The sequence below is a fragment of the Triturus cristatus genome, chromosome 8 (assembly GCF_964204655.1).
Source record: "Triturus cristatus chromosome 8, aTriCri1.1, whole genome shotgun sequence".
NCBI classification, from domain to species: Eukaryota; Metazoa; Chordata; class Amphibia; order Caudata; family Salamandridae; genus Triturus; species Triturus cristatus.
Window position 1 is genome coordinate 369791676 of NC_140591.1, and position 72089 is coordinate 369863764.

Genomic DNA, 72089 nt, shown 5'->3' on the forward strand with positions numbered 1-72089 from the left:
AAATTTGTAATTCAAGTAGCACAAGCTCAAGCGGACTTGTGTGTCCAGAGTGTGGGTTTCATCCCTGTTGGTGTCAGTGATTGCCTTACTGTTCTAAACATTGATGGGTTGAACAACAGTACCTTCCTAGCGTCCCATAATACCTATTTTGTGTGCGGAAATAAAGGTTATTACCGTCTGCCGGCTGGGTGGTCTGGGGTATGCTATGTATCATTCCTATTACCTCCTGTATTCCTAGCACCTGCATCGTATCATAAAGACTTGAAACTGTTGAATAATGTGACTGTAAATAGATATAAACGTACTCTATCCATTGACGAGGTGGATCAAACAGATACCAGTTTGCAACAGTATATTGATTTTAATTTAGGATTGTTCTTCTTTGTTGGAGCCGCTTTGAATAGTAGGAAGATCCGAAGATTAACAAGAGTGGTAGAAGCTGTGACTAATCAGACTGCTGCTGCTCTTGGGAATCTTACGGAAGAATTACAGATTACCAGAATTGTTGCATTGCAGAACCGTATGGTATTGGATGTAATGCTAGCTGATCGAGGAGGAGCCTGTAAAATTATTGGAAGTAGCTGCTGTGTGTTCATTCCTGATCATACGCCATCCGTTTATAACGCCATTAATAAGCTGCATAAAATAGCAGCTGAAATCCACACGGAAAACGGCACTTGGTCCTTTTCTGGATGGTTCTGGGCATTGGTTACTGCCTGGGGATGGAAGGTCTTAACTGGTCTCTGCATTATTATAGCAATTCTGTTCTTTCTCTGTATGTGTATTCAATGTGGACCATTGTGCTGTTCTGTATGCATTTCATTCTGCATTCCAGATAAGAAAGCTATTGCCGATGTTGCCCGCCAGAAGGGTCTAGCTAAAGAGGTTAAAGGAATGATGATAATTGACATATACGATGATTATTCTTGGAAGCCAGATGTCTTCAGTAAATGCTGAAAGGGTCGTCTGTTGTAAATTAAGGCAGAATGTGATTAAGCATTTACTGAAAACATTAGTGTTTCCCTTTTATCGTGTTTTCCCCATTATGTTGGCCGAAGTCCGGACTCCATTTAGATTATGTCATTTTGCAGCCTTCCATTACAAGCCAAGTAAAAGATTAAGCTCTCAACCAAGGCATGTGCTTCTGCGTTTTCGTTCAGACCTGCGAGTGTGAACCTTTCAGGCACCTTCTTTAGCTGGTCCTGTAGCAGATGCAACAATGGGATAGGTGGGCCCATCGTACTGTCCTTCTTGCTAACTTCCTGTGTGAAAACCTCAAAAGGGAGTAGTGTCTGTGTCAGGCATTTGGTTAGGCCCATTTGTCTGCATTCATGGTCATAACTTTCTCAATTGCAACCCCTCTTCTTTGAATGACATAGTCATTGATCTGTTTGTACTGCTCAAACAGATGTTGCAACATTCAATAGGTTGAGTTCCAACGTGTTGGCACCTACTGCAACATGGCTTTAACAGGTACTCTAGTAGCACGCTGAATAATCCACAACTGATTCCGTGCTTTTAATGAATGGCTGAAATTAGTGCAGATTCTTCTGCAGGTGGTGAGTATGTTGCCGACTATGTCTTCTTTTCTGAGAAACACTTGCACAACCACGTTGATGCAATAAGCCAAACAAAGGACCCTTTAAATAGCCACCATCTGCCATGGCCTTGACTATGTTACTGCCACAGTTGGTGGCAACAAATCCAATTCTGAGACCTCTGGGGTACTGCCATTCAGACACCTTGCTGTTAAGTTCATCCAAGATGTTGCAGGAAATCTTCTCAAGAACAGAACTATGCTTCATACTACAGAACATCGGCTGGTAGGGACTGAGTCACCATACCACCTCAGTACCTAAGAGCCAGAGTCCAACTAGCTGAAAGCCTCACTTGCCCTCCTAACCTTACCAGAGAAACAAGTGAATTGGCACCCCAGAACACAACACTCTTGGCCCTCTCAGGGATCGCAGTAACAGACTTTCGCTCTCTTACTCATACTCTTCCACAATAAGATAAATAAAAGACACAAAGGAAGTTTAGAATATTTATTTAAACTATTGTATCCTGAAATGCAGTATTCGTGCACCAATTAGAAAACCATAATATGTCAGAAACACTGATACCATGGCATTTGAAGCATATACTAGAAAAAGCCTTGTCATGATATAAGAAAGTGTAACCTAAACCCCCTCCCTTCTGAAGCTAAATGATTATATATAAAAGATCTCTGGGATTAGTGGTGAACCCTGTACCTTAGCTTACACAGATGGACATTCTACATCTAAGCTGACGTAGTGATCTTGTCTCTGAATGTGTCTTTTCTTACTCTTGTTGTAAATTAAGGCAGAATGTGATTAAGCATTTACTGAAAACATTAGTGTTTCCCTTTTATCGTGTTTTCCCCATTATGTTGGCCGAAGTCCGGACTCCATTTTGTATTGACATGCTGCCATGTGTTCACCACGAGGAGAGTCCGACTTCTGTGTTAGTTGCTCTTGTAATCTGCCTAGCAACAGGTTATAAATAGCTCTCCCTTGTCCGTCTGGCGCATGCCCAGACTTGACCACATCTGTTATAATTAGCTTTGCTTGACCATGTGTTTTCGCGGGCCCAAGGAGTGTGTTAGCTCCGCCCATGTATTGATTCGGTATCGAGAATGACCCTAAATGGTAATGTTCTTCAACTTTGTGGTATCCACCCACTCATGAGCCCCTTCGCTGTGTATAAAAGGGGACTGTGTATGCAAGTTCTTTGTGCTACTCCTTGCAATACTGAAGAGTGTTGTGTGGATTGTAGGACCACCCTTAAGGGTTAATAAACGTTGTTTTTGTACTTTGCAGTTTCCGTGCCAACTTCCTTATAGATTTCGTTACAGAAGAGCGAACCCTTGTCTCTTGCGGGCCTAGCTGGGGCTTGTATTCATCACTCTCTTGTGCCCAGTTATATGACAAGACATGTGTGCACATAAACAGCAGCTACGTTTTCGTGTTATGTCTAGGTGCTAGTGCCTGAACAAAGAGAATAATAAGGGGCATTGTTGTTTGACCTTGTCTATGGTGTTTTGACTAAAACCAGAAAAGAACAAAATGCAAAAACATATGCAGGTTCCGTGTGAAAGTACAGTGTGGCACAACGCAAGTATGTTCATACCTCTGCTCTGCCGACCTCGCCCTGGCAGAGGTCCCCCACATCCGCAGAAACAGAACCAGCGGGAGAGCTTTCTCTTACATCGCAGCGAAAACCTGGAACGAGCATCCTGTGAACATTAGATACTCCCCGACCCTGTACACGTTTAGAAAAGACCTCAAGACCTGGCTCTTCGACTGACCCGGAGCCTGCTGCCCCCGTGCCTCGAGACCCTCGCGGTTGAGTAGCGCGCTTTACAAACCCCCTGATTGATTGATTGATATAGTAACGTGTGCAAATGTAAATGCGGCCTACAACATGCACAATTAGGCTAACATGGGGAACCTACAATGGGCAAAGCAGGAAACATCTGACAATGTTTACAGCTCTATTTGATTTCTCTATGGTAAACATGGCTACTCTTGTATGCTGCCGAACACTCTTAAAACTTTCTTCATGGTCAAGACCTGTAGATAGTTTTTGCTTTACTCCTGAAAAAGAGATTCAGTGTGCAGTGATGCACATGTAATCAGTCTGACATCTGGTCCATATGTCTATCTTCAGGTGCTTAGTATGAACAACACTTTGCTGCATAGCTTGTCTAATCAATTGCAGCACATCATGGTGCAGCACTGGAACAGCAACTCTGGCAAAAAAGGTCCGACTTGGAACCTTCCATTTCGAGCAGATGACTGCCACAAATTCTAAGAATCCCACTTCTTCCACAAAAGAAAAAGGGAGGAGGTCCAGTGCACTGCTGGGGACAGGATGGCTTTGCATGAGGATGTCACCCTCTTCTTCCTCATCATCACCCCCCACCATAATTGGACTTGTAGCTGATGTTCCCCAGTTCTCCCCACCTTCAACACCACTTTCAGAATATTTTTTTAAGGTGCTCCTCTCACCAGATTGCATGATGCTTTTTCATATGGGTTATTTGGCGTCCTGTACCATAATGTGAAATAGGCTTACCTCAACAAACATCTATATGGCAAATGGCGCATATTGCAATGCTCTTCCCTTGTGTGCTAACCATTAAAAAGTCCCAAACTGGGGAAAAGTACTTTTTTACTGGGCCACTGCTAATGCCTGAAGAAGAACTAGAGGCAGGTGTGTAGGTCGTCAATTGCCTCTCCGCAGTGCATACCTGTACTGAAGTTGGGGTTGGTGCAGGTCTAACCTGGGGCTTTGTAAATATGGGCGCTGGTGTTGCTACCTGTCCCACATCCCTCAGAGTAGGTTGAAAAGTAATGTCTAAGCATCACCTTCCACAATGACTAGCTCATCGCCATCCTCCTCATCATCCCGTTCCATAATTCTAAGGCTTTCAGGAACATTTCTTTTCCCTTGCCCCTCCTGGCGTTTCCCAGAGTCTGCCGGGGTTCACCCTATGTCCCTATCATCATCATTATCATCAGAAGTGGTGCTTGGAGAAGATGGTGGAGTAGTCCCCTTCCTTTTCCTAGCCAATGATTCTAAAAGAGGAGGTTCTTGCTCGGCAGGAAGCTCAACCTCCTGTTCTGCTCCAACTTCAGGAAAATGAACTATTGCTGGTTGTGACTGCTGTTCACTTTGCTCTGTTTCCTGAAATGATTGGGAACTACTTTGTGAAAGGGACAAATCACCATGATTGCAGTGGCTGCCTCACTAACAGAGATGGTCTTGGGCTTAGGTTGGGGTGGTTGTGTTGATGCGGGAGTGCTGCTCCATGTTCCTCCCCGGATGCTGGTCTGGCAGGCACATGGCTCCCGAAAAAGGTTGTGGTCGGCACACCACTGGTGGAGAGCTGCTTCTTCTCACTGACCACTTTCTTGGGAGCAACTGTCTTTGGGGCCAAGTTAAAATTCTTAGTTGGCATTGGTTAAGCTGTACAAGTGGAAGAGATTGGAGGATTGACGTCACTGTACAGGCCTTCTGTTTGGCAGTACTGCGGGTGATGTCTCTTCCTCACTTGTGCACCTAAAAGCAAACAAGCAAGAAAAGCATTTAGTGAAACGTGGCAAATTTGCAGTTTGAATTAGTACTGACAAAGGCAATATTAGTGTGATTGGTTACTTAGGTAATAATAAAGGAGGCACTTTAAAATCAAACCACACCAATAAATCATAAAATTAAATTTCAACTCAGGATAACACAACATACAAATATAGCTCCTTGCTTTATGTCCATATATTCTAAAAGAGACACCTGTAGCACTCAGGTAACGCATGGGTAAATGGAACAATATTCTTTAAAAAAAATGAAGGTTTTTAGCCACCAATGGCAGGCAATGTGGTCCAGGAGGAAATAGAATAATTTATATTTTTTAAATGATGCTAATTTGTCTGCAGTGCCCTGTAGCCAGGGTCTCCAGGAGGAAATGGAATTATGCCTAACAAAAACTGAATGCTGTTGAGCAACTGTGCGCCTATGGTGTATGGATGGATGGATGGATGGATGGATGGATGGATGGATGGATGGATAAATGGATGGATGGATGGATGGACGGCTGAATTAATGGCTGGAAGAATGGATGGACTGAGGAAAAATTAAAAAAAAATACATAATACAATGAAAAAATTAATTACAAAAAAATACAATTGAAAAAATTGTAAACAAATTGAAAAGATACAAAATAATTACAATAACAATTTTTACATTGAAAACATTAAATTAAACAACATAAAAACAACAAATCTAAAAAATAATTAGATCAATAATTGCCAATGTTTGTATGGGAGGATGAGAAGAAATCTATTGTTAGGCATGGTGGTGCAAAATTAAAAAAGTGCAAAAAAGTATGTAATATATAAGCACTCTTACATCCATGCAAGCCTATGGCAAAGGCACAATGGCTGGATGCACAAAATGGCTGCCAGCCAGTGCCACAGTGCCACATGGTCAAACAACAACAGTGAGCAAGGAGGCAGTGGGAACAAAGAACACATGCAAACCTATGGCAAAAACGCAGTGCCTTAATGCACAAAAGGACTGCCAGCTGCATGGCCAAACAACAACAGCGAGCAAGGAGGCATGGGGAACAAAGAGGACACATTCAGGTCTATAGACACAAACTCAACAAAATGACCCCTTTCCACATGACATGTCAAAAGACAAATGGTGGCCTATGGCAAGCACACTCACTGGGAAGCCAAAAGAGGCATGGTAAAACTGAGGAAAAACTACCATCAATGACAAAAACTAAAATGAACTGAGCTATACAAAATTTACAAGAACACACATCCTGTCAAGGCAAATATTTCCCCACATATCTACTTTTTGTACACAAAAAACTGTGAAATACAAAAACAAACCCGCATTTTTTATTTAATCCAATGCCATCCCAGCCCTAAATGATGTTTTAAAACAACATATACCAAAGAAACAGTTGTTTTATGCACCCATGACTAGTACTGGCCTGAGCCTACTGTTTGGATGACCTCCTGGCAGACTAGACCACATAGTAAAATAAATAAATATTGCAAATTTAAAAAAACATGTAAAAATGTACTGAACTGTGCAACGTTATTCCTTTACAAAAGAAGAAAAATGAAATGCAATAATATAACTAGACCACTACTATACTGCAGGCCACCCACCACAATATATTTGAGAATTTGAAAATAAAGTACAGATATACTTGTGCATGCACTCTATCAAACAAACAAGGTGCGAGGAGTCGAGGAGGTCGCTGCTTCATCATCAACCCTGTGGAGGGAGGTGAAACGTCAGTGCTGATCTGCGCAGTCGATGAAAGCTTCAGTGTCAAGCCGCTTTATGATGCAGACGCTGCGTCAAAGTCGAGCTACGGTCTCTCCGGCGATGTTGAGTCATGCAGTCCACTGAGGTGATCTCATTGATTGGTTCGTGCTTAGGCATTTAAAAGCAATGTGTTGGTTTTTAGCAAAACAGCTACAGAACCCACTTATGAGGCCCACAACTTGGAGGGAGCACCTCAGGCAACAGTAAGCAACAGTAGGGATCATAAAAGGCAGAGTCCAGCATTACAAGCATAATTGCAGGAAGTCTTTTGTGACCCTGAAACTTCAGAAAACAAGAGGCAAGCCAGCACATGTTAGGAGAGCACTTGGAGGGAAGGCAGAGTCCAGGTCTCCTTCACCAGAGTCAGGGAGCAGCAGGCATCAGGGCAACAAGCATAATAGCAATCCTTCCAAAAAAGCAGTCCAGTTGAGTCCTTTAAGCAGCACAGCAGTCCTTCTGACAGAGGTTCACTTCAAGATCCAAACGTAGCTGATTTTATGGGGTCAGAGACCCAGTACACCCAAAAGTGCCTTTTATTTAGTGGGTGACTTCAAAGCAGCTCTCTGAAGATCACAAGGATCCCTTTCAACCCAGTCCTGTCTGCCAGGATGTCTGTGGGGGGTAATCAGTCCCTTGTGTGTTGACAGGACATTACCTATTGAAGTGTGTCAACCCCTCCCATTTCTCCCTGCCCAAGAAGACCAATCAGAATACAAATGAATGCAGATGAGTGCTCAGAACGCAGATGAGGCTCACCTTCCTGCATTTGTTGCTGTCTAGAGGGAATGCACAAAGTGTAGCTGACACCCACCCCAGACGTGTATTAAAGATAAGCTGTCAGGCACAAAGAGCAGTAAGTACAGACAAATGTCTATTTTCTAAAAGTGGCATTTCTAAAATAGTAGTGTTAAATCCAACTTCACCAGTAACAATGATTTATTATTATGATTCCCAAAGATATGAAACATAAAAAGCTACTCCTCTGTGATAAGGAATTACAGCTTAAAAGTGTATTATAGAATTCCCAATGCTGGCCTTTGAGAGGGGTACGGCTCACAGTAGTGAAAAATAAAATAGGCTGTTTGTCACTACCAGAACATACAAAACATTCAAATACATATCCTACATTTTCCTTAAATGGCACCCGGCCCTTAGGGTTACTTAGGGCCTACTTTAGGGGGGACTTATATGTAAAAGAATGGGAGTTACAGGCTTGGCAAGTAGTTTGAAATGCCAAGTTGAAGTGGCAGTAAACTGCACACAGGCACTGCAGTAGCAGGCCTGGGACAGGTTTGAAAGGCTACTTCGGTGGGTGGCACAATCAGTGCTGCAGCCCACTAGTAGCATTTGAGGTACAGGTCATGGGTATATGGTATATCACTTTACAAGAAACTTACCAGTATAACAATTATACCAATCAGGTAAACACGAATGTCATAATTTTTAGGGGAGAAGCACATGCACTTTAGCACTGTTTAGTAGTGGTAAAGTGCTCAGAGTCCTTAGGCCAACAAAAAGAATCGGCTAAACGTGGTGGAGGAAAAGGCAAACAGTTCAGGGGAAGACCACCCTAAGGATTCCAGGTCTAACATTTACCAACCCACAAACCAGCTACATTTCGCTTGTCTTCAGCCTTGTACAACTGTTTGATGCCTTTTGACTAGGTTCACATGTTCCAAATGCACACAACACAGATCTGGGGAAATATACAGCACCACTACTTTCCGCTGCTAGGTCTAGGCGCTAGTGAATGTAGACTGTCTCATGCTCATACACATCAGGCAGTTCAGATTTTAGGAATCTATCATTAAAAGGGATTTGCAAGGTTACAGCTACAGATGTCAAACGGAGGCCTGAACATGTAAGGGGTGCTTGCAGTGGAGTCCGAGAGTGGGACAAGGGCCCAAGTAATGAACCACAAGTTTTGAGAGCCGCAGCATGGAAGCACAGAGCAGGACCGCTGTAGGTGAAACACTCTTCACAGCAATTCATTCAATATAAAAATGCATACAGGTCTTTATAAACTCAAATATAATCTAATATGAAGTCTTGTAGGAAACACAACACATTTCTGGTCTAAACCCTAGAGTTTTTGTTCTTGAGCGTATAAAACCTGAAATATCTTAGAACTTTGAACTGCCAGTTATGACAAAAAAAATCCTTTCTGATCTGTGCAATGGATGCTCAAAGCCTTTGTCGCTGTAACCAGACTGAAAGGCTGGCTCGTTTTCTGTGACTTAAAAAAATGTCACAGTCACAAAAGGGTTGTCAAGAAAAGCAACTAACTTGAAACCGAAAAGTATCACTAAAAACCTTATTCTGGTGAAAACTTAAATTAATGGACATGGATGTTGTTTCACCAAAATGCGAGGGGTAGTGGAAGTGAGATCATATGACCTTTGACCCCCCCCCCCCCCAGATGTCTCTACGGGAAGTGGCTACATATGACTTTGACCCTGTGACATCATAGGAAGTGAGATCACATGATCTTTGACCCTGAAGACATTACTGCAGTTGCTTTCACTAAAATGAGTAACCTACAATATGTGATAAGGAACTAGCTTCTGTCAACCGCATGCACCTTACCGTGCAGCTAGCCCCATCTCAGCTAATTGCATGTAGTGTACTGCCCTTTTATATTTGGGCACAAACATCTCTGCACTGATGCTCCTCTCACCTGTATGAATTGATTACTCTTCCATTTACATGCTCAGCCCTCCAACTCTTCATAGCTAGACTCGAACCCTTTGACACCTCTCATAACTTTACACATAATCCACACGTGTTCCGATCAAGATTACAGTCACTATTCTTTACACACACAAACAGGCACACATTCCTGCCACAACACATGTAACACACCAAAGCAGATTCCTAACACAGGCACAGCCAGGCACAGATTACTATAGTCGTCAGATGTATAGACCTTGAAAAGACCACTAGACACATGGGTCTAGACACACCTTTTGAAGACTGACAGCAGCGCACACGTTCCAAACAACCACACATTTGTTGCTGACTCAAAACAGCCAAACATACATTCCTAGTAAAAGACGAGGCACATAAAACAGACACAGATCACAGGCACATTATAAACACGCAAAGTCATAAACATGTTCCTAATCCACATACATTACCTTTAGTGTCAATATGAGACATTGCTTTCTTACAGACCCACAAACCCATAGAAGGAAAGTCAAAAACATTATTTGTCTGGATTTCTCTCTCTCTCTCTCTCTCTCACACACACACACACAAGCACACACTCTTTCTCAATAAGCGTTCAAGTGCCTACATTCCATGTATGAATAGTTAATTCATTCCAAGTGTTTTTCTTTTCATTCAGTCGGTCACACACCTTTGCATAGCTTTACATGTTAAACCTACAGCAATATCAGCCACACACATATAGGCAAATATACCGCAATAACACAATATGTACAAATACAATCAAAATGTCACCTACACTCTTGCTAGGTGCATTTTACACACGAATACATATAAATACACACAGACATGAAAGCAGAAAGGAAATACTCATATCAGGGCTATAGCCAGCAGTGTAGGTTTTGTGAAATATGATTCCGAGGAATAAAAGTGGAGTCTAGATGTATATGTCTCCAGTAAATCCAGGAACCATTGTGCAATACAGAGACATTTTCAAGTACACCATTCGTATTTATGATGAGTGTATTCTTTCCAGATGGAAAATTGGGCATATGTGTGACAAATGGTGAATTTGAAAGCACATGGGGCCAGTATCACAGGCTAAGCTGAATATGATATAATTACAACTTTATAGGGAGGTATTGCAGAAGAAGAACCGAAAACTAGTGAATCAGCTTAAAGAGGTTAATATGAGGCACACTAAAACAGTTTCATTAGTCAGAACAGCATAGCATTTAAAAATAACATTACAGAAAGCTTGATAAAGGGGAAAACAGCAGGGTCTCTCCAAAATGATTTATTGACAGAAGATGTTGAGTATGTGCATTTGTAAGTACACCAAACTAATTAAATTTGCCAAATCAGCCTGAGCCATTAGCATAACTCACTCAGGATTAAAAGTTAATGTGAAAGATAGGTTTGTTTGTATTACCGAGTTTCAGGTACTTCAAATCCAGTGCAGCATTGTCCAGCTTCGGACGGGACTGCTGCTGAAAACTTATGCTTGGGAAAACAGAAAGGTGGAAAAGAAAAGCAAAATTATTTGCAATCATCTAAACAATAACAAGTGAGGGAGAAATGTTATGAACTCAGACAGGAAAGCGGTCTGTAATGTTAAAGGCATTCTCTCCTGCTTTTCTTTAACTCCTTTTCACTTTCTGCTTTTCGTTTTTCACTTCTGTGTAGAGATTTTATTTTCACCTCGGACATTTTGTTGGCTCGTACACAGTAGAAAGTTCATCTTCTTACTGAGCGGGAGAAGAGCCACCGATGCCGCACTACACCCCCATGCCTCCACAACTTGTAGGTGTTCCTTGGCTCTCAAATAAACTCGCCTTTACAGCTGTAAAAGCCACTTGAAGGTATTGCTACACTTGCAGGTTGCCTTTGCTTTCTCTTTGCCTACCTCTGCCTCCAGAAGGCGCAGATGGCACTGAGGGTCGCAAAAGGGAAGCCAGGGGTCGTAAGTGTGACCCCTGGAGATCCCTAAATGACATCCATGTTAATGGAATATAACGGAATGGAATGAAAGATTTGTTTATCACGCAAAATACCAAAAGGTCCAGCTCAACAATAGTGAATCAATGAATGAATGACATTGCTTGTATAGTGGAAACAGCTACTCAGAACAGTATCCCGACACTACAACATTAAAACGTAGGGGAAGGAGGGAATGATTTACTGGCTGCCGAGATATGTCAATAAAAAATCAAAAGGGGGAGTAAAGAGGTATAAAGATAGAATCGACCTCCTATACAGACTTCAAATAAACAAAAAGATTCTGCCTTATATTGATATATACTTCTTAGTATTGAAAGATGTAGTGGAGTTGGTGGTTAAATATGTGTTATGAACCATGAAGTTGTCATGGAAAACACTATGTGTTTTTAAAATACCCCTCACACAATGAGAATCCCTTAGTGTCATGCTTCATCATGGGGATCTTCCCGTCCCTCTATGGGGCGGCGCGTGCTGCAACCTACAAAGATGCGAGAACACTTAATTTAAGTAAAAAAAGCTATGTGTAATGCAGAGGTGTGAGTGGTAGGGTCAGGAAGAAGTATTAGTGCAATGTTAAAAATGTCCTAGCTAATGGAAAAAAAATTACTTTATTCACTTCCCTAGCTGGAAATATTAAAAATGGGCAAAGACGTAGGGGGTATACTGTTATGTGTTGCCTCCTACTCGGTCAACATGTTTCAAAAGTCATTCCCATGGCTTTTTCGTCAGGACCTTGAGTGATCCCTACTTCACTCACATATAATTTATATGTAATGTTTGCCTACGTTTTTTCAAATATTGTTCATGCTAATAAATAAAGCACACCAAGAAAAACATACCCATTTGGTATCATTGATAACCTATATGGTATCTGAAAAGATAAATGGAAAAAATGACACAGTAATTTTGGGTATTTAAACACATCACCATCATGTGGAACCAAGAAGTTGGCTGAGAAATCTGCTGTGATATATTTTTCTAAAATTGAGGTGCACCTCACTTGTACTGTTAAAGAGGGTGTAGTGCTGCCCATTGGTGATTGCAAGTCACTTATCACATTTTAAAACACACATAAATAACACAAATTACACTCACACACACATGTATTCAGCACACATCATGGACTGACAGTGTTACAAGGTGGCGTTTTTAGCACTTAGCTTACCGTAATTCTGCTTCTAGTTATTCGAGGCACATACACTATTCATAAAGATTTTCTGACTCCATGAGCTGTCACTGAAGGGGAGGTCGCCTGGAATAAAAAACTGCAGGGAAACCGGTAGATAAAAATATTTTAGGTTTGCTTCCCTAGTCTCTCATTTTTTGCATAACCTAGGAGGCTGTTGTCAAAAGCGGGCTTTATTTAAAGACCTGCCCGAGTCTTACTTACATAGTTTTGGCTGCACACTCGCCCGTAAATACCTTCATGCTGCTCCGTGGAACGTTGTGTATACGTTCGCAGCTTCTATTTGTATGGTCTTCATTAGGGAAAGCCCGCTAAACTGGGTCTCAACAACTAGAACGTTGAGACACCCAAAATGGCCGCCTATTTTGTGCTTTCCTCAATGACTTAAAAACCACTTCCTGAATTACCGCGCTACATGTTATCTGCCATATCAGCAACTGGACTCAATGAACAGACTTAATAAATTCCTCTATTCAGGATGCCCACCGCAATGTTTTTGCTCATAATTATTTGACATGTTGATTGAAAAAAGTGTGATACAGATTCCTTGTCACCCGTTAGAGGACAAAATTAATTATTCCTCCATTCAGGATCCCGCCAGTAAAGTTTTTGCTCATTGTTATGACATTTGCAATTAGTCACACTTTCCATGTGTTTTTAAAGATTGTAGTTGAAGTTCTTTATTCTCAGCTGAAGACATGAAGGTTATTAGTCTATTCTTTGTGATTTGTGCTCTTACAGTTCAGGCGTACTTTATTCTGGTGATTTCAATTGTGTTTTCACTTGTCAAAGTTAAAACGGATGAAAAATAAAAGAAATGAACAAATAGTACCTCTGGTGCCAAGCCCTTCCTTTTGCCAGATTCCCTTTGGTTAGTCCATTCAGGTTGCGCTTTCCCATTTATCTCAGTGAAATCACTATGGCATCACGCTTTTTCTTTGTACCAGATTTATTATGGATGATCTGTTGAAATTCCATTTAAAACCAGTGAATTCATTAGGCAAATAACAGATTATAGTTGGCCGTATGGAATTTCGTCGTTCAATCCAATAGCATTTGTTTTCAGACGGAACACCTACCTCTGCTCTTTTTCTAAAAGATATCTTTCATTGGCAACTTGTTCGATCACTGTCCATGAGATTTCTTTGTGCGAGTGTCCTTTCTCTAAGAAGCGAGATGCCATTTTTGTAGTGCTTTTTTTACACCTGATGTTACTTTTATGTATGCTCTCCTATCCTGGTCGTATGGTCATGCCTACATACTCCATCGAGAATGGGCAGGTAATCAGGTACACAACGTTTTTACTGTTGCATGTTGTAAATTTTCTCTGTTCCCACTTCGTGCCATTTTGGAAAACAATTTCTCTGCTCCTCTTTGTTAGTTGGCACACTTTACACTTGCCGCAAGGATGGTGGCCTGTGATGTGGGAAAGTGATGTTGAATGGCCTGTATATTCAATCTCACGTGGTCTCGTGTGTACGACCATATCTCTGATACTCTTTCCTCTCCTGTGGGAGAAGATTGGTTTCGGGAGATTCATTCCTCCACTATTTAGAATGCGCCAGTGTTTGTTGACAATCTTAGTTATCTGATTAGAGTTGGTGTTATATATTGTTATGCAAATTGGACGCTTGTCTTCTTGTTTCGGCGGCACGGGTTCTAACAAACTTTCCCTACAGTTTTTCCGTGCCCTTTTGTAAGCTTGATCTACCACCTTCCTTGGGTATAGTCTTTTCTCAAGTTTCTTTTTCAAGTCTTCTGATTGATGTTTGAAGTCAGTGATTTCTGTGCAATTCCTCCTAAGGCATAAAAATTGGCCGTAGGGGAGATTGTGACAAAGGTATCTTGGATGGAAACTTTGATATAACAACAGACAATTTTTAGATGTAGATTTAAAATGAGTTGTAGTCACATGTTTTCCTTCTTTTGGCAATATATTTAAGTCAAGAAAGACTAATTCTTTGTTCGAAATGGTGCTGGTGAAATTTAGAAATTCGTCTTGATAGTTTAGCCATGTGACAAAACGATTGCCTGTCTCTTCATCTCCATCCCAGATAATAAGTATATTGTCAATATACTATTTCCATATATATATGGTTGCGGAAAGGGTTATCGATATGCAGGATTTTGTGCTTCTCCAAATGGTGGACGTAGAGACCAGCTATGCTGGGAGCAAAGGTGTTCCTCATGGTGGTCCCGTGTTTTTGGAGGGACAGGGACTTCTGGTACTCAAAAACAATTTCTTTCAATGCCAGGCTGCAGCTCTCCATGATGACGTTTCTAGGTGTTTGGTAATCCCAATCTGTATTGAAGAGTACTTCCTCAATGATGGTCAGGGTCTCGTCGTGGAGGAGGCTCGTGTACAAGCTTTCCACGTCGCAGCTCATTATTAGTTGGTGTTGGAGATCAAAAGGCGTGTCCTCAAGAAGTATCAGGGCATCTTTTGTGTCTTTCAAGTATGTTGAAGTTTTTTGTACCATGGGTCTTGGGTAGGCATCTGCAAATTTTGAGATTGGTTCTAAAATGGATCCTATTCCTGACACAATTGGACGCCCCGGTGGGTTATTCAGGTGCCTGTGTATCTTGGGAATAATGTATAGGTACGGTATTTTGGGTGAGTCTTTGATCAGAAAATCACCTTCTTTTTTCGATATCCACCCATGGGCCATGGCTTCTTCCACCATGCTTGCTATGCATACCTTTAGTTGATCTGTGGGGACGTGATGTAAGATTTCATAATTTCTTTGGTCTTGGAGAAGGCGCCTGCATTCACAGTCATACTGGTCGATGCAAAAACAACAGTTGATGGACAGAATGCAGAACAATGTCATACATTCACCCTAGTACAGAGACCTGGGCCTAAATCCATTGTTTTTTTTGCTCACCATGCCATTCCAGTTTGAACCCAGCCATTTTGCTTTGTTTGCCCTAAGTTGGCAGGGTATGCCCAGACGTGGGTCCCTTGCTCACTTTGCCACTGGATTCAAGCTAGCCTGGATGATGATGGCCGATTAGCCAGAAACCAGTTCCAGGATGCTTGTTTCCGGTCCAGGGAAGACATGGCTTGGCAGTTCGGGCTGCACTGTTCCCATGAGGCACAGGGTCAGACTGATTTGCATATGGCCATGTATGAACTGGGGTGGCGGAGTGAGCTAAAGAATGATGATGGATTAAACCCAGATCAGTTGACTGGGGGTGAGTGCTTGCAATGTTCAACACTCCGTCCATCATCCCCTTTGGTTCTGCTTTGTTCGCCCTAAGTTGGCAGGGTATGCCCAGACGTGGGTCCCTTGCTCACTTTGCCACTGGATTCAAGCTAGTCTGGATGATGATGGCTGATTAGCCAGAAACCAGTTCCAGGATGCTTGTTTCCAGTCCAGGGAAGACATGGCTTGGCAGTTCGAGCTGGACTGTACCCATGAGGCACAGGGTCAGACTAATTTGCATATGGCCATGTCTGAACTGGGGTGGCGGAATGAGCTAAAGAATGATGATGGATTAAACCCAGATCAGTTGACTGGGGGTGAGTGCTTGCAATGTTCAACACTCCGTCCATCATCCCCTTTGGTTTTGCTTTGTTCGCCCTAAGTTGGCAGGGTATGCCCAGACGTGGGTCCCTTGCCCACTTTGCCACTGGATTGAAGCTAGCCTGGCTGATGATGGCTGATTAGCCAGAAACCGGTCCCAGTATGCTTGTTTCTGGCCCAGGGAAGACATGGATTGGCAGTTCGGGCTGGACTGTTCCCATGAGGCACAGGGTCAGACTGATTTGCATATGGCCATGTCTGAACTGGGGTGGCGGAGTGAGCTAAAGAATGATGATGGAATAAACCCAGATCAGTTGACTGGGGGTGAGTGCTTGCAATGTTCAACACTCCGTCCATCATCCCCTTTGGTTTTGACTGTATAACAATAGCACCTCCTTTGTCCGATGGCTTTGTCACCAGGTTGGGATTATTATTTAGCTCTTTTATGGCTTCTCTTTCTTCCTTGGTTATATTTGAAAGACCCGGTTGGCAGTAGGTTCCAGATCCTCCATCTCCTTCATGACTGCTTTTTCAAAAGTAAGCAGTTCTATGGGTAAAGTTAAATCTGGGGGGGGGGTAAAAGTAGATTTGTGTTTTAAACCTGTTTCCCCATCTTGTGTCTCCGTTTGTTGTTTGTCTTTGAAGAAGATTTGCAATTTTAGTCTTCTCATAAATTCTTGCATCTCTTTGCACAGAAGGAATTTGTCCATATTCTCAGTTGGCAGAAAACCTAGTCCTTTCTCTAGGATTGTGGTTTGTGCGTCTGTGAGAGTTTCATCTGTCAGATTCAACACAAGGTTCATTTTTTGCTTGTTGATGCTCCCGTCATGCTCCTTGTCGATACTCTTGGTTGCTCTTCCTCTTTCTGTGTCCAATGCACGTTGTTTCCTTTCCGGTTCCTTCCTTCTAGTCATAAAATGTAAATTCCTGGGGGGGTAATTCCAGGGATGGTATGCTCCTTAGGGATGTGGATATGGTGGAGGGCCGAACTGCTGTGGTGGATACATGGGTGGGCCTTGGAAATTGTAAATCAAATGCTGCTGGTGGGCTTGCAGCACTGGTTGTGCCACCCACAGAAGCAGCCTGTAAAGTGTGTCTAAGGCCTGCCATTGCAGAGCCTATGTGCAGTCTGGTACTGCCATGTTGACTGGCCAAGTGCACCCACTTGCCAGGCCCTAAACCTTCCCTTTTCTTCATATCAGACACCCCTATGTTAGGCCCAAGGGAAGGGTTTATTGTAACTATAAGGTAGGACATGCCCTGGTGTGTGCGGCATATCCTGATAGTGAATTACAGCCATTTTCGTTTTTCATTTTGGCAAGGCTACCTGTTCCCCTTAGGCCAGAATGGGCAGTTTGATTATAACATTTTATAATCCTAACGGACTCAGGGAACTAGGTAGAACTTCGAGATTAGTATGCCTGAACTCAGAATGATAAAATACATCTTTTAGTGAAGTTGGTTTTAACATTCTGTATTTGAAAATACCACTTTTAGAAAGTAGGTGTTTTCTTGCCTAACCATCCAATCCTGCCTCTGCTAGGTTGTGTATGCCTTTTCTGGAGTTTGAGTTACAGGGGCTGGGGCTGGGGGATTCCAGGAGACAGGGTGAGTCAGCACAGGGCTGAATAGAGAGATCTGCATGTAGATGGGTGGGAGGAGTTGCACCTGGGACCTGAATAGGACTGTGCCTGCCTTCCACAATGCTGGCTCCACCCCCTGTGGTGCGTCTGATGTCCCTGCCCGCACTGTCAAAGAAAAGAAGGAGTCATATAAACAAAGTGCTCCAGGACTGACCAGAACTGGTTTGGACTAGGCAAAGGCGTCTCTGCCTTCAGAGAACAAAGACAAAATGAGTATTAAAGAGGAGACCCAAACCCCAGAACTTTAGATCACTTTATGAAACAAGAAGAACCTTTGCTGAGGAGAGGAGCCAGAGAGACTATCTCTAGCTGAGTGCTGTTTGGGGGATTGGCCTGCCGTGGTTGCCTGACTGCCAAAGAAAGGAGAAAGGACTTTGTGCTACTATCAAATCAACTTGTAAAGGATCTCCAAGGGCTTGAGATAGAGCTTGCCTCCTGCTGAAGTCTCAGGGACAACAGACTTCACCCACCAGCTCCCCAAGAGTTCTTTTGAAGTGCCTGCTGTTATGCTGGGCCTTCTGAGGGACTGCGTGTCGCAAGGAGCTGGAAGCGCAACTCACGAAGAAGAAGCGTTTCGCCACCGCAGACTCTGTCATCGCATCACTGAAGAAGGGTGTTGCCGCTGCCACTGGCGCTTCACATCGCAGAAGCACCTCACATCGCCAGAGAAGAGTGTCGCCATCGCATCAGATGCCGTCGCATCATTGGAGAAGCGTGTCGCCGCCACAGCCTCTGTCATCGCATCGCTGGAGACGGGTGTCGCCCCTGCAGCTGTCGCATCAATCGCCGAAGTGTCTCGCATCACCAGGGAAGAGTGTCACCGTCACACCTGATGCAGTCGCATCACCGGAGAAGCATGTCCAGAAGAATCGTTGAGTCGCCGCACGGCCGTTGGGCATGCACGCATAGTGTCACATCAAGAAGAAGACACCATTTTGTTTCATTGCACCGGATCTTCACCGCATCACCGCGTTGCGGGTCGCAAAGCCATGAAAGCGCAGTAAGAAACCGACGCATCACCTCCACACGCCGAGAAGAACCGACGCATCCCCTACACATCAGTAGGGACCCGACACATCACCGTTCTTACGTGTAAGGAACCGACGCATCACCTTCCCTGCAACACTTTTGTTGTATAATGTTACGCATCCAAAGGTACATTGAACTTAAAGTGTTGCATTTACCATCATAAGAGAACTAAGCTATTTCTACCATTTTTAAAGTACAGTATTGTTGATTTTTGTCGTTTGTGGTCTTGTGATATGGCCATATAAAGAATACTTATTTTTTATATAAAACCTGTGTGTTGTCCATCTGTAGTGTTGTCACTGGATTACTGTATGTGTTCACAAATGCTTTACACACTGCCTCTGAGATAAGCCTGTTTGCTCGTGCCAAGCTACCAAGGGTGTGAGCAGGGGTTATTTTAGAAGTGTACCCCCTTACCCTGACTAGAACCAAGGGTCCCCATTTGGTCAAAGGTACCTACCTATGCCAACTAGAGATCCCCAGTTCCAACAGGGCACCTGTAGTTACTTCTTGCTCCTTGGTATCAAAAAATCATTCAGTTTTGTTCAATTCCTCCAGATGTTTTTTGAAAAGGCACTAGGAGACTCGTAGCTTTTAAGATGTACTTCTATTACTTGAATCTCTATCTTCAATTCTTTTTACTATTAGCACTAGCCAGTCCCTAGTGCAATGCCACGATATTAGTGACCAATCTTTTTTGAATGTTTTGTCTTGCTGAAAGATAAATGGCTTGTTTCTAACTATTAGTCTTTGTGGTGTCGCGTTTGCTTTTAGGTACTCAGTCATTAGAAGACCATATAAGGCTGTTGTTTTTTTTAGTGCATCTCAATTGTTCTATTTTGTCCCAGTCATTGTTGGTAGTGGTAGGTTCTGATCTATTTAGACCTTCAAAATTTCCCAGCGATGAACTAATGTTTTTTATTTCTTCTTTGGAAAAAGTAAGTCCCATATTCTCTGCCATTTTTGTGTGTGTTTTTGTTTCAGTGTGATTCCACAATGTGTTTATCTTGGTGGGGTACCTAGTGTGAAAAGTGACTTTTTATGTTGACTCCCACAGCTGTGCGCTGTAGATAATAAATAAAAAATCAAAAGGATGAGTAAAGAGGTATAAAGATAGAATCGACCTCCTATCCAGACTTTAAATAAACAAAAAGATTCTACCTTATATTAATATATCGTTCTTAGTATTGATAGATGTAGTGGAGTTGGTGGTTAAATATATGTTATGAACCATGAAGTTGTCATAGGAAACACTATGTGCTTTTAAAATACCCCTCACACACTAAGAGTCCCTTACTGTCATGATTCATCATGGGGGTCTTCCCGTCCCTCTACGAGGCGGGGCGGGCTGCAACCTACAAAGATGCGGGAGCACCTAATTTAAGAGAAAAAGCTATGTGTAGTGTAGAGGTGGGAGTGGTAGGGTCAGGAAGAAGTAGTAGTGCAATGTTAAAAATGTCCTGGCTAATGGAAAAAATATACTTTATTCGCTTCCCTAAGTGGAAATATTAAAAATGGGGAAAGACGTAGGGGGTAAACTGTTATGAGTTGCCTCCTACTCGGTCAACATGTTTCAAAAGCCATTCCCATGGCTTTTTCGTCAGGACCTTGAGTGATCCCTACTTCGTTCATATATAATTTATATATAATGCCAAGAAAAACATACCCATTTGGTATCGTTGATAACCTATTTGGGATCTGAAAAGATAAATAGAAAAAATGATACAGTAATGTTGGGTATTTAAACACATCACCATCACTTGGAACCAAGAAGTTGGCAGGGAAATCTGTTGTGATATATTTTTCTCAAATTGAGGTGCACCTCACTTGTACTTTTAAAGTGGGTGTAGTGCTGCCCATTGGTGATTGCAAGTCACTTATCACATTTTAAAACACGTAAATAACACAAATTACACTCACACACACATGTATTCAGCACAAATCATGGACTGACTGTGTTACAGTGTTTTTAGCACTCATATATCACTTAGCTTGGCGCAATTCTGCTTCTAGTTATTCAAGGTATGTGCACTATTTAGAAAGATTTTCTGACTTCATGAGCAGTCACTGAAGGGGAGGTGGTCTGGAATAAAAAACTGAAGGGAAACCAGTAGATAAAAAAATATTAGGTTTGCTTCCCTAGTCGCTTGTTTTTTGCATAACCTAGGAGGCTGTTGTCAAAAGCGTGCTATAGTTAAAGACCTGCCCGAGTCTTACTTACATAGTTTTGGCTGCACACTCGCCCATAAATACCTTCGTGCTGCTCCGTGGAACGTTGTGGATATGTTCGCAGCTTCTATTTGTATGGTCTTCATTAGCAAAAGCCCACTAAACTGGGTCTCGACAACCAGAACGTTGAGACACCCAAAATGGACGCCTATTTTGTGCTTTCCTCAATAACTTAAAAACCACTTCCTGTATTACGGCGCTACATGTTATCTGCCATATCAGCAACTGGACTCAATGATCAGGCTTAATACATTCCTCTATTCAGGATGCCCAAGGCAACGTTTTTGCCCATAATTATTTGTCATTTGGTTGAAAAAAGTGTGATACAGATTCCTTGTCACCTGTTAGAGAACAAAATTAATTATTCCTCCATTCAGGATCCCGCCTGTAAAGTTTTTGCTCATTGTACCATTTGCAATTAGTCACACTTTCCATGTGTTTTTAAAGATTGTAGTTGAAGCATGACACCAAGGGATTCTTAGTGTGTGAGGGGTATTTTAAAAACACATAGTGTTTCACATGACATCTTCATGGTTCAGAACACATATTTAGCCACCAACTCTACTACATCTTTTAATACTAAGAAGGATATATCAATATAAGGTAGAATCTTTTTGTTTATGTAGAGATATGTCTTCAAGAATTTGCGAAAGGCAGATTCAGTTTCTAGGCTCCTGAGCTGTACTGGAACGAGATTCCATATTTTGACCGAGCGTACCAGAAAAGAGGCACCACTGAATCTTAGTTTTTTAAAGGAGAGTCCAATATCATATACACTTTGCTAGACTGTAGGCTTCTATTAGACTGATACTCGTTAATTATGTTATTCAGATAAAGCTGGCCAGAATTGTGCAGTACTCGATTTGCCAGTGTAAGTGCTTTAAAGGTGATCCTATTGCAGATGGGGGGCCAGTGCAGTTTGGCAAGGAAAGGTGAAGCTTGGGTTCCTTTTGGAGGTTAAAAAACAGACAAACTGCAGTGTTTTGGACTATCTGTTAGCAACAAACCAGGTAGGTAAGTAGACCAAAGTGGAAGGCATTCACGTAGTCCAGTCTGGATTGAATCGTGGCTTGGACTTCCATTTTACGAGCTTCCCAAGGAAGGCGGGGTCGGAATTTTCTCAGTGCCTTTAGGATCCATATACAATTCCTAGAAACTGAATAGATCTGGGCCTTAAAAGATAGTTCATTGTCAACATTTACTCCCAGATTTCTCACTGCCTATGTTGGCAGGGGGGGGGGGGGGGGGGGGTGGTAGAGTAGATCTGTCACTAGACCAAGAGCTGGATCAGCCCGGATTAGGATTTGACCCTAACAATAAGATTCCAGTTTTGTATGGGTTGCATTATGGCTCATTTTCCCTGAGCAAACCTAGGTCTGCTCTATTACAGTCAGAGAATGTCTTTTTGTTGATGTCTGAATCGTTCTCGTAGGAAAATACTAATTTTGTATTGTTGGCATAAGAGCCGATAGTAATGCCGAAAGATTCTACCAGGGCAGCAATTGAAGACTTATCAATGTTACATAAAGTTGGACACAATGCAGTACACTGAGGTACTCCACGTTTAAGTGGTTTAGCTTTGGAAAAATGTGGTTTTGCCCAAATGCATTGTTCTCTCGCTGTTAGGAATGAAGTCAGCCATTTTAAGGCCAGTCCTCTGATTCCGATGTTAGACAGGCAATGTAAAAGAGTGTCATGGGAGACAGTGTTGAATGCCACTAGTGAGTCTAAAATAATGGCGGCTGTATTATTGCCTTTGTCCAGGGACATTTTTAAAAGACTCAGAGATTTCCAGTAGTGCTGTTGCAGTGCTGTGCGATGTGCGGAAACCTGATTGGGATGAGTGGAGGGTGTGATTGGATTTTAAAAAGTCAGAGAGTTGTTGATTTACCACTGATTCCAAGATTTTACTAGCTGCTGGGAGAAGGTAAATGGGTCTTGCTGTCCCCAGTAGGTTTCTTCCGTAACGGGATAACACTAGCTTTTTTCCATATCAGAGGAGCCAAACCTGTTTAAAGGGAGGCATTGAACACCTTCGCATATACTGAACCTAGGACAACTGTAATTTGTCTCAAAATTAAGGGAGGCAAGGGTGAACCAGGCTTACAGGACAGAAATACACTTTTCAATTCTTCCTCGCTTGGTGATGTAAAAGACATCAGTAGGTTGGTTTGGGTTGAACCATGTGGCATAGAAGAATAGGCAAAGGAAAGTGAAGATGAAGATGCATGAAAGTTAGGGCCTTATTTACAAGAAATTATGCATTGCTGCGCCAAGGCAGCGATGCGTTAAACGTTCTTGTGCCTGTGTCAAAAAACCTTACAATGCCATGGATGCCATATATTTACAATGTGGGTGTAAGAAGGACCCCAACCCAACATCTTATGAGGGTTTCAACCCGACACCCATAACCTCCCCTCACTTACCTTTTTTACTCCAGCACAACTGCGATGACCGATTCCTCCAGCACGACTGCGACGACCACTTCCACCAGCCTCCACCTTGGAAGAAAGCAAAAGAAAGGATTAATTCAGCAGCCCGGGATCCGATGTCAGCAGGAGGGGGTGGACTGAACAATACTCCGGGCCAATCAGGTGACAGAGTGGAGGACAAGAAGTGCGTCACCAGCTCTGAGTAGAAAGCCTACAAGGAAAACCGGGAAGGCACCGAAGAGCCCAGCGGGACAACAAGAAGACACAAAGAGGAGGAAACCCTTCTCACCGGAACAAATCCAGAGCCAAGCAGGAGCAGAGAGCGGTGTGCCTTCGCTGATGAACGAATCAGGGAAGACGAAGCTCCAGAGGTCTGGAGTGAAGAGTGGTGGTCGCCCCGGGAGGAATGAAGATGCTGCCGCAAATCAGGAGAGTTGTGGCTTCTGCGGTACGTGGACAGGGGTAGGAGTGAGAAAAGTGCCATTGGGGTTCTGCCAGACAGAGCCTAACTGGGTGAATAAAAGAGGGGTGTGGGGAGAAGGGGGGGCACCTAAGAACGTATCGGTTGTTCTCCTTTGTGTTTGCTGTTTCTCTCCTTCTTGACCTGTTTTGGCCTGCATTGTTTGTTCTAAATCTGAGGCAGTGTCAAACACCATGAGTGTTGCATGAGAACACCCCCAGCAGCACCCATAGAACGGCCCTTCCACGCGGAGCAAGGCATTGCCTTACTCCATATTTACAAGGCCATGAAAAGTGATGCTCCGGTGGTGTAAAAGTGCTGAAGGGCATTGTAAATATGTCACTGAGTGTGAAATGATGAAAAACTCACCTTGCACTCTATTACATTGGTCCTGGATATTACCCATACAAGTGGGTATAGTGTACTTATGTGCATCACTATGTCTATGGGTGTATGACATATTATGTGAAACTACATTGTGAGTGCATACAAGTCTGTGATGGTGTGTGATATATTAAAACTAAAGCAACGCAGCTGATTCTGATGAAGGGGAAAACTAACACAAGCAAATGAAAAGTGACGTATCTGCCTGGATGCCTCGCCTTGTAAATATAGAGCAAAGAAAGCGCCGCCGCTGCATCAAAACAAATGACTCAGTGGCAGCACAAGCTCCTAGTAAATATGCCCCTTATTTTGTATTTTGATGATTTTGTCTTCAAAGAAGTCACTTAACTCCTGGCCTAGCTTTGGATTCAGTTCAACTGGGGGTCTATCAGGAAACAAGGAGAGCAGCAAAATCATTATTTGTTAAACATCATTGGATGATTGACACAGAAACTTTAAAGATGGGCTGCTTTTGGCTGGAAATTTAGCAAGATTTGCTGACATCTCTAATGTCAACACCAGGTAATATCATAACAGCATACACAGCAATATATAACAACATAATACCGAACAGGGCGCAATACAACAAAACAGAATTCAACACAACAGCCATAGTACAACACCACGCCACATTACAATGATGCAGCAGAAAAAACAATAATAACACAACATCAACACAAAACAATTCCACAAACATGAACAAACATTTGAGCCTTCGAGAAACCTGCTTTCACAAAGATCTGTGAACAAGCCCTGTACCTCAAATGCCTTCTTGAAACATCTACTAAAGCAGAGTAAGAGGTCCTACCGTGCTTGGTGCCCATGTGTCTGCTTCGAGGCTAGGGCCAGCTCTAGGGCGGTGCAACTGGGGCCACTGCACCGGTTGCTGACTTCAGGGGCGCTGAGTTTGCAAGTTTATTTTGCTTTTGAAAGCACCTGCTGCACCATACCTTTCCTCCAGAGATTTCCAGGCAACAATAAAAATGTGAAGATAACTCCGGTGATTAGTGTTAATCCTGGAGAAAGTTTTGTCTAGTTGAGGTTTTGACTGAGCATAAAATAACACAGAGGGTAATATTCCTGCTGCAATGTTGTTCTGGGGTTGGCGGTGCAGCCTTTTGGCCCCTCCCCCCCTGGCAAGTATATCCTGTGCCTGACAGTGTCTACACTCAGCTCTGACCTGCTTCACAGATCTCCCGAGGCACTCACCAGGAGCACCGTTACCTGCCTACCTCCTGCATTTTACTGACTCTGGTGTGATTGCGCTCTGGACTTGCGCATTCCCCTCATTTTAAGTCTCCTTACCTGTGCCTGCACTTGTTCCTGGACGCCCCTTGACGTTCGCTCTTCTCCTCCGCCTGTCTGGCTGTTGGAGCGGGGACGGGCGAGCTCGCCATCTTGGGCTGTTCTGGGGTTGACGGTGCAGCCTTTTGGCCCCTCCCTCCCCTGCCACGCCCACATTGTACCTTTGCACAGCCTACTTATGACGCTGCAACATCGGCAGCGCAGCGGACGAGCGCAGCGGGCGCGACGAAGTCGCGCCAAAGTTGCGCCGAAGTTGCGCCTAAGTTAAGCCCGTCTGCGCCCGTCCGCGACGGGCCGGGACCAGGGGCCTCTGACCCTGCCCCTTTAGTGGTATATTCTTCTGCCCAATTGTTGTCTCTTTCAGTTAATGTACCCCTTTCTCCTTCATTGCTGCAGCGCCTTGATTCCCTGGGCATCCTCTCACCTGGTCACACTCCCTTGTCCTCTGCCTCATCGATTTCTCCTTTTTGTTTTGTAAACCCCCCTTTTGTTGTTCATACACCCTCTTGTTCCTATCTTGCTTCTGCTTGTCTTCTTAATACTCGTTCGGCCGGCAAGCATCGACTGTTTTCCTCTGATTCTCTTCCCGACGTCCTGGCCATTCTCCCCGACACCTATTACTCACTCCGGGCGGATCGCCCTAATGGCAAAGCAGGCGGGGGGGTGGCCATGATCGTCCGTTCTAACTTGCAGTTTCAGCTTCTTTCTCACTCCCCTATACCTAGTGTGGATTTTTTGGTGGCCCGTTCTCTCAATCTGTCAGCTCCCCTCACAGTTGTCCTTACGTATCGTCCTCCTCAGAACATGCCCTTGTTCGTAGCCACCCTGCAGGAACTCCTTGCCACACTCGTGGTTAATAATTCCTCGGTTCTCCTATTGGGAGATTTTAATTTCTGGCCGGGCGATCCTAAGGAGGATACGTCCTCCAAAGATTTTTCGGCCACCCTTCAGTGTCTTAACTTCTTGTCCCATGTCACTGCCCCTACCCACGCCTTGGGTCATACACTAGACCAAATTTGGTCATCTTGCTGCACGGTTCTTTCTCCTAGCATTCTTCCCTGCATCTGGTCTGATCACTCCCTCATATCTTTCTCTGTAAACCTTTGTGTTCCTCACAAACCCTCCTTACCTAAGAATATGGTTGCACGTAGCTGGAACCGGGTTGATCTCAATTCCCTTTCTCTTGCTTCTTCTACTCCTCTTCTTTCTGAACTTTCCCTTGATTCTCAAGCCGAAGCAGTCAACACTTGGTTATCCTCTTCTTGCGATCGGGTTGCTCCGCTCAGGGAAATCAAGGCCGTTCGACCTCATGATGCTCACAAGTGGTTCAATAAAGAGCTTAAAGCTCTAAAATTGGACCTTAGACGTTCTGAGCGCCATTGGAGACGTAACTACTGCCCGGTTCTCCCGGCTAAATACAAACTTCTCCTCAATGAATATAAGAGAGCTGTCCTTGCGGCCAAAACCAAGTATTTCTCTGAGCAAGTTGCCCTCTCCGCCAACAAATCCAAAGAGATTTTCTCTCTGGTTAACAACTTGGTGATTTCGGATCGCGCCAATCCCAATCTCATTCCTTCCCAGGCTCTCTGTTCTTCACTAAACGACTTTTTTATCGAGAAGATCGTTAAGATTAAATCCAACATCCCTTCTGTTTCTTCTTCCTTTTCCTCTCCTCCTCTTCTTGCACCCCGCTCTTTTCTTGACTCTTTTTCCTCTATTTCTCTCGACTCTTTTCTTACTCTGCTCACAAAAATCAAGTCTGGCTCTCCGGCCGACTGCGCCCCGGCACGTATCTTGAGAGCTCTATTTTCCAACTGTCCTGTCCCCCCTCTCTCTTTTCTTAATGCTTCTCTCTCCCAGGGCATAGTCCCTTTATCTTTCAAATCTGCCATCGTGCTGCCTATTCTTAAAAAATCTGGTTTAGATTCTTCTCTTCCCTCCAACTTTAGGCCTATTTCTCTTCTTCCTTTTCTGGGCAAGATCCTGGAAAGCCACGTCACTTCTTGCCTCTCCTCTTACATCGAGGAGAACCATCTTTTGGCTTCCCATCAAGCAGGCTTTCGCTCGGGCCACTCTACTGAGTCGGTGGTCCTCGCAGTCCTTGACGAGTTGAAATCGAAAGCCGACTCCTCTCTTCCTCAAGCTCTGGTCCTCCTCGATCTGTCCGCTGCGTTTGACACGGTTGACCATTCCATTCTTCTCGACCGTGTCAGCACAGCGGGCATTCGAGGTTCCGCATTCTCCTGGCTTGCGTCCTTTCTTTCGGGTCGCTCCAAAGCCGTTCATCTTTCCGGATTCTCTACTCCCGCTCGTCCAGTTTCCTGTGGAGTTCCACAAGGCTCCTCTCTTTCTCCTCTTCTTTTTAATCTTTACATCTATCCTCTTATTACTTCTCTTCTCGATCTGGGGGTCTCAGTGTATAACTACGCAGATGACCTCCAGCTCGTTTTTGATCTTTCCTCCTCTTCTATGTCTTTTTCTAAGTTCCGTTCTACTTTGGTTTTCATTTCTGAGTGGATGAGCACAAATCATCTTAAGCTAAACCCGGATAAGACCAAGTTGGTCTTGACGGGTGGCTCATCCAGTCCGTGGTCCTCTGCTTTTTGGCCCCCTGCCTTAGGTCCCTCTCCCACACCAGTTTCTTCTGTTAGGACCTTAGGCATTAAGGTTAGTCAGGATCTTTCAATGCACGCCCAAGTTAGTTCTGTTGTTTCTTCCTGTTTTCTTTCTCTTCGGCTTATCCGAAAAATCTCTCTTTTTTTTTCTTTTGAAGCTCTTAAAATCATTATCTCGGCTCTGATTACCTCCCGTCTTGATTACGGTAACAGCCTGTATGTGGGCATACCAGCCTATGAAACACGTCGCCTACAAGCAATTCAGAATCAAGCTGCCCGTCTTATTCTTCATTTTCCTCGCACTCATCACATTTCCCCTGTACTTAAGTCCCTCCACTGGCTCCCTGTTCATCAGCGATCCCTTTTCAAGCTGGGTTGCTTGGTTTTCCTGGCTCTTGCTCGTTCCGCTCCGGTCTTTATCTGCTCTCTCATTTCTTCTTATAGTCCTGCCCGCCCTCTTCGTTCTTCTTCCTTGGCCCTCCTCAATGTTCCCCGGTTTCGCAAGTCCAGAACGGGAGGCACCCGATTCTCTGTTCTGGCCCCCCGCTTTTGGAACAGTCTTCCTATGTCTTTGCGTGCTATCCCTATCTACTCTCATTTCCACAAAGCTCTGAAAACCCTCTTGTTTTCTCAGGCTTACTCCTGTTAATCTCTCTGGGTTATTTCTGTGATTGCTGGCCGGAGCTCTCAGCGCCAGGAAGCCGCGTGGCCACAGTGCGCTTTATTAAATACTTTTTTCATTCATTCATTCATTCATTCAATGTATGTGTACCATGCAGGTCACAAAGTGCATAAAATGTAAATAGGTCAGTGGGTTACTGCTTTTCTAAGAGACATCCTTTTGTTACTTGCAGTTTATACATTGAAATCCTAATCTAGAACAGTGAAGTATTAATTTTCATCAAAGAACTGCATGCACACAGCAAAGTATAGATTACAGCATAGATTAATGTTGCAAAAACAGTTCATTTGGGTAGAAATCAATTCTAGTTATTACAGAGATCCTCCAACTGTGGCGTTCCATTTTCAATTATGAGTTTGCGCTTCTCCAGACCAAGCATTCTTAAACTATTCTGCCTACCAGTATGAATGACATCACTCCTACACCTTGTAGTTCTCTGGTTTATGTAACATTTCCTATACACTAATTTACACACGTATGACTAATTGTCTGTGTAATGTGTGTGTGATGCAAAGTACTCTGACAATCTTCACTGGTATGAGTGGTGCTATGTAACTAATTAAAGACATCTAAAAGAGAGTGGTTATTAAGACGTGAGGGGCACTGTTAAAAGGTGGTGGTGACGGAATCCATTGTGGAAGTGGTCACCACCTCCACCACGGATTGGGTGGGCGCCAAGGCCCTGTTCGAGTCCTTGATAAACAGGTGGTAGCAGCATAGGTAGCTTGTATGTGGGTTTCTTCTACCTACTGGCGTTTGTCAATGTGTGTGTGTGTGTCTTTCGACCAGAAAACGGTAACAGAAGGCAGCAGGCAGGGCAAAGGACATGCTGTATAGATACCAGTACTGTTCAGAAAAAGGTGAATTAAGATCTGTGTATTTGAGTCGCTTCGTAATTCCAATTCTGTCCTCCTGATGCTGTAATATTTGGTTTTTTTAATACAATATGTACAAAGCGCGTACACCCGATGTCCATGTGTGCAACAAGCGAACATTGCAAAAAACCTACGCGAGCCATTACAATGACATAAATTGTACCGTTTTGCAAAGATACGTAACCTACGTTATAGTGGATTACAGGGAGGTGGGGGCTAATAATAAAGATAGCAGCTGGTGGGGGGGTGGCAGTGGGGGAGCCGAGGAAAGGAGAGAAAATAGCCCCTTGTTCCAGTAGGGGCTCACATAGGGCGGCCTGCAGGGCGGTGGGGCGGTGCGGGGGGGGGGGGGGGCATGGTGGGGGGGTAGCAAACACGGACATACGACGGAACAAAGGAACGTAATGTTTGTTTAATCACAGTCTCATGTTTGTGTGCATGGGTAGTCAGTGCCATGCTCTCTTCGAAGGTAATATTGTAACTGAACCTATCTCCTGGTGTTTTGAAGGCTATCCACTTCCTTACTCACGACCTTCTCATTTGTGAGCAATTCAGGAGAGATTGAGCAAGCCTGGGCAACTAATATTTTAAGAAAAATGACATCCCACTCCATACTAATGTGTCGTATATGATAATAGATCATAGAATAAACATAGTTCCAACTCTATAAAACGCATATATCAACATTCTTTGTAAAAATTCATTCTGAGGAGCTCTTTGTCCTTAATTAGCAAAACTGCATGGTAACAACACAAACAAGCTGTAAGAACAACAGGTGTTTCAGGGGTTCAATACTGCCTTGACCGATAGAGATGAATATATATTTGTTACTGTAAAAGACAGAGGAGGTAAAACATCAATTAAAAACTGTGGACACCTAGATGTTTTTGTAATGCCTGCATAATGTTTTGTTTGCCTGTAAATTTGAATTGGAAGTAAAATAGAATATCATTCCATGGCTGTCTCTGTTTATTTCAGTTTATAAAACTTAGGTAGCAGGGCAATAAGGCTCCATCTTAATTTCTTGCATGGTTCCAAATCTCAATTGACATGCCCGTCTCACATCACCACCTTCTCTTTCTACCACCTTTGCCCAATTCTGTTCTGATTTTTTATTAAAATCTGCTGTTTGTGACCTACCAAAAGAATACTTATCAGTAATTAAATTAAATATCAGTGCTTTTTTGCAGGTATTTTTATGCACTGCACACCATGGAGGAACTACATATAAAGAGAAACAACCTACAATAGTGAAGGCTCTAGGATAGGCTTAATTTGTGATTGTTAATGGGATTTTATATTTTTGTACTTGAAGCAGTTTTATAGCAAACATAAAATAACCTAAATAAATACAGTTATGAAGGTGTTACATAACAGTGCATGTATCGAAAAATACCTATCAAAAGGGCATGTGCTTGTGAAAAGATATAACTGCCCTGAAAATACTAATACTGAAGTAAAATATCACCAAGAACATGAAAGTCAGATACCATGCTTTCATCTCACTACTAAACCTGATTATAAAACAGTATGTACAAAGTACATCCTGAATTATAACCTATAAAAAGTAAGGGAATAAATAAAGTTAGAAAAGAACAAGATGAAGAAGTACAAGCAAGACAAAGCCAATAATGTTACAGTATGATGGGTAATACAATTAAACCTAACATCTAAAGCAAGTTTGCCAATGAGTAAACTCTCTTACATGAATGGTAACTCATGGAGCAATCAAGACGTAATTGTACACAGTTTGGGGAGATGCGAGATTTTAAAGTGAGGCTGCTTCTTCCGATGTGTGTCACATTTTAATCATAACATATCCAGAGATTGTATAATAGAATTTAGACCTTAAAAATTAATGCACACTAGTAATATACGGTACAAACACATTGACTACAAAAATATTGTGGACCGAAATATCAGTCTTGCTTAGGCAAAGATTTGCAGTTAAATGTATTAAATCTTATTGTGACTATAAAATAAGGTACAATAATTTTAAAAACTTCGATACATTTACCAAAATATTAATCTCAAATTGTTACTTTGAAATAACTTTAAAAATAAAATAAAAGTATACATCATAAATTAAAATACATGTATTAAATGCATGCGTATTTCTAAAATAGGCTAGGGCGGTGGACCTTGAATCTGGGGAACTGGGTTTGAGTCTCGACAATGACACTGAACATCCTGCGATTCTGGGCAAATCACTTAATCTCCGTGTGCCTAACAAAAATTAATGTGTCCTCATGTAATGCAACTGGTGCTATGTAAATTGCTCTGCTACCCGCTTCAGGTCAAGTTCGCGCTATATAAAATTGTGTAAAAAAATAAAAAAATAAAAAAATAAAATAAAAAAATCAACAAAAAAAATCAATAGTGTATAATGCAAACTATATAAGCATCTATAATTATTATTCATTCTTTAAAAAACTAAGACAAAACTATTTAATTTAATTATCAGTACAGCCAAATGCCTCTCAGAAGCATTGATCATCAAAATCAAGATCTCCGAAGATGGTCTGAAAACGGGTATCAATATATCATCATTCAAATCCCGAATAGCTGAGATTAACAACGAGATGAACGAACATCGCGAACACCTACTTCAACAGAAGATTACCAAACTGCAGAAGGATGTTAAAAAATTTGACAGAGAAAAAGTTTACCCTTACATCAAGGATGATTACCAGACTACAAACAACGATGTACTCTCTGACGATGGCTCCACGACATCTAACAACTCAGGGCAATCGGCCTGCAGCAACTCAAGTGACAGGAGCTGGGGGAGACCACAGAATAAATCTGGCCTACTCCCCCCACCACCCCCAATACTGCCCCAAATGTATGGATTCCACGAGCCACCGCACCCGCCCCAAGGCCCCATGTGGTACTCAGCATTCACAGGACCACAACCAGGATACCCACCACCTGGCTATCCACAACCCTTCTTCCCAAACCCGCCACCTCCTTTTCAGTACAGAGGCAGGGGGCGAGGCAGAGGGAAACAAAGAGGTCAGAAGCAAGTGCAATGGCAAGACGCCGGACAACAACAAAAATGACAAACCAGGAGCATGACACACCCAAGACCCTAGTTGTCAACCTTTCTAAAAAAGTACTGAGCGAGGAAGAGACCTCAGCCCTGGAACTGGGACTTGGCTTTGTTCCCACCCCCAAGGAGGACAAATTCAGAATGAACTTGGAACTACACCAATTATTCAGAAAAATACGACTTCAAGCTTTCTTCCTAGGGAAACCCATTCCGGAAAGACAAGACTAAGGACTCAGACCCCCGTCCAAGTTCACCCCCACCACCGCAATGGTCCCCAGCAAGATCCTAACCTTCGAAAAGGCAGTACTCAACGAGACCAACCGCCTGGTACAGGGTACCACCATTAACAACCTCCCAAACAGACTACGCAAGGCGTTGGATTCACTCAGAGAGGACGAAACCATCATTATCAAACCGGTGGACAAAGGGGGTGCCACAGTACTCTTGGACATCGACGACTACGAGGTTGAATGCGACAAACAGCTCAACAACACCAGATACGCTCGAAAACTGAATGAAGACCCTACGGAGGCACTGTCCAAACGAATCCGCATTTTGGTGAATGAGGTGAATACAGAGGGCTGGATCTCCCCTCAGGAGGCGGCGTTCCTAATTAATGATGATCCTAAGATACCGTACTTCTATGTCCTCCAAAAGATACACAAAGGAGTGACTCCACTGCCAGGACGACCAATAGTATCCGGAATCAACTCTCTCCTGGAACCCCTGAGTCAATTCAGTGACCACTTCCTTCGTCCTTTGGTCCAGACCACCACCAAATACCTCAAGGATACACGAGACGTGTTAAACTTAATAGAGGTGATCAATGAGGAAAACACCGAACCCATCGACGTACTTCTAACCCTAGATGTAGAAGCCCTCTACACGAACATTCCCCAGGACGCCACCATCGAGGTCGTGGGAGACTTATTACAAGAAGCAGACCTCCAATCTAATACTCCAGTGGACTTCATCGTTGACCTGATCACCATAGCCCTGAAACTGAATTTCTTCATGTACAAAACACCCATCTTCCACCAGATACAAGGTACTAGCATGGGCAGCACCTTTGCGCCAAGTCTGGCAGGACTGTATATGGCATCTTTTGAGAGCAGAAACATCTTCTCTGATGAAAACCCGTACAAAGAGAACCTGATTACATGGAAGAGGTACATAGATGACGTCCTCATTCTTTGGAAAGGACCAAGAACCACCAGTGATGGCTTCCTGGAGTGGATCAACAAACTCAATCCACACCTCCGGTTTACAGGGGCAGTGAGTGAATCAACCATCCCATTTCTGGACCTGAGGATCATCCTGGAAGAGGGTGTACTCAGCACGACATTACACAGGAAATCCACAGACTGCAACAGCCTCTTAGACTTCAAGATCCACCATCCCAAAGCCTTACGAGAAAACCTCCCTTATGGACAGTTTTTGCGGATACGACGCAACTGCACGACCATCCAAGACTTTGACACCGAGACTACTCACCTTGAGAAGAGTCTCCTGGACAGACACAACCCCAAGAAGGTCATAGAAAAGGCAAGGAAACGAGCTAAGAACAACCACAGACAATCCCTTCTCGAAACCAGAACTAGAGAACCCAGCAAAACCATCACGTGTGTGACCACATTCACACCGCTATCCAACAGACTGAAAAACATCATTAGACGTAACTGGAAAATCCTCACCACAGACATATCAGACTTGGAACAACCATGGTTTCTTGTTTAAAAGGACACCCAACCTACGAGACACACTGATAAATACACGCCCAGTGAACAAGAAAACAAACCCACAGAACACCACACTTTGTAATCTACCACCAGTCACAGGGCATTATCCGTGTGGCAATTGTCATGCCTGCTCCACCACGACCCAGACAAAGAAACTGACCCTTGATGATGTCACCTGGGAACAATGGGGGCACTCCAACTGTAACACGAATAACTGCATATACCTTATTACATGTCCGTGCGGCCTCAGATACATCGGCATGACCTCACGTCCTATCAAGACACGGATAAGCGAACATAAAAGCACCACACGACAAGGCAGGACAGCTACCAAACTGACTAACCACTATTTAGAGGTTGGCCATAACTGTGAACAATTAGCATGGACAATATTGGAAACCAGACCCTTCTGGAACACACAAGCCCTCTTACGGCAAGAACAACGCTGGGAGTTCCGACTACACACCCAGACAAGAGGACTCAATGATGAGATACCCTGGATAGAGCTGTGAGACTGAGCGCACTATAAATCATTGACCTAGAATTAGGCCACCCTACACCCACTCAAGAAGTAACCATCTCCCACATGATGCATAGTAGCTAGCCAGACCTCTAACCAGAAATTGACTATACCTGGTAATCATTAACAACGGTTCCCCCTGAGACACACACTTGAGGGGCACATCACCAGCCGGGATCAATTCTCTGCCCCCCACGAAACCCACGCACCGCGGGCACATTTCAGGCAACCTGGCCACATAGGAACAACACTGAGAGCCTGGAATAAAAGACATTTGTTTTCATTATCAGATGATCCATCTCAGATATCCACTTTAGATCTCATGGTTATCAGTATTTTTACATGGGGGTCACTACTTCATAACACCGCTCCTGCAGTGTATACTCTACACGCAGGCTCACTACATAAACGTCCCACGCTGATGGGGTATTTGTCCGCATACCAAGGACCATGGTACCCCATATGCATGCGTGAGATTGCTATACCTCGGAGGCATGCGCGCATACGACGGAGACACCATTCCCTGCACATGCGCGCAACGCAGCGGCCATGACTGAGCACTACACGTACACCAAACCGGAAGTAGAAGACGCCTTGGAATGAGCTACTTAGAGGGAAAACAGAGACACAGAAACTATTTGCAGGCAACCGCTGGCAGAGGGTAGGTGCTTAATGAGCCGTCAACCGTGAGTACTATCCCCCGTTTGGGTGGGGACCTGTATGCAGTATCCCCCGCAGAAATAGTCAGCATCGACTTGCCAAAATACGCACAGGGGTTATCTTTGTAACGCTGTCCCCTGTGGTCTCTCTACTTCTTTAGCAAACAGGGTGCGGGCAGCCAACGGACAAGCCTAGGGAGCTCTCTCCCACAAACATGAGGGTAAGCAGGGCGGTGGCCGCCACTCCATCTCAGCCGCACTGTTGTTAACGCTTTTTGACCACCACAGGGTCGCAACTAATTACTATCAAAGTCTCTGTCTCAGTTAATGAACAATTCCATGTGTCTCTAGCTCTGGTTGCGTGCCGCACCCACGGAGTCCGCCCATATTCTTGATTCCACCGAGGGGTGACGCGCACCAGACAGAACACGGGGCTGTTCACCTTGGCCACTCTGCCATTCATAGCAACAAATATCGGGGGCTAGACAGGGAACCACGGACGTTGATCATGCAACTGATTCAGAAAGGATGTCATCATGTCCGTGGGCACCGCTGTAGGACCACCCCCCCCCGGTGCTCGTCCGTATCTTTGTTGTACCGCAGCAATATATATGTAACGTTGTCATCCTGTTCAAACATTATTTTTCTTGGCCATTTCATGTTGATCTGGACGCTACCTTATGTAATGCACCAAGGTTTATGGACGCCCTTTGCCATGTGATGTCAGACACATAAATACCATTCCTCTTGCTGTCTTTTGTTTTTTCCCCCCTTTTCTCTTTTGTCATCCCTGCTAGGTATCTTTGAGCCGTGGGTCGATCTACAAACTTGAGATACACACCGCACATTAGGTAATTTCACCCTGCGGTCACACCCAAGCCCCTCTACACTTACGTGGGTTACCAACTCTATCTCGCAACCCCACTTATATCGTGCACAACCATCACATCAGCTAGGTCCTGAAGAAACGCCATTGATCTCACAGACTAACCAGGCGTGAAACATGTCGGCCTTTTTTTAGTTACACAGGCACATTGAGCCCTACAGTAACTCACTAACCTTCTGGTTTTTTTATCTACCAGGGGTCCCACATTATTAAACTACCTCTGTTGGACACCCCTAGGTAATTTTATTCACACACCTTTGCACTCACTCCACCACCTTTTTATCTGGATCCACCCCACACACCCACACACACCTAACGGCTTTTCTCTTTAAAAGATCTTCGCGAAAGTGACCCTTTAGGGGACCTTCGGGCATTGCAGCGCCGGCCCGACGAGGAGCAAAAGCCCGATGATGAAGCATGACATCCTTTGGGGTGTGGGAGGGCAACTAAGAGGCAAGATTTGGACCTCCCCTTCGGGACTGGATCCTTGATACCGGGGATTAACCTCTGCCTCTCTCCTTTTCATTCTTCTCTTGCTTCCTATTCTACTCTTAATCTTTCTGTCCCCACGTTGAGCAGGTGAGTTTTTCCACCTCCAACTCGGAACAATGTCCTTTATGATTTAACGGTACTCTGTGGAGCAATGACATTGGACCAGAACAGGCTCCTGGTCCCCCCCTCTTTTTTGTTGATTCAAAACTATTTAATTACCAAAACATTAAAAAATAAAAATAAGTTGCTAAAGCTAATACACGCTAAGACTAAAAAACATAAAACAAACTAACAAAAACCCACAATTTTACACAAAAGGTAACATGACAATTTTTAAATTATATACTTTTAAATACCCCAAAAATATATATTTTTTAAATAAAAGAAATAAAACCCCAAATTCAGTCACCTCAGGATCCTTACTAACTGTCAGCAGATGCAAAATGGTCCTTTGTTTAAAGGTCTTAGTCTTGTGGACTCCCGGTATGTTTCAACAGACAGCTTGCAACTGGGTCAAGTGCTCACTCATCCAACATCAAACCCCATTATAGCGCTGCCCCTTCCAACAACAGCAGATATCATCATGATCAGCCGTCTAACAGCCTTGTTCAGAATGATGCCATCATTAAACCCGACCCCAACTACATGAGCCACCTCCCAGCAGATTCCAGGCTTTCAGCCCCTCAACTTTTAAGAGCTCTGGAGCTCTTCCCTTCCAGATTGAGTGGTGCCGCTCACTTCGGCACCCTAGAACTGCTTGAGTTGGCCTTTATTCAACATTATGTACCTAAGGGATCTCATGACACACTTAATAGAGGTAACCTTTAACAGCTATTCAACACATCCATTCTTTGAAAGAGCTGACCTCTGATGATTTAACATTGGCAAAGTTTACCCGATGACAGAAAATGGAATCTCAGAAGCAACCATAACTGCATGGAAGAAGAAGGCCCACAGAGACATTGTTTTGGGTGAATTGAGAATTTTTGAAAATTGGGGAAGAGAGCTAATAAATCTGTAACCACCAAAATATCCTCATGTGTTGCTACAACCACAGCAACTAAGGAAGAAAAGGAGCATTTTGAAGCGTGCGTGGGGCCCTACTAATGACTGGCTCCCAAGAGAGCCAAAAGCTTCGAACTCCTACCTGCCTACCAACACAGAGGTAGCCAAGAGCAGCATCTCTAGCTATCTCGCTTTTGACCAGCACCAATCTAGAAAGTTAAAGATAGTGCTCAATCTTACAATAACATCTTGGAAAGTGGCAGGACTCAAGACAACCAGGGCAAGCAATGCTGTGCTTGCCTTTCTGGACAAAAGTTATATTCACTGCCTGCAAGAGACATGGGCACTATCTCCTTCAGTTATACATGGATTCTATAAAATCTTCAAGCCAGCAAGGCTCTCCAATCTCTTCGGGCACCCATTGGGGGGAGTGTCTATATTCATCAAACACACGTGTAAGATTGAGGCCGTCCCACTCAAACTCAATTCTCCAGCCTTGCAAGCAGTAATAATTACAGGTACAACAACTCTTCATTAAAAAAAACACCTTTGCTGCTCATAAATTGTTACCATAATGTGCAAAACTCTTTGGAGTGTCCGGCACTCGAAGAGCTCTGTAATAGCTTGTAGGAGCTCCCCATTGAGTTTGCTACGGATGAAATCCTGCTAGTGGGAAATTTTGAAATTAGGGGTCTGGTGACCTCAAGCGACAGTGTTCTAAACTGCAAATATCAGGAAAAAATGAAAGACCTCCTGGCAATTTATAAACTAACCTCAACCCAACAATTATATGAGGCTCAAGTCCTTCACCGTCATTTTTCTCCAACGTTTATGGGAAACTCAACTATCAATTATGTCTTCATGTCAGAGTCTTTAGCAAGATTCCTCGTTAATTTTGAGATTACTAACAGGCCACACAGTGACCACAGTCCTTTGACACTCACCCTAGAATTAACAGCACCATTGCAGCCAAATGCATCACAGTAGTTAACAGGGGTTGAAACAGCAAGACTTGTAAGGAGACTACAATGAAAGCAGAACATGGATTCTCAGAGGGAGCTTGGATGAGACACGTAGAAGAGCTATATACCGATCAGTCCTTTTCACCCAATAATCCTGACAAGTGGGAGATTGTAGAACCAGCTATAGATAACACCCAGGAACTGACCTCTCTGGCCCTGCTCTGTAAACTTATTAGGGAAATTAAAAATGATGGGACTCCTGGCCCTAATGGTCTCCTGACAAGTACATTTAAATGTGCCTTGTAGGAATGGTCGACATTCTCAATCCCCCTTTTCAACCACACCTTTCTGACAGCTCCAGTCACAGATGCCTGGAGGTGGTCCATTCTGTGCCCAATACTTAGGAAAGGGGACCCAACAAATCCTTCAAATTACTGCCTCGTAGAGCTTTTAGACCTATAGGGAAAAGCTTTCGATAGAACATTGCTCAAACAGCTAGAGGCCTGGGTCATTGAAAATTATGCTTGGCCTTTCTTCCAGACAGGGTTGCAGGCTGCTGCGTTAACAAGGGGAAAAGATCAGCCACCACTCTTCTGCTGTTTTATTAACTACAATGCCTCATTTGACATGGCAGATCGACCCACGCTATGTAGAAAATAGAACTCATGGGGCGCCCCTCGAAATTACTTGGGTCAATAATTGCACTGTATACTGGCACGTGGGTGCGAGTGAGAATGGACTCTCATACAGTCACCTCTAAAATTGCCACGCCCCATGGCCTGAAGCAGGGCTTTGTCTTCGCTCCCCTCCTCTCTCACTTATACAATGCAGATTTTGGGCAAAGCCTTGGAGGGTGACTGCCTGGTTCCCCAAAACTGGATTTGTCCAAATTACATATTCTTCAATACACAGACGATATAGTGGTAATGGACCATACTAATGTCGGTATACAGCGATCCTAGAGCAGCCTCCACATATACAACGGTAAAAACCATCTTGTGATACATCAGGACATAATCTTCAGCCGTTATAGAAAAAGAAACACCTCAAATGGCATATGGGCAGAAAAAACATTAATTCAGCTAGAAAGTACAACTACTTGGGTGTTTGGTTTTCAGAGACCTCCAAACCTAATACCCACATAGACTCACTGAAAAAGAAAGGTGCAGCTATTACATTCAGCCTAAACCAACTGAACACGAAATTAAAAAGTGCCTCTTCATCCCAAATAATTAGGTTTATGAAGGCAACTCTCCTCCCTGGGCCGCAATATGGTAATCAGGCCTTTCCTGGGGCCTGCGCTTCTAGCCTAGACCAAGTACAATGTACAGACTACAAGAAAATATTTCAACTACCACGTTACATCTGCAGGACACGACTCCGATTGGAGACAAACTTTACCCTGTGAGTCAGATATATTGAAATATTACATTCAGGTCCTGAAAGCGCCAGCCAGCTCACTCAAAGCCTGCCTGAAAGGTACATTCGAGACTCCGGGCAATCCCTGGCACCAGCAAACTCAAAAAGCCATCACCCCCTTCTAAACTGAAGAGTCAGCGTTAAACTCAGGTGACGTCTCCTACATTGCCTGGAAAAAAGATCATCAACAGGCACCTGAAATTAATCTCAAACTACCAGGATATATCCTCCCTAAAGACCTCTGTCGTCTTGCTTAACTTGAACAACTCATGCATGGTAGGGAAGCCACAATCAGACTTATCAGAAGCCATTAACATACAGACGGACAGAGGTATCCTCTCAGACTCTGGTGGACCTCAATCAGGCATGGGACCAACAGGGTGAGAGAGGGGTGTGTCGGGTATGCAACTTTAGGCTTGAATCCGGCTGCATCTTCTGTGTTGCTGTGATGCCTCTGGGAGGTCCCTGCTGAAGCCAGTCTATCCGACTCAGGCGGTTCGTAACTGTCTGGAGGCATCATCGTTATGTTTTACTCAATCAGGTGCAAGAGTCTTATCGAGGTGTGAGAAATTTGTCAAGGAACTTAGAGCTCAGCTTCGACCCCAAATTCATGAGCCTCATTATATTTCTTCTACCCACAAGCTGATGACGGATTATTGCAAAGAGAAAACCTGAACTGTGTCAACTGTGCGGCCAAAGAGGTCCTTGGACTCATTCTGTCAACGTTGTTGGGACAGGAGGAATCTCTATCATGATTCTTGTTTGTGAAAGAATAGTCTTATTATTTCATCATGTTAACTGTGCCCCCTACCCCTCCTTGCTCCTCCTAAAACATACTGGTTTGGGGTGGTTTATTTTTCTTTCTCATTTTTAAATCACCTTTTCCCCCTTTTCCCCCTTTTCCCCGCCAGCGCCCTTTTTATCAGGTCGGCAATTTGACAAATGATCTTTTGACTCTGTCTCTGCTGCTCTTGCTGTTTATGCACTTTCGCTTATGTAGTCCCTTTTGCACATGGGCGGTGCTGCGAGGAGAAGGAGGCCATACTGAGATATTCAACTGGCATAGTAACTACTTTGTCTCTTTTTACTTTTTAAAACACCTTTTCTCCGCTTGCTCCCTCCAAGCATGCCATCGCCCTTTATCAGCCCCTTATCATTGCGGAGATTTGACAAAGGTTTTCTAGATCCAACAGTCTATCTGTTTACTGTGAACATGCCAAAGTGCTAGCTTTCTCAAGAAACACCGGGCCCGATTCACAAAAGTAATCTGAGCCAAAGTCCTAACTTTACGACTTTCGGTATTCACAAAGGGAATTTAGGAGTGGTAAAATTAGGATTTTGTCTCAGTTAAACTGAAGTTTTGGTCTTCAATTCAACTTAAGTAAAACTTAAATTTAACTGAGATAAAATCCTAACTTTACTACTCCTAAATGCCCTTTGGGAATGCCAAAAGTCATAAAGTTATGATTTTGTCTCAGCTTACTTTTGTGAACCGGGCCCATTATTCTGCACTGTATTAAGCACTTTGTCCCTGCTCCCCTTCCTGTTTATGTACTTTAGCCTAAGAGGGCCAATATAATTAGTTGTATTCCCTCTTCTAGCAATGAAACTTGTTTTCGTTAGAATAATTATGATATAACAGTTAACCATGGTGCTTAATTACATTTTTCACATGGATCCACATTTTACTATTGTGTAGATTTACATTGTTAGGGTTTTTATTAACTAAAACAATAACATTGACATTGTTAGTGGCAGGAACCAGGGCACATGAATAATTCACAATGGGTGTAATGATCATTTTAGTGGCAAATCAAATCATGAATTTTGATGGCCTGGTTTCAAATATTTTCTTAATTATAGACAATTGTTTTCTTAGATTTGATCCTAGCAGTGCCAGTCACATAATTAACAAATTCGACACCTAAACATCTAAGGAGCCCAATTTGCCACTTCAGGCCCATATTACTCACGATTTGTTTCATGCTAAGTATATTTAGAATTATAATTTTGGATTTTGATTTGTTCGACTTTTGTCCTGGTCTTAATGAGTATTCATGCATTATGTGTAGCATTATCTGGACCGAGGTTTGTATATCTTAAGGAGAATGACACCATCGACGTGTGCTACCATTTTGTAAGATTTACTTCTAATTCAAATTCCCTTAAATTGAATTTCTTTCCTTAAGGCATTTAGAAGTGTCTCGAGTGCTATAAAAAGAAAAGATGACAGTCCACAGCCCTTTTTAGAATGGAACATTCAGTTCCCTTCAAATAATAATTGATAACTTTTTATTGTGAGGACAATCAAAGGCATATTCGGTAAAACTGAGCAATAGTTTTAACTTCAAAATATCCTATTATATGTCCAGCGTAGGAGACGGGAAACTACCTTGCCTTTCTTTTTAGGTTCAAGAACTTTCTATTATAGCTGCATGGATATATATGTAATCAGCTATGAATATGTTTAAATAGAAGTGATTCACGTGCAAGAAATATAGTTGATTTAGTTCAGTGAGAACATGTGCACTCATGTATTTCTACACCGAATTGCAGGGAAGTGTTTGACCATTCAAATATGCACATATTAGAAGGTATTCTCATCAAGCAATACGACAAAAAGATTAGACATCAGCACTACTTTCACATGATACAGAAGGATGCAGTCTACAGTTGAGTTGCTGGGCGTATATTCACCAACATATTGTATCTAAAGACTGCTGATTAGGGAATTCTTTTTTACGGATCTAAAGAATGAGGAACAACGATTGCATTTTAAAATATAAATGCATCGAGATTTAGGCTTTTTGCAACGTGTGTGGCCAAGAGACCTTAATGTGTCTATAGTGAGAGTTTCCGGATAAGCACCTTGTCTATCTCATGGGGCCAAATGATCCAAAAAATGCTAGACAGCAAATTCTTGTGTGCTCCAAATTTCCAGTTTGAGATGCCTAGGGGTAGGGGCCACCACACGCGACAGGCTGCTGGGCCTAGGAGGCACGGCAGAAGGTGGGGGGTGGGGCACAGCACAGGTCTCTCTCCCTAGGGCTGCAAGGGCATCAAGGGAAAATGGCCTCCACAGAGAGGGGTGTGAGCCTTTCCATATTTCAATGAAGAGCACACAGTAAACCTGCCCTGAAAGCCTTTCCATAACAACAAGAGGTTTTTGACAAGGGACTTGGAGGTGCAAATGGTACACACCCCTGGGTCACCACTCTACCTGCATCGTACGCTCTCCTTCACGTTGATGCATGGTACGGTTTAAGGGTGCAAAGCGCTGTGGTACAAGTGTCTGTGTTAGGGACTGCAACATGCTGCTATAGCGCGTAGATCAGTTACAGTGCCAGCTTGTAACAGCTCTCAAGAGGTAAATGGTAACAACTCTATTGGAGTACATTCTAGGTAATACTGTGGTACTCCGCAAACTTTTATGAAAGGAGATGAAGTAATAAAACTACTTTTACCTACCTTTACACACTTATATAAACAGGCTAATTTATTCCTATCCACTTATAAGACAGTAGTGCACTATTGTAAGAAATTGGGTTACTGGTTGAGGAAGGTGAACCCTACTCAATCAGGAAACACAATCCTTGTCAAGTTGAAGGCACTAGCAAGCCCCAAATTAACCTATGCTCTGATAACTGGGAACAGAGTACTCAGACTTAACTTAGAGGCAATTCGTCAAGCATTTATGCAGCACTTCACACCGTATTAAAGTGAAAATAAAACACAAAAAATACCACACTATTTTATAAAAATAGAGTGCATATTAATAAATAAATCAAGACCAAAACAACAAAAATCCAATCAGTAGAGCCAGAGATTTGGAAATGTACGTTTTCAGTGAAATTAGCGCCAAAAAGCACAAAGCACCAACTGTCCATATCTGATTGTGCCAGACTGGGACACAGTCACCAGTTCAGGCCAACCAGGAAGTAGTGCGGGCCAGCCCCTCGGACCTAGCTAGACCCATTGAACAAGAGTATCTTAAATCAGGATTGTGAAGAGTTGTGAAGTTCCATGTCGAGGATGCGTAACAAAGCTAAGGCAATGTGAGGTCCTGGTCAGAAATGCGTAATGCAATGTAGGTTCCAAGGTTCTGCGAGGATGTAGTGTGCACGGCTGGTTCTAAAGAAGCTGTGAGTCTTGCGATGCGTTGTCATCGAGGCTGCTGTCGACAAGAGGCTTTTGATGCGAGGGGCTGCATTGGTGATGTGTCATACAGTGGTGGTTCCAATGGGGCTGTGGGCTGTGATGCTAAGTCCCTGTGTCGGAAAACTCCATGTAGCAGACACAATGTGTTGATTCTGCTTGAGATTTCCCCTCTTAGCAGAGGAGATGCATCGATGCTGCTGAATTTTCATATGGGCTGGCAGAGAAACTTCAAGCCCACTTTCAAGGGTCTAGGACTGTGGTGTCACCACTTGGCAGGGTAGCAATCACAGATAGCAGAGTCCAAGTGCTGGGTTCAGGGATGTTGGAGCCTGTGGTCCCTGAGGCTGGTAGTCAGGAAGCCAGACAACTAGAGCTTGGACTCACTATGGGGTCCTGGGTTCAACAGAAGCAGGTCCAGTCCTTCTCACCTTGGCAAGAGGCCAGTAGGTAGCAGGTCAGCACAGCAGGGCAGCAATTGTTCAGAGCAGCAGTCTAGAAGAGTGACAGTCCTTTCAGCAGCACAGCAGTCATTTTTTCCTGGCAGACTCCACAGGTTCAGAAGTGTACTGAAGAGTTGGGGTCTGAGGTCCAACAATTATACCGGGTGCCCACTTTGAAGTGGAGAAAGATTTTAAAGGTTTTCATCCCCTGAGGCTTCAGGCATCCCCTACCTCTTGCTCCTGCTCCCCGCTTGTCTGGGGTCATAAAATACCAGTGATAATCCCCTTTGTGAGAGTGCTCAGGCAAAGTCTTTGTGATGTGCAAGTGTGGTAGATGCCAGTACCTCCCCCTTTTTAACTCAGACAGGCCCATCCTGCCAACACCTATGTTTCCTTTTCTCACTGTCTGGGTGCAATACACAAAGATCAACTGCCAGCTATTTCTTATCATGTGATCCAGGATCAGGCTACAGGCACCAAATGGTTAGCACGAGAAAATGCCAACTTTCTAAAAGTGACTTTTTCAAAATAGTGATTAAAAATCAGACTTTACCATTAAAGAGGGCTTTTAATTACAATTTTTTAGACACCAAACTGAACTTGTCTACATGCTCCCAGTTAGAAGTTACAGCTTAGTAAAAGTAATAAAGTAACTCCAATATTATGGGATAGGCTGGCCTTGCACTAGAGAAAAACAACTTTAGGTGTTTTTCACTACCAAGGCATGTACAACTTCAAAGTACATGTCCTTCCTTTTAAATATGCTAAACCATACCCTCTGGGATTTTTAGGGCCTACACTAGGGTTTTTTTATATGGATTAAAAAGGTTTAGGCTTGAAAGAGGTTTATTTTGACAGGTCAAAATGTCATTTTTAAAACGGCCCACACAGGTTGCAGTGGCAGGCCTGAGACATTTTGTAAGGGACTACTAAAGTGGGTGGCACAATCAGTGCTGCAGGCCTACTAGTGGCAATTAATTTACATGCCCGGGATACAGGCAGTACCAGTTTACTATGAACTTACAGGTAAATTAAAAGTGCCAATTGGTTGAAAACCAATGCCACCATGTTATAAGGAAAGAGCACAAGCACTTAAGCACTGGTTATAAGTGGAATTGTGAGCAGAGTTCTAAAAGCCAAAGGAGGGTGAAGGTAAAAAGTCTGGGAGAGACTCTGCGGAAAGAGCCAAATTCAACACCTGTATTTACTCTTAAAACTCAGAACGGAGACCAAGTGTGGTCTAAACAATACGGCTGCTTTTTAATTTTGCAAGCGCTTTTATTACCCAATCATACAATGTTTTGTCATTCATCGTGATGTACTGCTGTATACTGTGACATTACCACTGTATACTGCAGCACAATATATCATTGTGTTTTGTGCCTAATGAGCCTGATTCACAATGGTAAACTTACACTTTTGGGTTTGTTTACGATTGTTTGCTATTCACAAAGGCATTTTACTAGTAGTTTATTTCTAACTGTGGAGTCTCTGCACATAAAAAGATTGGACAGTTCTATCTTTTTAGGTGTTGAGACTCAGTGGTCGTAAAAGTAATACTCATAAATATCCTTTATAAATAGCAAACAATCATAAATTTAAACAAAAGTGTAAGTTTACCTTTGTGAATCAGGCCCTGTAAGGCTAAATCCAATGAACCAATTAAAAGTTACTACCAAGAAGTACCCTTTACAACCCATAATCTATATTTTAGCAAAATTGCATCTAAATCTGTTCCGACAATTTCTCATTCCATCTGTTTAAACAACACTCCACTCTATAACATGTCACTCCACTCTACGACACCCCACTCCACTCAACGACAGAACATTCCACTCTATGACAAGGCACTATACTTCACCATGCACCACTCCACTCAAAAACATGCCACTCCACTCTTGACACTCCTTGCCCCTCCACTCGATGACACACAACTCCACTCTACTACATGACACTCCACTCTACGGCATCCCAGTTCAGTCTATGCCGCTGCACTCTACACCCCTCCACTCTAAGACACTGTACTACAAGCCACTGTCTGACATGTCACTCCACTCTACTCTGTGACACACCACACCACGCTACGGTACTCCACTCTACAACACAACACACCACTCCACTCCACAACATGCCACTCCACTCTATGACACTCCATGCTCCTCCACTTGACACCACACCACTCCACCCTTACTACATGACACTCCACTCTATGACATCCTAGTTAAGTCAATACCACTACACTCTACGCCCCTCTACTATAAGGCACGGTACCACAAGCCACTATATGATATGCCACTCCACTCTACAGTGCAACACACCACACCACTCTATGCCACACAACCCTACAACATACCACTCCACTCCACAACATTGAACTCCACTCTATGACACTGTATGCAACTCCACTCTACAACATGCCACTCCGATCTACTACACGGTACTCCACTCTAACACACGCTACTCCACTCTACCATATGCCACTCCACTCCATAACATGCCAGTTCATTTAAGCTATGACATCCCATTTCACTCTACTGCACTCTAATCTTCGCCTTCACTCTGTACAACCATGTACACCATGCCACTTCATGGCATGCAACTCTCCTCTACTGTACGAGACACCACTATAATGTACACAACTCTACAACACTCTACTCCACTGTATGCCCCTTCAATGTATGCCACTCTACTCCACTATACAACACTGTATGACTAGCCACTCTGCTCCATGGCAAGCCACTCCAGTCTATGACACACCACTCCACTCTATGATGTTCCACTCCACTCCACTCTACACCAATGTACACCACGCTCCTACACCCCACTTCCACTCTACACCTTTCCACACACTATACTGCACTCTATGCCCCTCCACTCTACAGCACTCTACTCCACTCTGTGTCACTCTACAACACTCTACAATACCCCAATTGACTCTACGCCAACCCACTCTAAGGCCACTCTACTCTACACCACGCCACTTTACTCTATGACACTGTATGCCACCACACTGTACATCACAACACTCTATGTCACAACACTGTATGGCAAGACACTCTATGCCACAACACTCTATGCCACTCCAATCATTGTTATTCCACTCTATACCACTCTGCTGTATGCCACTCCACTCTATACCACTCCATTCTATGGCACTCCACCCTACACCCCTACACTGGAAGACACTGTTTGACACGCCACTCAATGACACACTCCACTGCATTCTATGACAGGCCACTCCACTCTACTTCACGACATGCCACTCCACTCTTCGCCACTCCACTGTACTCTATTCCACTCTATGCCACTTCACTCTACATCGTTCCACTTTATGCTCCTCAACTATACACCACTGTTCTTTATGCCAGTCCAATCTATGCCACTTCACTCTATGCTATTCCACTCTATGCCACTCTATTCTATGCAACTCCACTGTATTCTATGACATGCCACTCCACTGTTCACCACTTCACTGTATGCCACTTCACTGTATGACACTCCACTCTATGCCACTTCACTGTATGACACTCCACTCTACGCCACTTCACTCTATACCAAGACGTACAGCACCATACTCTATGCCATAACACTGTACGCCATGACACTGTATGTCGCTCCACTCTACGCCACAGCACTTCATTCAGTGACCCTGTATTGCATGATACTCTACAATATGACACTCTACGACACAATACTATACAATAATCCACCCTAATAATATTAAAAACTCATTTTATAAAGAGAATAGCTACCTCGAAAGAGGTGCCCCCACACTAGTTACAGGCATCCACAGTCCCATATGCAGTGATGAAACTTTTCTAGCTCCCACTCTAAAGAACCAAGTTTTACATTGCTTCCTAAAAAACACACTACGTCTGAATCTGGCAAAGAGTTCCTCTACTACGGTGCCAGGTAGCTGAAAGAACTGTCACCTGAGCATGCCATTTTTTTATGTCGGGAACAGATATCAACCTCTCCCAAGCTGATCTTAGATTTCTTGCTGGTATATATGGTCTGACAAGAGATTGAAGATACTGTGATCCTTTTTCTGCAAGTGTCTTGTCAAAATAGCACTAGGCTTTAAAAGAAGACCTATGCCTCACCGGCAACCAGGGCAGCTTCTTAAGTGTGTCCCCCTTTTCAAGAGAAGATGCACAGCAACGTTCTGCACTCTTTGGAGCCTCTTGATGCAGCACATTGCAGTAATCATGCCTTGTGACAATCAGAGCCTGAACTACTGTTTTTATAGCTGGGTCTGGCAGAATGCAGAGAATTTTTCTCAACATCTTGAGAATTCCAAAACATTTTCCTGCCACTGCAGTAATGTGGCTGTCAGAAGACAGATTTCTGTCCAGCCAAATACCTTCGGTTTTGGTTCAGTTAGTTGACCCAGCTCTAGGGGCCAGCAAGCAGTGGGCCAGATGTTTGATTGAGTGCCCAAGTTCAGCACCCTAGTCTTTCCAGCATTGATCTTAACACAGTACCGGTCAATCCACTGGGCAACTTCTGCAAGGCAGGGTCACAAGGATGAGGCCATGTTAGAAGAGTTCTGTGACAGTGTGATATAAACTGTGTCATTCGTATATGAGATGATGGTAAACCCATAGCGTTCGGTAATCTCCGCAAGTGATTGATGTACACATGTTGAATTCATATCGAGCCCTGTGGCACTCTTTGATTCACTAGAAGCACTTTTGACTGGTACGGTTTTTGTGATATCTGAAAAGTATGTTTCTGTAAGAATGAAGCAGCTCAGCTCAATTCTTTATCTCCCACTCCACAGTTCCAGAGTCACTTCAATAGGAGGTTATGGGACACACAATTGAATGTGGCACTAAGATCTAATAATAACAGTGCCACCGAATCCTCTGAGTCCAGGATTTTATGGATTAAATCTGTCGCCAACAACAAGGCAGACTCAGTACTGTGTGATGAACAAAGACCTGATTGCATCACATGTAGTAAGTTGTGCCTCTCTATAAAGCCATAAAGCTGCCTATCAACAAATTTCTCTGAAATTTTAGAGTATAAAGGTAGTAGCAAAATCAGACGGAAATTCTCCAGCTTAGTGGGATCCAGAAACTATGTTTTTAATAGTGGGACCACCGTAGAATGCTTCCATCACCCAGGAACCTGGCTAGAAGCCAGGGATCTATTTATAGATCCGCCTACTATAGGTAGAGTCACCTCCACCACTCTTGCTAATATGGATGGGGAGACCTGGTCCAACGGCGACCCTGACTTCACTGCTACCAAATGTCAGCTCCTCAAGCTCAATTGGGCTGAAGTTCAATAGCTTAGAGCTATCCTTCAAGCAGATGAACCAAGAGCTCAAACATGGGGCATCTCTAGCTTTTTCAGGACTAGACTCATATAGTTTGGTCTCCTTTTTCATAAAGAAGTGGGCCAAGACATTGCAGCACTCTTCAGAAGACGCAATTGATGTTAAGACTTGAGAAAAATTCACAGGACGAGCATTGGGCTGACTGAATTTTATTTGTATAAAAGTCACAGGAAGCTTGCTTGATAGAACGATTATATATTTTCGTGCAGACACATAGCCCCTTTTACAGGTGGGATCATACTCTCTGCACCACCGCGCGCCAGGTGCTTACACTTCTTTTTTAACACAAGGAAGAGGAGGGGAAAGGAGGCTCTCTAAGGGTTTAACACAGACCTCGAAATAGAGATTACAAGACAAAACCCTCCAGTCCTGTATAGGCAATAAACTAAACACAGACTTTGTTTGAGGTCAATCTATTGTTGAAATACGTATTTTCAGAGTCAAAAAGCCTTTTCTTCAGTCAAATAAGTGAATTTATTACATTTTAAAAATTCTTCATAGGCCAATACGTGTTTGATGACAACATGTCGTTTCCTCAGGGCCAAGATATTAATATTACAACATGCAATAATAAATTCACTTGTTCGAAGCAAAAATGCATAATAGTGATCAGAATGGGAATTCTCCTGGGTATAAAGCTGTATGTTAATGTGTATCATAGGTTTATAATGGGAATGGGATGGCATTAAACTTGATTCCCTGTACGACGGACAAAAAGGAATGTAACGAGGGTGTCTGTAAAAACATCATTGTGCAGTTTTGCTTCTAACAAGTTAATTAAATATTGCATGTTGTAATATTAATATCTTGTTCCTGAGGAAGCAACATGTTCTCGTGAAACACATGTTGGCCTACGAAGAATTTTGGAAATTAAATAAATTCTCTTATTTGACTGAAGGAAATAATTTTTGACTCTGAAAATACATATTTAACCAATAGATTGACCTCAAATAAGGCCTGTTTTTAGTTTACTTATTTTTTTTTATATTAGCAAATACTCTTTAAATCATCCAGCTGATGGATTTAATCTGCGGAAGATCTAGTTCTCTAGTGGAGCTATTTATCTAACACTCCATTAATCCAGTTATCCATTTGTGCATCCGCTCTGTGTATAGTATACAACTATCCAGAATAGGCCGACTAGTGACAAGAGCATCACAAAAGTTAGGGATAGTAACTTTAGCCCACCTCCTCATCCTTGTGAGGGAGGCTGAGGCAAGACTACTAGGGGCCTTCTCATAAGGAGCTGAGAAAGGAATGGCCATATGGTCAGTCAAAGTGAGAGGGCTAGGTTGATTAGTGGCTGTACCAGTCAAATTAAAAAAGATAGGGTCAATTATATGCCCCAATCTATGTGTGGGGGAAGTCACACACTGGACCAGCTGCAACCTCTCCAGGTCTACAGTCACCAATGTTGCTGCTAGACAAGTGACATTGTCAAAATGCAGATTAAGGCATATCCATAACTGTAAAGTTAGAGCACCGATGAACCAGGGGAGTCACCACGTCTGCTAACCATGAGACAAACATGTAGGCAGGACTTGGTGAACGACAGCTAAAACTGCCTGATCTTGTGCATTTACTGGTCAGCACCAGCGAGAACAGAGCTGCTTCACTACCTTCAATGCACAACTTGGAGAGGGTACACGGTATCGCTTGCATTAATATTATAATTTTCCCCCTCCTCTCTGTCCTTGCCTATCCATTCTCAAAATGACTACATCTTTAGGGATAACTTCAAGAATATCAGGAGAAGTGTCCTGCATGAGACACATTTCTGTAAGGAAGACAGCATCTGGCTGATCCTCTTCCGGGAAATCACGTATTTACAATTCATGTTTGACTAGTGACCTACAATTAATACTTTGCCATGGACTAAGGTATTATGGTTAAATTTCTTACTGTGTTAATCTTTAACCACAGCTTTTGCACTGTTTAGGGTATTGGATAGGGCTGATTCCAAATCACCAGGGGTCCTGGCCCCTAGTGCCATCGAGGAGCAGACTGGCACGGATGGGAATGTCTTTGGCGTGCCTTTGGCATGTCCGCACTAGTATGCCCTTAAAATAGGTCCCAGGGAGCGAATGCTGGAGTGCAAACCTCACTAGATGGCAGCCAGGAAGTGAGGAAATTAACTGAAGTAGCCTAACCATTTCCGCACAGAGATATGGGGCAGACCGAAGGGTTGGTACTAAAATGTGGTGCAAAATAAGTAAAATGTTCCTTTTCCCAACACAACCCCAAAACAACAATTAAAATCAACAGTTTCCAGCTCACAGTTAAAAAGTAATGACCAGCGTACCGTGCAGTGCGTCCGTGCTGGCATGCTCATAAAATAGGCCAAAGGAAGGGAGCGCTAGAACGCTTACCTCACAAGATGGTGTCCAGGAAGTGAGGGGATTAGCTGCAGTAGCCTAACCCTTTCCGCACAAACAGGAATCTGTGGTGGACTGAAGTGTAGTTGCTGCAGTATGGTGCAAAATAAGTAAAACATCCCTTTTCCCAAACATAACCCCAAAACAACAATTAAAATCAACAGTTTTCAGCCCTCAGTTAAAAAGTAATGACCAGCATGTGGTGAGTCTGTACTTTCACCACTACACTCTATGCAACTCTACTCTACTTCGCTCTATGACATCGTATTCCACTCTATGACACTCTACGCCCTCCACTCTACCCCACTCTACATCACTCTATGCCACTCAGCTTTACAACACTTTACTACAATTTATGCTGTTATACAACACTCTACTCCACTGTATGCCCATGTACTCCACTTTACTCCACTCTATGCAACTTCCTCTATACCACTCCACCCCAATTAACTCCAGTGTACTCTATGACAAACTACTCCATTCTGCTCCACTCTACTCCACTCTATGCTATTTCACTCTATGCCACTCTATGTCACTCAACTCTATGACACTCTAACCCACTCCACTTTATCACACTGAACCTCACTCTACTCAACGTCACTCCACTCTACAACAATCTAATCTACTCTATGCCACTCCACTCTACTCACTCTACAACACACTCCAACACTCTTTGACACACCACACCACTGCCCTGTACAACACTCCACTCCTCAACACTTTACTCCACTCTATGCTACATGACTCCACTCTGCTCCACTCCATTCAACTCTACTGTATGATGCACCACTGTGCTTTATGACACTTTACTACACTCTACGCTGTGTCATTTGACCCCATTGCACTCTACTCCACAGTGCAAGACTTTACCCTACTCTATGCCACTGTACTCTATGTCACTGTCCTCTACCCTACTGCACTCTATCCCTCTTCACTCTATCCCACTTCACCCTATGCCACTCTACTCTACCCCACTTCACTATCCCCCACTTCACTCTACCCCATTTATCTATGGTAGGAAAGTGCCTCTTTGTGCATGGTTAGGCCCCACTTTTTGCTTGATGCCTGATATGATTTCGAACTGTAAGTGCACTGGGTCCCTTCTAACCAGGTCCCCAGTGCCAGATCTCTTTCCCAAAACAATTTACCACAATTGTCACAACTTCAGCTACCCCTGTAAGTCCCTAGGGAGTGGTACCCCTGGTACCTAGGTCATGGGTACTGAAGAGGGTCCTCTTGGGCTGCAGCACTGGTGCAACCCAAGGGCCCCCTCACTAAGGCTATGCACTCTGCCATTGTAGGCTGTGTGTCCTGGTGCAGGAAAATCAGAAGAGTTGACATAGCACACGGCCCTGTGTGTCATGCCTTCCATGCAATGCATAAGATATAGGTAAGTCACCCCTAGTGCAGGCCTTTAGCCCTAATGCTGAATACACTTTATCCTATGTGTGGGCATATCGGCATGAGCAGATATGCCCCTACCATGTCCAGTCCATTCAGTGATGTTGCAAGTGAAGAGGGAAGCTATAAAGAGTATATGGTCGGGATACTTGTCAACACAGGTTTACCAGTTCCATGATGGCTGCCTTGATTTCAAAGATGTTTGTTACCAAACATTTTGTCTTAATGTATCCTCACTTATGCCAGTGTTGGATTTATCAATAAATTTACACATGAGATCCTGTTAGAGGGTCCCCTAAAACCTACCCAAACACTAGCGGGGTACATGGATGTTTTTCACCATCCTGCCACCACCAGACATGTTTCTGACCTCATGGATTGAGAGCCAGAGCTCTCAGAGGACAGAAATAATACCTGTTCTGGGTGGGGGTGTTTTACACCTCCTCCAGGATAGGATGGCCTTCCCAGGCGGGAAGCTTCAAAGGCAATGCCGACTTTAAAATCCAACACAGGAACCTCCAGATATTAGGGGAGGCCAAACCGTCTTTCCTTCTTCACTTTGGGTGCACAGAAAGTCAGGAAAGTTAGTTAGATGAGAAGTAGGGCTCCCCCTCAGCCTGTACCACACCTAGGGCAGGCCAGGCGAGGTTTACCCCTCCCCTGTAATTCCACCTCATGAGATTGTGAGAAAACCTCCAATCAGGGCTAGGGTAGTTCCCCTTACCACAGGAAGTGGTCACTAAAGGGTGTAGGCACCCTAAAGGTAGATAGCCCCTTGGCGTTTACCTTGTAACACTCCACATTCAGTATTTAGGTGGCTCCCTAAGACCTGAACCTCAGATTCCTTGGACCAAAGAAGACCAGGACAAAGAAGATCCACTGCAAGATAACTGAAGCCCTGTTGCAGAAGAAAAAGGCGCCAAACTCTGCTAGCTGCTCCAAGGACTCAACAATCGCTGCCTGCTGTGTCATCTTAATCCTGCAAGGACTCCAAAAACCCCTGAGTACCTCCAATCTTCGAGAAATCGCAGAGAAGCTCTCTTTGGGTTAATGTATCACTCTCCTGCACACCGCATGCAGCGACCCTGTGGAGTCCGGTTTGTCACCTTGATGCTCCCCGACGACCTTGACGCAGCATCGAAGCAAGAAGAGGTACATCATCTGGAGGGTCAGGTCAGCCTCGCCACCAAGTTTGGAGGAACCAGAATCTACTGAAGAAGTGGCATACCAATACCCCACTTCACAGTACCCCACTTCACTTTACCCCTGTATTGTAACCGACTACTCTATGCAACTCTACTGTAGCCCACTTCATTCTACCCCACTTCAATCAACCACAAGTCCATCTACACCACTGTACTTTATGCCGCCACTGCACTCTATGTCACTCTACTTTACTCCACTCCATTGTACAGCACGCTACTCCACTGCAGTGTACACCACTGTATGCGGGTGCACTCTAGGTCACTGCAGTGTACTCTGCACCACGCACTCTATGTCACTGTACTGTATGCCACACTATTCTATTCCACTCTGCTGTACGCCAACGTGCTCTACTGCACTTCACTCTACCCCACTTCATTAATCACAACTCTACTTTGTACTACTTTACTCTATGTCACTGCACTGTATGCCACTGCACTTTGCCTCACACTACTTTGCACAACTCTACTCTACACCACTGCACTGTACTCTACGTCACTACACTGTTCAAGACTCTACTGTACTTTGCACCACTCTACTATAGCCCACTGCACTGTATGCCACTGTACTCTATTCTACTGTGCCATACATGGCTGTACCCTATGCCACTGAATTCCAAGGCACTCTACTGCAGTCTGCTCTACTCTACTCCACTGCTTGCTGCCCCAGGGCACTATATGCCACTCCACTCTACTCTAAACCACTGTACTCTATGATACTGCACTCAATGCCACTTGACTGTCCTCTGCAGCACTGTACTCTATGCCACTGCACTTGATGCCACTCTAGTATATGCCACTCTACTTCACCTCACTGTATGCCACTGTAGTCCACTCTATTTTACTCCACTGGACACCACTCCACAACACTCTAAGCCATGCCACTCCACTCTACGCCACTACACGAGAAATTATTAAGAAAGGACCACAGTAATAGTCAAATGTGAAACAAAAAAAAATGATATCACAGAATTAATTCCAAAATATACAACATTATATGATTAGAAACCAAATTTTCCAAACAAAAAACCCCAGAGAAATTCAATGGAAAATAACAAAGATTAAAGCTTAGTCATAGTTAGTAAAACTTAATGTATTATTTGCATACAAAAACAACATAAACCACACAAACCTTAGAAACTGAAAAAGTTATAGTTCTAAATTAAACTTGTAATTCCCGACACAACCAAAACTTTCTACAATTCACACGCTTTCATACAGTGTTGTAAACCTGCTAGACAAAGTAAATCAACTTAACCCATGCCTTCACCATGCATTGCTTTTAGCCTTTCATATTACTCCACTTATAGCATATTAAATCATAGCATTCATAACATCACTCATGTCATTTCAAACTACATCATTTATGAGAACACTGTGCATGGTACAAGGCCGAGTTATAGCTGATTTATTGCCACATCGTCCTCCCAAATCAAAGATCCTATTTTTTCTCGTCTCTTTCCGTCACCCAAATCTGTTCATTCTTACAATAGTTGCATACTTTTCAGTGACATGTCTTTTGTGGATTTATCTCTTTTGGTATTAGAGTCTCCCAGGGTGCTTATTCCATTCTCTATTTTCCATGAATCTGATAAATAGTTTACTTATATCTTGTCAAATACCTGCAGCATCAGTGTACATGATACTAGTGTTACTTTTTGTAGTTTTTATCAGTGATTCATTTGTAAAAAACATAAGTGTCAAGGCCCTCGTCAGGAGGCCACTGAATCTCGCACCATCCATTGCCCCTTCCAGCTCTTTCAATGACAGTACCAACACAACTATTAACCATCCCACACCTGCAAGTGTGATAATTCTGACTATTCTAGACCCCCAAAGCTAAAAGAATGGCTTGGGTGGTAGGTATTAGTCAGTATGAAAAATGGGGGTGTTAATTGAATGGGGGAGTGACCCCTGTTCAAGTGAAAGCCACATCCCTGTCAGGGTGAGCCACAAAAGTCCCTGGATTAACCTGTGCTCAACCCTCTGGTAGCGTGGCACAAAAATAGGCCAGACTTAACTTAGAGAAAAGTGTTATAGTATTTTTGCAGCACACAAACAGCAATAAAGTGGAAACACAACAGAAGAAAAATCCCACACCAATTTAGAAAAATAGAGTAAATTGTAATAAATTATCAGAAAAGCCAGTTACGATATTTTTAAGTTTAAGGTAAAACTAGCGCCCTAAAGATCAAAGTGTGAACAGTGATCAGCTAGTGGCGCGAGGCTGGGTCAAAATCGAAAAAACATGGGCGACTGAAATGGAGCGCGAGCAGGATGCAAAAAGTGAATTGGGCCTGGTTGGCGCTTACCTTTGAGAAGAAGTTTCAAAGGCAAGTATCCTGAGAAGGTAACGTTCGGATGGGCAAGGCTGCAGGCAATGTCTGAGGAGGGAGCGTGGTCGAAAGGGAGCCGGTGGATGAAGTTGCAGTGAAGATTTCTGCATTCAAATTTAGTCTCTTTTTTGGAAGTCTAAAATCGCCAGCAGGATTCTCTTTTTTGTAAGTCAAAAATCTCCAGCAGGATGAGGCTGGAGGCTGCAGCCGATGACAGTTCCATGAGACCGGATACCCCTTTGGAGAAAGACCACTGAGTCAGGCCAATCAGTAGTACACCTTGGGTGGATAGATGAGATGTTGGTCCCGGCCTTCACTTGGTTTTCAGAGCAATTTTTAGCCAAATATTTTTTATGTTCCACATTTTTTATTTAGGCTATATAGGCACTTTTAGCACCACCACCAAGACCTCCGATTGTTCAAGGCAGGCTACAGGCATCAAAATTGCCCATACAGCAGCAGGGAGTGCTCTGAGCGTCCTTCCATAGGGCCAGAATGTGAACTGAAAAATGGGTCTGAGGGACCTATTTTTATTCCTGGTCCCTTCTTTGAAGTCGATGACATTTCTAGAGAGTTCATTTTGAAGTGCTTGAAGTTTCCTGACTTCTCACCTTGGCTCAAAGCTAGCTATATTAACAATTCAGGGGTGACAAGTCTTTGTGCGAAGGCAGAGCATAGCCTACTCAGTTGCAAGCAGTGCTGTGCCAAGCTCTGCCCCACCGATCCTGCCAGTTGATAGCCCATTCAGGCACACCTAATCCGTCTATTGTGTGGCTATCTGGGAGGAATAAAAAAAATCCAACTGCCAACTACACCCTGTCATGTAATAGGCTGCAGGTACTAAATAATTAGGGCAGGAAAATGCCAACTTTCTAAAAGTGGCCTTTTCAAAATTGTTACTTCAAAGCTGACTTTTCCATTAAAGAGTATTTTTAATTAAAATTTCTCAGACCCCAAACACAAAATGCTCACCTGTTCCCAATCACTAATTCAATGTAATAAGGCAACCCAATGTTATCCTATGGGGGAGATAGGCCTCACAGTATTGAAAACAGAATTTAGGAGCCTTTCACTACCATGGGTTGCATTACAGAAAGTGCTCTGTGGCACAATGGGTGTGTGTGCCCGCTTTGCGCACCCCTACGAAGCTTTACAGGAGGGGCCGCAGACACTTGTGAGGCCCCTTCTGTAAAACTGATAGCGCTGGTGCACATGTGGCACCAGCGCTATCTCAAGAGGGAATTCCCTTATTTGAATGGGGGCATGGCCCCTGCAATGAGGGAATCACTTTGCCTCTGCACCCACCCTGTATTATGGACGCAGGCTCAACGACAAACATGTCTTTAGGAAGACTACTTAAAGTGCACCTCAAAAATGTTGCCCACTTTAGTGCACCTCCTAAAAGCAACATTCTGGAGGGGAGAAAGCGGGTCCTAGAGCTCCCCAGACATCCCTTTGCAGGCATGTGCAGTCACTCACTGCACCCACTACAAGAGGATCTCTAATACCTCTTAAAATTGCAGGTAGCCTGCACTGTGAAACATAGAGGCTTTGAAGCAACCACTCCATATTTCACCTTATTGTGCTGCCTCCAGGACAGCATGAGTTGGCGGCTGACCTGAAGGCAGCACATTCACCATAATAGGGTGCACTTTCCCTGTTTGCACTCAGCTTACCTATTTTTAGTTGTCCCATGGCAAAAACAAGGGAAGAGCAACCTTATCGTAATATGGGCCCAGGATATGGAAAATGTAAAAGTACATGTCCAACCTTTTAATTGCAATGCACCATGCACCCTATCCTATGGGCTACCTAGCGCCTACCTTAGGGGTGACTTATATGCAATAAAATCAATCAATCAATCAAGGTACTTGTAAAGCACGCTACACACCCGTGAGGGTCTCAAGGCGCTATGGGGGGGGGGTGCCGTTACTGCTCGAAGAGCCAGGTCTTGAGGAGCCTTCTGAAGGTGAGTAGGTCTTGGGTCTGCCGTAGGTGGGTCGGCATGGTGTTCCAGGTCTTGGCGGCGAGGTAAGAGAAGGATCTACTGCCGGAGGTCTTTCGTTGGACGCGGAGGACCGTGGCGAGGGTGAGGTTTGTGGAGCGGAGCTGGCGGGTGGGGGTGTTGAAGTTGAGTCTGCTGTTCAGGTAGGCTGGTCTGGCATTGTAGAGTGCTTTGTGTGCGTGGGTGAGGAGCTTGAAGGTGATCCTCTTGTCAATGGGGAGCCAGTGCAGGTCTCTCAGGTGGGGGGTGATGTGGCTGCGGCGGGGCACATTGAGGATCAGTCGGGCGGAGGCGTTTTGGATGCGTTGTAGTCGACGCATGTGTTTGGCTGGGATTCCTGCGTAAAGTGGGTTGTTGTAGTCTAGCCTGCTGCTGACGAGGGCCTACATTACCGTTCTTCTTGTTTCGGTCAGGATCCACTTGTAGATCCTGCAGAGCATGCGGAGGGTGTTGTAGCAGGAGGAGGAGACGGCGTTGACCTGCTTCGCCATGGTGAGGGAGGAGTCGAGGACGAATCCTAGGTTGCGTGCGTGGTCGGTGGGTGTCGGTGCTGTCCCCAGCGTGGTCGGCCACCACTTGTCGTCCCAGGCTGAGCGGGTGGGTCCGAGGATGAGGACCTCCGTTTTGTCCGAGTTCTGTTTCAGACGGCTGCTCCTCATCCAGTAGGTGACGGCCTTCATGCCTTCGTGGAGGTTGGTTTTGGTGGTGTACGGGTCCTTGGTGAGGGAGAGGATGAGCTGAGTGTCGTCGGCATAGGAGATGATGTTAAGGTCGTGCTGGCGGGCCACTTGTGCGAGTGGAGCCATGTAGATGTTGAACAGCGTTGGGCTGAGGGATGAACCCTGGGGGACGCCGCAGATGATGTCGGTGGCTTCGGAACGGAAGGGTGGAAGGCAGACTCTCTGGGTTCTGCCGGAGAGGAAGGACGTGGTCCAGTCGAGGGCCTTCTCTTGGATTCCGGCTTCTTGGAGGCGGGTTTTTAGAGTGCGGTGGCAGACCGTGTCGAAGGCGGCTGACAGGTCCAGGAGGATGAGGGCTGATGTTTCACCGTTGTCGAGTTGGCGCCTGATGTCGTCTGTGGCGGCGATGAGGGCTGTCTCAGTGCTGTGGTTTCGTCTGAATCCGGATTGGGACGGGTCCAAGATGTTGTTGTCTTCGAGGTGGCGGGCCAGCTGCGTGTTGACGATTTTCTCGATGACCTTCGCCGGGAACGGGAGCAGAGAGATGGGCCGGAGGTTCTTGAGGTCCTTGGGGTCTGCCTTGGGCTTCTTGAGGAGGGCGTTGATTTCGGCGTGCTTCCAGCTTTCCGGGAATGTCGCTGTTTCCAAGGAGATGTTGATGACCTTCCGTAGTTGGGGTGCGAAGGCTGTGTTGGCTTTGTTGAACACGTGGTGTGGGCGTGGGTCTGACGGTGATCCTGAGTGGATGGAGTTCATGACCTTGCGTGTCTCGTTGATGTTGAGCCAGGAGGTCAGGCGGTTGGTGCGGGTGGTGTTCGTAGGGGTGGGGGCTGGCGTTGTCGGGGTGGTTGTGGAGTTGAAGCTGTCGTGGATGTCAGCGATCTTACGGTGGAAGAAGGTGGCCAGTGAGTTCCACAGTTCTTGTGAGGGTGGGATGTCGTTGGCACTGGGGTTGGAGAGTTCCTTCACGATGCTGAAAAGCTCTTTGCTGTTGTGTACGTTGTTATCCAGGCAGTCTTTGAAGGAAGATCTCTTGGTTCGTCTAATGAGGTGGTGATGTCTGCGGGTGGCGTCCTTGTGGGCTGCGCAGCTGTCTGGTGTGCGTTTGTGGAGCTATTTCTTCTCCAATTTGCGGCAGTCGCGTTTGGAGGTCAGGAGCTCGTCGGTGAACCAGGTGGCTTTCTTGTTGGCGTGGTTGATGAAGGGTTTCTCGATAGCTGCGAGGGTGTTGGCGCAGTCTTCAATCCACTGCCTGAGGTTGCGGGAATCGGGGTCTGTGTCGATGGGGTCAGTTGGTGGGTTCTGGGCGAGGGTGGTGGTCAGCTGATCTTCGGTGATTTTGCTCCAGCAGTGACGGGGCAGTTGTTGGGTGCGGTGGTGCGTGGTTGGTTTCTTGAAGGTGAAATGGATGCAGCGCTGGTCGGTCCAGTGGAGTTTGGTGGTGTGGTTGAAGGCGACTTGGGTGCTTGTGGAGAAGATGGGGTCCAGCGGGTGGCCGGCGGCGTGGGTGGGTGTGGTGACGAGTTGTCTGAGGCCGAGGTTGGCGAGGTCGTTGATCAGGGTGGCGGAGTTGGCGTCGTTGTTGTTCTCGAGGTGCAAGTTCAGGTCCCCGAGGAGGATGTAGTCCATGGAGGCAAGTGTGTGGGTGCTGGTGAGATTGGCGATGGAGTCGTTGAACGGTGCCCGGGGTCCAGGGGGTCTGTAGACGAGTGTTCCTCTCAGGGTGGTGTTGGGGTCAGTGTGGATCCGGAAGTGCAGGTGTTCGGTGGTCTTGAGGGTGTCATCCATGTGGGTGGAGACCTTGAGGGTGGACTTGTGGATGATGGCTATTCCTCCTCGATTCTGTTGGCGCTGTCCCTGTGTGTGATCTTGTAGCCATCCGGGATGGCTATGGCGATGTCAGGTGCCGAGGAGTCGTTCCACCAGGTCTCGGTCAGGAAGGCAACATCTGGGGCGGAGGTGTTGAGCAGATCCCATAGCTCGACGGCGTGTTTGCGTACGGAGCGGGTGTTGAGGAGTATGCAGCGGAGATGGTTGGGTCCAGTCCTTGGAGGTTTGGTGGCTCTGTCACAGGTGAAGCTGCAGGTGCGGCAGGAGAAGGGTCCGTGGGTCCTTTTCGGGGCGGCCTGGAAGCAGGTGTGGTATTGGCCGGCGTTGAGTGCGTGGAGGGTGCTGGTGTCGTAGCGGAGTCTAGCATTGTGGCGTTCGCGGGGTCCAGTGGTCCTTGCGTGGGCGCAGTCCAGGCACGGACGGGTGCGGACGGGCGCAGACGGGCTGGCCTCTGGGACTCCAGCAACGCGGCCGCGCAGCGGCCTCCATATAAGGCAGAGAGGGAGGGAGGAGCAGCTGGGAGTAATGGAATACAGGGAAGAAGAACGGCAAAGTTAACACAGTGGGCACAAAAGAGGCGGTGAACTTACGCTAACAGGAGGCGGCAGTGGGGAAGGCAAGGGCACAACTGGTGGAGCTGTGCGGCGTAAGGAGCGACCTGGCCCGCAGAACAGTCAAGGGTCGCACTTACCGCCGCACAGCGGCCTCCATATAAGGCGGAGAGGAAGGGAGGAGCAGCTGGGAGGCGGGAGTGGGGTGGAGGTTGGGCGTGGGAAACAGAAAGCAAAAGGGGGGCGGGCTGCAGGGGAGCAGCGACGGGAGCGGGAGAAATGGGGTACAGAGGCAAGAGGGGGAGACAATGAACCAGGCGGCGCACAGCAGAAATGAGTCAGAAATATAAAAAATCAAGCAATGGAATACAGGGAAGAAGAACGGCAAAGTTAACACAGTGGGCACAATAGAGGCGGCAAACTTACGCTAACAGGAGGCGTCAGTGGGGAAGGCACGTGCACAACTGGTGGAGCTGCACGGCATGAGGAGTGACCTGGCCAACAGAACGATCAAGGGTCGCACTCACAGCAGCGCAGCGGCCTACATATAAGGCGGAGAGGGAGGGAGGAGTAGCTGGGAGGCGGGAGCGGGGCGGTGGTTGGGCGTGGGAATCAGAAAGCAAAAAAGGGGGAGGGGCTGCAGGGGAGCAGCGGCGGGAGAGACGCAGTACAGAGGCAAGAGGGGGAGACAATGAACCAGGCGGCGCACATTAGAAATGAGTCAGAAAAATCAAAATACAAAATACAAGCAATGGAATACAGGGAAGAAGAACGGCAAAGTTAACACAGTGGGCAAAATAGAGGCGGCGAACTTACGCTAACAGGAGGCGGCAGTGGGGAAGGCACGGGCACAACTGGTGGAGCTGTGCGGCGTGAGGAGCGACCTGGCCCGCAGAACGGTCAAGGGTCGCGCTCACCGCCACGCAGCGGCCTCCATATAAGGCGGAGAGGGAGGGAGGAGCAACTGGGAGGCGGGAGCGGGGCGGAGGTTTGGCGTGGGAAGCAGAAAGAAAAAGGGGGGCAGGGCTGCAGGGGAGCAGCGGCGGGAGCGGCAGAGACGGGTACAGAGGCAAGACGGGGAGACAATGAACCAGGCGGCGCACAGAAGAAATGAGTCCAAAAAGTCTAAATACAAAATACAAGCAATGGAATACAAGGAAGAAGAACGGCAAAGTTAACACAGTGGACACAATAGAGGCAGCGAACTTACGCTAACAGGAGGCGGCAGTGGGGAAGGCACGGGCACAACTGGTGAAGCTGTGCCTGGCCCGCAGAACGTTCAAGGGGAGTTTAAGGCTTGCCATGTCGAAGTGGCAGTTTTGTAACTGCATTCAGGCTGCAATGGCAGGCCTGCTACATGTTTAGGGGGCTACTTATGTGGGTGGCACAATATGTGCTGCAGGCCCATTAATAGCATTTAATTTACAGGCACTGGTTATATGGTATACTACTCTACAAAGTACTTATAAGCAAATTAAATATGACAACCAGATGTAAGTCAATGTTACCATGTTTAAGGGAGAGAGCGCATGCACTTTAGCACTGGTTAGCAGTGGTAAAGTGTGCAGAGTCTTCAAGCCAACAAAAAGGAATTTCAGCAAAACTGGAGGGTAATGGCAAAAGGTCTGGGGGAAGGTCACCCTAAGGATGACAGATCTAACAGTCATTTTATATGTATATTAAATAAATAAACAAATATTGTTCTAATCTCTAAATTAGACAGACAATGCCACCATGTTGCTGACTGTCAGAAGTGCCGGTGTTAACAATTATGTGCCGGTGACAAGCACCAGAAACCACAGGCTAAAATTAAGCACTGGTTTGTATTATTTCTCTGAACATTAGCATTATTTCAAAATAGTGTAAGTGTTGTCAGACAACTTGTATTTCTTCTTACAGTCGAGCAAGGGATAAGTGGCTCAGCATTCTGATATCTAAGGGTCTGACGGTTGGTGAAGCTTCTTAGACACTTAACTTCCGTTTTTCACATTAATTCAGGTTTACATCGATTGTTTTGGTATCCTGGGTCACTGAGGAACCTATACCACAGAAAGTATGGAAATATTGGAACATACAATGCCGCTAGATAAAATTAGGTGAATGCAGACGTGTGAGCCACAAATATGACTTACTTCCTGTGCTGTATGTAGGCAGGTACTGAGTACCTGCACTTCTTCAATTTGAAAGAGACAGTACCACCAGGGCAGTACTTTTAATGTGAGAGTACCAGCACTTCTTAGTAGCAAACAGGCGGTTTTGGATAAGGAGTACCTCTAATTCCATATTTCCATGTAAACCGCTTCCTTCGTTTGAACTTTGACCTGTAGTTTAATCAAGGAAAGCGTTCTAGCACCAGATTGTGAAGGTAGGGTTATTTGTTGGTCAATTCGACAACAAGAAAATCAGTCAGGTAAAAACAAATAGAATTTTAGACGGGTAACAGTGAATTGTGGGGATGTTTTTCACCTAGAGGTTCTGAGCGACAACAAATATCAAACGAGCTCGAAGCTGGAATTGCGTGTGACGTCACTCAGAACCCCGAGGTGAAAAACAGCTCCGTAATTCACGTTTTCACCCATCTGTAATTCTATTCGTTGCTACCTGACTGATTTTCTTGTTGTCCGATTGACTTCTTTTCGCGGAAACGCTACTGTCATGGAAGAAGCCATTTGCAGCCAGGTTTTGCTTCTGACTCATTTCTCCATCACTCAGGTGAACGTGAATGGTAAGCGCTGGTAGGCCACAGTCAGAAGGTTCAGCTTCACCATCTCACGTTACAAATCGGCACCCCTTTAAAGTCATCTGTCAGTCCCAGAAAACCCCCATCCTAATAAACTACGAGTAAAGCATGTGGGGGCATATCAACAAGCAGGCGATAAAAAATTATTGCCGCTATTGCGGCCGTTTTCGGCCGAAAAGCGGCGATAATTTTATCGCCTAATCAGCAAGGTCACGCTAACGCGTGAAACCTTGCTTTAGCGTCAGGATTCCTAACGCCCAGCTTTGCATCTCTAATGAGATGCAAAGTGGACGTTCCTGACCTGGCATGACAGGAGAAATGTCGCTAAGCGACATTTCTCCTAGCAGCAAGCCTAACGCTATGAAGCATAGCGTCAGGAAAAGTAGCGATAACCCCTGTTATCGCTACTTTCCTTACGCCTGCTTCAGGACTGACTTAGCCATGATATCCTATGGAAGGTGGATATCATGGCTAAGTTTGTGAGTCCCTATCAACTAGCTAACGTGAGATTATCGCTGGGTTTCCAGCGATAATCTCACGTTAGCCAGTTAGCGCTAGGATTTTTATCGCCGATGAGCTAAGCGTTGCTAATAGCACGCTATCTCAGCGATAAAAATCGGCGCTAGCCGGCGATAATTATCTGAGCGCTAAGTGCGCTCAGCGATAATTATCGCCGGTTGTTGTTGATATGCCCCTAAAATCCTATAAGTGCACCCCTATGCTCCGTCCTGTATACCTTATGGATCTAGATGGGCTGCTCAGACGTTCAAAAATGGTTTTCTTCAAGTCTCGGAGCAAGGAGCAGATCACAGGGCATCCATCAGCAGTCTCGGTTCGTCCACCCACGGCTCCTGTTTAATGAGATGATATTAAAGTGATTGCTGGGATGTGAAATGACATTGTTTCGCTGTGTGTTTTCAAAGATCTCCTTGGAGGTCAATTATAAATAAAGTGAACATTTGTTTCACTCGATATTTTGCAATCCTTGATGTCTTAGTGTTACATTTTTTAAACAACATTAGAGCTGTGTAACAATGAACACATAGGTTAGGGCACATCATCACTTGTAGTCATTCACAATGCCGCGTATTTTCGAATACACTTTTTTTTTTCTATACATGCATCATGGTTCCATCTCAAAAAACTGTTGTATATGCTAGGGACCTTGCACCCACACCTGCTAGGTGAAAATGTAATGGAGGGAATGAAATATGACACTACAGGGAGATCCCCCACATTTGCCTTTTACAGCTGTACTTACCACTACCACATCTTCAGCGTCAGAAACAGGGTAGAGTTTTTCTATGATGCAGCCGCGGCAGATGCAGGTAAGAGCGGTGGAGGGTGCGGTCGGATGGGGGGGGGAAGGATTTGACAGATGACAACGAGGGAAAATTAATTATTTATTTAATTTCCCTCATGGTCGTCTGTTGAATCCCCACCCAATCCGGCCCACCGCTCTTCCTTGCACGGGCGCTCCTGCTATTATGATTTTTAGCCTTTCATAATTCTAAGAATCCTGGTTCTGTTATCATGTGGACAGTGGGGTAACGAAACTTGAGCCCCCCCCCTGTAAAGTACATGCAAGGGGCCCCCACGCTCTGGACCCAGTCCATAGCTCTGTGGCCAGGTGCCTGCCAGTGCCGGAGGGGGCCCCCAGACCTTACGCCCCCCCCGCTCTGCAGGGGTTGCCGGGCATTTTGTTACGCCACTGCATGTGGAATTGAACATCACAGGTCCACCAGCACTCATGAGGAGCCCATGTGACATTACAGGCAGCCCCACTATAAGTAGGGTGACATCTTTACGGCACCATGTAAAACGGTAATATGTGGGTACTATGGAAATATTGTTTTTTTAATTCACCCAGAAACAAAGTCTTATGGTTTTATCAAAGGGAAATTGCACTGTCCAATTCTTAGATTTTCAGTTTGGAATAATGTGCGGTTGAGGTTTCACCACACCAAAAATCCACACATCTCCTGCGCAACTGATCTGTTTTCATTGTGCAAATGTTTTCGGATTATACCTGCAGGAATTTGTGCTTGGACAAAAACGGAATTGCAGTATTTTCATGAGTTTTGTGTCTCAATCGCAATTTACTGCCTACTCAGAATGAGGGTCTTTGTTGAAAGATAGAACAGAGCCTCGTCAACAGAGATCCCATCTTCAAAGTATAAAGAGGAAGAGTAAGAGACTTTTACCATACAAGATGACGGCTGAAGGTTCCAGCATTACTGACTAGGAATGTATCTCACAGAAGCATTTTTCTATTGCATGCCACTAATTGTGGCACACATCTTTTTCCTATTTGGCTTCAGTGGTACTGGAGACTTGGCCATGGTGATATCTGGAAGAGGACCTGAGAAGGCAGCTGTGACGTTTACTGTGGCAGTCCAGATCAATGTACAAGGTAAAGCACATGGAATCGTGGCAGAGCCATAATCGACTGCCCAGCACCACTGACATCCTCCTTTCGAAAATGGTGGCCCCTGTATGCAGTTAGGGAGGCCACCTGGCAAGCATGCAAATTCTGGACAGTGACAGTAAAAATTCAAGACAAAGGTTCAAATTTATGGACACAACTTCAGGACAAAAGGTCATTTTTACAGGAACATTTGAGGACATTGAATGATTATAAAAAAAGACAGCTGAAAGAAGTACAAGCCACAACAGGTAAATATTGTACATTGGAGTATTAAGCAAACATTCACACATAGCTGGACATATTTAAAGATGAAAAAACTAGCAAACATATATGCACTCCAAGCAGAATTTGACAGACAACATAGTTTCACGGGGCAGTCATCACAATTCTCCCCATACCATAAATGATAGTACTAGAAGCAGCGCTGTGTTGCTGAGCCTAGATTTAGAGTTTACAGGCAGTAGCACTGCCAGAGAGTGTGAAACACATAGAGAAATGATGGTGAGAAAGGATGGGAGAGAGATATATACAAAGAGGGAGAGACAGAAGGTTAGAACAGGGAGAGTGAACAGTGAGGGAAGAGTAAAGACAACAAGGGTCTACCAGCTTAGACCAGAAGGTGAAAATGGAAAAGTGGATCACAGAAGGAGATGGGGCAGAGAAAGGAGCTGAGAACAGGTACAGAAAGATGCTGAGGGGGACAGAGAGAAGGTTGAAAAGAGAAAAAGGATTGATAGGACATATAAAAAGCGAGGTAGAGGAAATCAAGGTCAAGCATGTGAGGGAGTGAGAGATCTTTCTATGTGTAGAGACTCAGCACTCGTACAGATACTACTCAAAAATCCCTTTGTGAATAGCAAACAATTGTAAATTTACACTAAAGTGTAAGTATACCTTTGTGAATCAGGTCCTTAGAGAGGAAGACATTTAATAGGGTGTGGGCAGAGACATAATTTGAGGGTTCACTTTGTAATTTGCAATTTGCATATCAGAGCTTTCAATCCGAATTTCCATGCACCACTCTTTGAAAATATGGCGATGTTCTGCTCTTTCCCTTTCACACATAGCAGCGCAGAAACTTCACTTACTTAGTTGTTTTGTGTGAAGTGTTAGCAAATATGCCCCTCACTGATTTGGCACAGGTGTCCAGACCTTCATTTTTTTCTTGGACGTGGTACAGCGCTCTGCTGCCTTTTGGCTAGGGTCACGCTGCCGAAATTACAAATACATACAAACATACAGATAGAACAGCACTGTTTGTTAAGAAAATGCTATTTTCATAGAATGGGGGAGAAATCCAACCAATCCGCATGCACAGACCATGTGTCTTTCAGGTTACACTGTGACTCCTGAATATGCTGGGATTAGTGCACACCTGTCATGCTATGTTAGGCATTTCTAATTGTGAGCTCTATTCTCCATTAACTTGAAATGTTGAAATAACAAGTTACAGAAACAGAGATTACAATAAAAAACAAAGCCCTCTTTGCACAGTCTATGCCTTCCTACCAGGCAATGCACAGGCTACAAGAAAGATAGCTACAACAAGAAGGGAGTGATCCAAGACATTGAAAGGGCGAGCCGAGCCAAGGCAAGGGTCCGATTTGACTATTAAAGCCAGTGCACAAGCCGAGCCCTAAACATCAGGCAACAAACATCACGTAAAACATGAAAAGTTTCTTCATAACTCAAAAAGTGTAATTCTTGAACATGTTAACACTCACATTAGAATGTCACATTATAGCACAGCATTAGGAAGTACTTAGTAAAAGTGATGGTTTTTGAACTTAAGGCAACGAGGGCTTCAAGGTGTAGAAGTCACATGTCATTTGTACTGGTAGACATTATGGGCCACATGTACAACCATAGCATTTTGCGACTCGCAAATTGCGTTCAAAATGCTATGTTCTGAGACACTGTTTGCGATTCCCAATGGGGTCGCAAATTGCATGCCTCATGAATATTAATGAGGCAGTCGCAATTTGCGAACCAATTGGGAATGGCTAGCACTCCCAGGGACGGTGGCCTGCTGGGGTCAGCAGACCACCATGTCTGGGACTACTTTTAAATAAAGCAGTGTCTTTTTTAAATGCAGTCCATTTTCCTCAATGGAAAACGAAATGCATATAAAAAATAAAAATGAACTTTTCAGTTTCATTTTTAAGGGCAGGCAGTGGTCCCTGGAACCACTGCGTACCCTGAAAAATAATTGCGCTAGCACTCCCAGAGACGGTGGCCTGCTGGGGTCAGCACACCACCATGTCTGGGTCTGCTTTTAAATAAAGCAGTTTCTTTTTTAAATGCAACCCGTTTTCCTTAAAGGAAAACGGAATGCATATAAAAAAAAAAATGAAACTTTTCAGTTTCATTTTTTAAGGGCAGGCAGTGGTCCCTGGAACCACTGCCTGCCCTTAAAAAATAATTGCGCATGCATTCCCCATAGGGGAAAGGGACCGATCGGGACCCCTTCCTGTTTGCGAGTGCCTTACCACCCTTCTGGGAAGGGTGGTAAACTGCGAGTGCTTTGCGGTCATAAAACATTCATACATAGGTTTTGGAGTAGATGATTAGCGACTCGCAAAATAGGGTTGGTACATGGGCCCCACATTTTTTGCAGTCGCAAACGGGCCTAAAACCAGTGCTTTAAATGGGCAGGTACTCACCGGTACTGAGTACCGGCACTTTTTCATTTTCTCCCCTTGAGTACAAGCACTTTTTCTAGAACGAATAGAGTACCAGTACTCATGGGACCTGACTTGAACCCAGGCAGCGCTCCCTTCATCCCTCAACTGATACCTCTGCAGCACCTTTAACAAGCACTGCACGAAATTAATCATGGGAGCTCTTGTCACCAGGACCCAGCGTGAGCTGCTCTGGAAGTCATCAGAGCGGGGGGAGGAGGGCCTGCAGAGTGGTTATCTTATTCATTGATCTTTCACAGTGGTGCTGAGAGGGTCTGTAAACTCAAATGGGTGGCGGTGGGACGGACTGTTCAGGATAGAATATTCTGTGGACAGAATAAAAGAATGTTTTCTAATGCTTTCACCATTGCCACACATCTGAATTGCCTACCACACATGTGAATTGCCTACTTGCCTGCTGCTACTTTCTGTGTTTTTCTGTTGTTGAAAATGTTAGTTATCACTGACCAGCAGCGTTTCATTTAAAAGCGGGTTTATGCTCCAATAGACCCACATGTTAAAGCACCGCACACCAAGCTCACGACCTGGTGCTCACGTTAAAAGAGGTAACTGTCGCTTCTATGGGGACAATCAAAGTAATGTAATGTAATGTAATGTAAAAAGAACGTATAAAGCGCAGCTAACACCAGACGGTTTCTTGGCGCTAAGGACAGAGAGACAGAAAACAAAACAGTCCAAGAGGCTAAGAAGATTCTAATTGTAGGCTATACGGAATAGATAGGTTTTCAGAAGAGACCTAAAATGGGCTAAAGAGGAGGCCAGTCTCAAGCTTAACGGAAGGGCGTTCCAAAAAGAAGGGGCAAAAAATGAGAACCTTAGTCCTCCATGTTTTTTACGATTGTACTTAGGGATTTGGAGAAAAGCCAGGGAGGAAGAACGAAGGGTACGGGAAGGGACATATGGGTGCAGAAGTGAGGAAATAAACAGAGGACCTGTGCCAGCAAGGGATTTAAAAATAATACAGCCCAGTTTAAATTTACACCGCTCAGTGATTGGGAGCCAGTGGAGGGATTTCAGAAGGGGACGTACGTGCTGGTGTTTGGGTTGATGGTAAATGAGCCGTGCTGCCTGGTTCTGGACCAGTTGGAGCCTCTTTAGTTGGTAGAAGGGTAAACCAACATAGAGAGAGTTGGCATAATCCAACCTGGAGATGACAAGTGCCAGTAATACCAGGGTGAGGGCCTCGGTGGTCAGGAAGCGAGCGATCTTACGAATTTTTCTCAGTTGAAAAAAGCTAGAGGACACCACTGCACTAATCTGT